Source organism: Furipterus horrens, unplaced genomic scaffold, assembly GCF_987537825.1.
Source record: "Furipterus horrens unplaced genomic scaffold, mFurHor1.1.pri manual_scaffold_8, whole genome shotgun sequence".
Classification (NCBI taxonomy): domain Eukaryota; kingdom Metazoa; phylum Chordata; class Mammalia; order Chiroptera; family Furipteridae; genus Furipterus; species Furipterus horrens.
This window is the reverse complement of record NW_028327178.1, coordinates 108,300,043-108,362,471: the sequence shown is the minus strand read 5'-3', so window position 1 is coordinate 108,362,471 and position 62,429 is coordinate 108,300,043. Positions and strand designations below refer to the sequence as shown.

Sequence of the window (62,429 nt, the reverse complement as noted above, 5' to 3'; positions counted from 1 at the left end):
GGAGTCCCCAGTCTACTCTCCGGGGACCGGAATCCACCGCCACTTCAATAAGGGTAAGCACAGCCCAGGCTTGCTGCCGGCGCGACTCCTAGGGCCGGCTTGTGTTCCTTCCAGGGCTCCCCTCAGCGCTCGCCGCTCCTCCTCCAGCCACAGGGCTCGGGAGGAAGAGGCAGGGAAGACCGCTCTGGGACTGAGGTCCCCGGAGGGACGCCCTTCGGTGCACTGCCACCACCAGCATGAGGAGCAGGGCCCCGGAGGTCCCTGTCCTTCGCCTGTCCAAGGTGACTTTGCAGCCTAGGCCCACTTCTCTTCTTTTTTTTCTTGTAAACCGAGAATTTCATGAACATGCCAGAACCAAACACTTGTCCACGGGCCAGTTCTTCAGAGGAGGAGCCGAGAATGACAAACGGGGCTGCACAGGGGCTCGGATTCGGGGTTTGCAAATAGATGTGTGTGGGCAAAAAATACAGACACCGTTGGAAAAACATGGGGAGCTACTTACATGTGGCACATACGCTGCACTCACACGTGCGTGTGCACACACTGCCTGTTTCCAAATTAACGTGAAAGGCTATTCAGCTCTGAGCTGTCCCTGGGTACAGGGGTTTCCGGCTCCTGCAAGCCCAGCGCCGGTATCGCAATTCTGTGCGTGAGATTTGTTTGAAAGCGTTTAGGTTTCTGTGGATCTCTCAAGGTCCCTCGTTTCTGCCCCTTCCGTTCTGGAGGTAGAAGCCATCTCTCTAGGCCTAAATTGTCCACTGGTAAAAATCAATTTTGATTTTATCAGTATTTATTACCGCTGGTGCTAGCTGTTTCGAAGGGCCAGGGACGGAAAACACGCAAACTAGGAGAGAAAAAATTAAAGCCGGGCCCCCGCACCTACAAATACAGCCTGCTCTCTTTTTAAGATGTATTTTGTATCATGCCAAGAGAGCTTAAAGTATCCATTTAAAAATTCAGTCAACACGGATTTATGGGGTTCTCTTCTTGCCCGTGTCTCCCAGGGCTCGCAAGCTGGGTGGTGGGTATTTCTAAATCAAGGGCGCCACGGTCAGAGGTGCTGCAAAACCAGCGCCCGGCCCCCGCTGACCCTGCGGCAGCCTCTGGCGTACGCCCCCGACCCGTCTCTCACCTTCTCAGGGGACAACAGACCCTGTGACAGGCCTGCACACCCCCCTCTTTGCCTTCCGCTCGTCTCTCCCTCCTCCGAGAAAAGACCCTCCAAATGTGTGTGCTCCTCCAGGGTCCCGGCTCTTACAAGTCGCCCCTGGACCTTCGCAGAGCTGGCTCCTGGCACGCTCTTGGCTGACCAGGACAACTCAGAGAAGAGCCCATCATCTCCCTGCCACGACCCTCCCTGGGGAACTCCCTTCTCCCACCCAGACAAAACAAACGACTGTGTGCGCCAAGTCCAAACCCACAACAGGGAAAGAGATTTTGCAGGATGTTTGTTAAAAAGGAGAGACAGCGTTGGATTTTAAATGTAAGTTTTTTGCTACAAATAAAACGCCCGCCTCCGCCTGCTCCGAGGTATCGACAAAATGCGAAGTCTCATTCAAAGACCCAAAGCAGAGGCAGTTCCCCAGGGACTTTTTACGGAACGGCCACCCTGGGGAGGCGCCAGCCTCAGGCCACACCGCCAGTCCGGGCAGGCAGCTGTGGTCGCGAACACAGCTTTATCAGAACACGCAGCCCTGTCCTGTAAGAGGCAGCCTGCTCGGGGGCGTTTCCGGCCCTCCTGCCGGAGCTCCCGGAGGCCATGGCAACGGACTCCGTGCAGCTCCTAGCCTCGGGCAAACCCTAGTCCACCTACAGAAAATTAATGGCAGAAGGCACATGCCTCACGACTCAGTTCCTCTGCTCGTGGACCCACATGGATAAAACACGGGAGACTAATTTATAACTGGGCAGCCTTCCATGTCTGCGAGCGCAGTGCAGTTTGAGCCAGAGGTGCATTCAGGGCAAGGGCTCAGGATGCAGAGTGAACGTCTGACCGTGAAGACGGGAAGTTACCAGTCAGCCAGAGCCCACCGCCTCCCCGTGTCTCTCTCTAGGTCCCAACCGGACCCATCGCCTGAGCCAGAACCTAAGGCCACCTTGCCCCTGCCAGGCTCAGGGGAAGGTGACGTGGCGCACGACTTCTGAGAACGATCTTCCTGGTGATGGATTTGTCTCTAGGCCCCACGCACAGGCTGCAGCCACGTGCAGTATGCCGTCCTGGTCTCTTCCACAGGCCCCTGTGCCTGGGGCGAAGGTTTCTGAGGGCAAAGCAACGGAAAGGCAAGGGGGACCAACACGCTGCTTAAGATGTTCGGCAGCTTTATTTTTATGCTCTCAGTTTAAGCCACCCCCTCCCGTGTGTGTGTGTGTGTGTGTGTGTGTGTGTGTGTGTGTGTGAGAGAGAGAGAGAGAGAGAGAGAGAGAGAGAGAGAGAAATTAAACATAAGAGGTCTGTCCGGAAAAAGTCGAGCCGTTGTTAATGTAATGAGAATGGTTTGCGTGACATCGATGTAACCTGGATCCAAGGAGAGGGGCCTGGTATGCGCGTGCATGAACAATGATGACTTCACTGTACTGGTCCGTGGAGGCGGTAGACAGCGTTGAGTGACTGTCGTGTTAAAAATGAACGAGTAGGGCAACGAATCTGCATCAGATTTTACATGAAGCTTGAACATTCTTCTGCGGAAACTATTTGGATGATTCCAGAGTCCGCAGCCACGGGCAGCTTCATCACGACAGCGTGCCCGCTAACATACCACGTCTCGTGCCATTTTCTAGTGAAACATCAAACCACCCGGGTGACCCAGCCTCTGTTACAGCCCAGACTTGGCGCCCTGCGACTTCTGGCTTTTCCCAAAACTAAAATCACCTTTGAAAGGGAAGAGATTTCAGACCATTGATGAGATTCAGGAAAACACATGGGGCAGCTGATGGTGACTGGGAGAACTGTGTGAGGTCCCAAGGGGCCTACTTTGAAGGGGACTGAGGCGCCATTATCCTGTGTACAATGTTTCTTGTATCTTCAATGAATGTTTCTATATAGCTGGATACCTTCTGGACAGATCTCGTATAGGGAGCATTTTAAAATCAACCTTCCAATGACAAAATGATGATGATAAAAATAACAAATCCTCCCGTGCAGAAAATGTGACAAAATGACAAAAGAATTCTTAGTTTGGGGGCTTTATTTTAATTTGTTTTCTTTTTAAGATGCTACATAGTCAAACAGAGCTGGTCTTTCATGGCATAAAGTGACCCCACAAACTCCCTGTTACCACGGGGCAGACGGGCGGTCGGCAGAGCCCCTTGTGCGCCCCTCCCACTGCACCTGCCGGCCCCCTCTCCTGACCCCCTGCTGCCTCATCGCCCTGCCCACCCGCCCGCTGGCCCCGGTGCCCAGCTGGGGCCGCAGGAGTCACATCAGGACCAGGCTGGGGGCACCACAGAAGGCCGGCTGCCCTGCGCCGTGGGGAAGGGCAATGTGGAGCTGGTCGTCGCTGCTACAGAGGCCCCTCCCCGCGGCAGCTGTTAGTTATTTACACGGACTGCTACTTCCCGGCTGCTGTTCTCAGCATCCAAATGGACCACACGTCCGTATGTCCATATGCAGAGCCCAGAACCTCCAGACGGGACCCCCAGCCCTCTAGCCAAGATGCCAGCTTCAGCCACAGCATTAGGTAGCATGGGTGGTTTCAGGTCACAGCATTAATTATATTCTTGTGACAATAAGAAAACATGAGATGAAATACATTAAATAAGTTAAATATGCATTCAACGTCTGAGTGACAGTGCAGGCCCACTACAAGAACCAACAGTGACTTAGCTTGGTCCCTTCGAGAGGACGAAGCGTGGCCTTTCCTTTCCCCAGTGCTGGGCCGGTCGGTCCCGCTCGCCCCCCGGCCCCCCGCCCAGCAAGTCTGCCTGACGCTGCCACAGCACAGGCCTTCTCGAGGTCTGACCCTGGCCCGCAGTCCCCAGGCTCTGACGGCCTGGGCGGCGCGCGGGCCAGCAGCCTGTGGGCTGAGCGGGCGGCACGGGCAGCGGAGGAGGGGACGGCCCTCCCACCACGGGGGCCCCAGCTCCGAGGGCCCACACTACTGGGCGAGGAGGCGTCGTGTTTTCAGCGAGTAATCCAGCAACACGGACAAGGCTACACGTGTTTAAAATGACATTTACAACATGCCATTATTATCATTTAATCATCGTTTCCCTTGTCATTAACAAAGTCATTCTTTTCCCCAATCGTGTACATTTTTAGCTTTCTAAAAGGTCGCTGTATTATGTTACATGTGTGTGTGTGTGTGCTCTCGCACGCGCAGGGAGGGGTCATTTAAAGGCAAGACCTGTGAGGTGTCATCATACGTTAATTTCTTTTTATACATGGTTACGATAAATTTAAATCCCACGACATGGCGGACCCACCAGTCCCGTCGACCACCCTCGCCGGCTGCCTCTACAAAGCGATCTTCCCCACGATGACCCCCACGATGAAGGACAGGACCACCAGCGCGAGCAGCCGGGCGCTGAGGCCCTCCTCCTTCCCCGCCACGGCCAGTGCGGGGCGCGGGCTGCTGCTCCGCACCGCCTTCCTCATCCGGAGCCCGTCTTCCTCCTGCGGGAGCAAAGGCACGTGTCAGGACGGTGCATGCGGCAGCAGGGGCGGGCCGGCCCGGACTCGGACCCGCCGCAGGGCCCGTCCTCCTCACCTGGAAGCCTGGCTTGAGGCCACTACAAAATACTGCCCCTCTCTGCTTCCGCCCACCCTCCGCACTGCTGCCAGTGACCTTGCACACCACAAATCCGAGCAGGGCACGCTTTGGCTCCCCATGATTTATAGACAAAAAGCCCTGAAGACGGTCCAGGCTGGGCCCACCCACCTTTTTGGCCACAGCTCCCAGCTACCCTGTTCACCTATAGCCAACACCTCCCCGCCCCCTGTGCTTCCCTCCTCCATGAACAGGCCTCCCTCATCAAGTCACTGAGGACTTCAGGAATGAGAGGGTCTCTCAAGGCATGAATATAAAAACCACCAGAAATACCAGGGCAGGGACGTGGAAGCCTTCCAGTACAGAGCTGAGGGCGCAGTGGGTACCCGGTAAGTTACGAGCAGATGGTTGGATTTCCACTGTTGCCATGCTAGGACACTTGGAACACTATACTGTGACTGAACGTGATACATGCACCTCAAATAGTTTCTCTCCAACGCATGCACGCATTTCCCGAAGAGGCAACACTGTCTCCCCCACGTGGCCCCGACCACAGAGGTGCGGGGCACAGGACCTTCTCCTCCCGCAGCGGCCGACCCCCGTCCCACACAGGACGTGCACCCCGCAGCTGCAGCCCCGGCTCCCGATGCCGTCTGCTCATCCCGGAACCCACACACCAGCTGCACCTGCCCTCCTCCTCCTCCTCCACGTCCACCGCGTGCGTGCCCAGCAGGCCTCAGAGCCCCGGCGGCCAGCGCACCGCGGCGGCCCGTCTCGGTCAGTGCCTGGTCTCGCCGCCGCCCCCACTGTCAGCAGGGCTCTCCCCAAGGGCAGCCCTGCTCCTGTCTGTGCCCACAGCGCTGGGCACATGGTGGGGCCTCAGTAAATGTGTTGACCAAATAAAAGAATGAGAAAACACGAAACAAAAACTCAGTGTTTGGCAGGATAAAGAATCTTCTATGTCAAGATTGGTCTGATGATATTTTAACGATATTCTGCTCATGGGGCATGGCCAGTATCGCTGCACAGTGATAAACGACCAGTGCTATTCGATTAACTTAGAAAAAATGGGCACGGTAAAATACAGCGTTTATTTTATTGGGTTTATAAAGAAGCGATTTCTACCTATTTATCACTTTAAATGGCACAGAACTGTTTCTGAGGAGAAATCCACGCAAGAAGCTTTAGGCGTATCTTAGACTTTTAGCCAAGAAGTGTCAGCGTCAGAATTTTCCTATGAGGCGGGCCAATGAAGATGTCTGCGGGGGGTGGGGGGTGGGGGTGGGGGCCTGCCAGGCCCGTCAGCTCTGTCCCGCCCCAGCACTGGGCGGCAGGGAAGGAGGGCCGGCTGGAAGGACTGCGTTCGAGACCTGGGGCTGCGCTGGATGAAGAGTGACAATCTTGCCCGAGGGGGCAGGACAGCTTGGCCTCAGAACCAAAGCTGCAACAGGAGTTCCCACGATCAGAGCGTCAGAAGCGCTCTCCTCAACACCGAGTCTCAGACAGACCGACTCTGGGAGCCGGAAGGGGCCGCACAGGCGTCTGGTGAGCGCCGTTCCGGGAGACGCTGGGGCCGTCCCGCTCAGGGGCAGCTCCAGCCTGGCCCGTCCCTTCCAGGCAGCGCCCCCGCCTCCGCCGCCCCCTACGCCCAGCGCAGCCGGGGGGCGCACGTCGCATCAGGGCTTTCTGCTCAGACCCACTGAGAATCTTCAGGGGTCAGAGTCACACCGGTGTTAAGTGGAGGCCAGGTCGGAATCGACCCTCTTCAAAGAGATTCTCAGCCAGTGGGGATGGAGTGGTGATTGAAAATTTAAATTTCAGATAACCATTGCTGTTCTATTTCTGGTCTCAGATCTTATTTTCAGTTTCCACTAATGGAAGGTGGTTTGGTTTTGTTTGTTTATTACAAGGGATAAGAGTTTAAGTAGTTGAGAAACTTGAGGTTCTTGATGGGGAGGGCGAGGAGGGAGTTTCAGGACCCCCGAGAGCCTGGAGGAAGCGATGAAGTTTCTCCCCAGGGGAAAAAAGTGCAAATTCAGGGGCACCACCCTCCCACCCCACACCGCCCCCCACCCCGAGCTCAGCGCGGATGCCGGAGGAGCCGTCTTACCTTGATCTGCCTGTTCTCTTCCCGCAGCCTCTGGACTTCGCCCTGCAGCCGCTTACACTCCTCCATGACCTTCTTCACCTCGGTGTCGTCCGCGGAAGAGCTCAGAGGCTTGGGCACCACTGGGCTTTCTGTCTTTGGTGCAGTTGTGGACATAATTTTATTTATTTCTACATCATGCTGTTCAGAAATAAATGAAAGCCCAAGTATCACCAACTACGTCATAAAGGACTTTTCATGCAAAGTAAAGTAGCTCTCAGCAAACACCACACGCGGCAGCCCTTCATCCACACTGTGAAGCGTCACATTTATTTCTAAAACGGATCACTGTATCTGGTATCTCGATACTCTAAGGCACCCGGGCCCCAGGCATTACGGACGAGGACAAACAACGAAGTCCGCCGAGACCGCACTTCCAGGAAGGAGAAAAAGGGCTGTGTGTGCTGGGCTACCCAACTCTTGCCGCGCAGAATCAGCCCACGGGAGCTGTGCACACGCAGGAATTGTGAGCCACAAATTACTGTCGCCAGGAAGATATGAACATCCCAGGACGGGATGGGCGGGTGCGGGCGGCCAGGGAGGGCGCAGAGGGCAGTCCGTTCCTGACCTGGGCGCCTGGGAGCGGGGGTGAGCGGGGACCAGCAGCGTCTGCAACGTTTCAGTCTGGGGAAGCTGCGCATCACCCCCTCCCCACGTGAAGATATCGTCCTGAGGCTGACCGGGACACGTCAGTGCGGGGGGCACACAGGGCGTGGGGGCTCAGGTGTGCTGGGGGGAGCCCAGTCCCTGAGAACCACCCACCTGGGGCCCCCTTTCATTTCCAGGTGGCGGCCAGGAGCCCTGCGCGAGGTCCCGTCTGCAAAGCTCACACGGCACAGAGCGAGGACCAGAATACAGGCCCCACAACTTCCCAGCTGCCCTGTCCAGGATGTAATGGGTGATTCCGAGGAACAGCATACGGGGGTGTTAACAACGACTGGGCAGAAAGCGCGCGCCACGCCCCTGGCACAGGCCTGCCGCGTTCCTGGGGGTTGTCAGGGATAACGTGCGCAGATGGTCGCAGAGCACCTCTGCCTTCCGAGTCCAGCCGTGAGCAGCCAGGGCAGCTGATCCTCTGCCTTGGCTTCGAATCGTGTCTTTAGTGCAATTTAAGGTTCCCTGACTAGGCTGAAGGGAGTTCATGTTAGCACTTCAGTCTTCCGCCTTCAGCCGGTCCCAGGGAGGGCCGTGCGGGGCTCGCCCATCGGGCGCCTGCGGCCGCGGCACACCATATAGGCCATCAGAGCTAGGGCACCGCCAGCTTCCTCCCGGGGCCAGCACAGCCCACGGCAGCGCGTGGGGCCCCGGCGGAGACGGGCCGCAGCCTGGAAAGCCCTCCTCTGACAGCAGGCGTGCCGGGTGGGCGCTGGCCGGGGCAGAGCGGGGCGGAGGGAGCGAGCAGGCGGGGGGCCCCGCGCAGGCCTCCCTCAAACAACAGGCCCTGTGCGTTTACCACCGTCTGCCAGGCACCACAATAAATGGCAAATTATTCCCCGTTCCGGTCTTACCCCCATTTAGTAGCAGCCCCTAACTCTGCCAGGTCAAAGACGCCCCTGGGGTTTGTAACATTTCAACAGCCAGCGTGGTGCGCTTTGCAAGGGGAAGACCTGCTTCAATTACTTGTTCTTCTGCAAGTCTCCCAAAGGCTGGTTTCACGAGGGCCCACTTACTTGTCAACTTCAGCTTTTTTTTTTTTTTTTTTTAATTCATACATCAGAAAGAGGAAAATAATTTGCCAACTTAAATCTTGGTTTTGCAGAAGATGGTATGCAAATAAGTATCAGCTTGCAACATTCAATTATTGTTAACTATAAACATACTTACTGGTTTATCATTTTCTGCTGGCAATTCAAACACACATCTAAGTTTTGAATCCATAAGGTCTTCCGGTTTTGCCTCCTTCCACTAAAACAATTTAAATTTAATAATCAGGATATTATAAAGCTGCTGGAAGAATAATTTTCTTCCTATAACTGACAATTTCAGAAAAATACTCTTAATGAGAAAGCCCTGATGTATATCAAATAAAGAACTTAAGTCTGCTGAGATTTCAATATTTTCAACATGACAAGATTAAATACACTAGCTTTCCTGAATATTTATTACACTCCGCAGATCCCGGCCTCGCCACCTGACGCCTTGAAGCCAGTCAGTGCCCCGCCTGCGGGCTGCCCCTGGGGCAGTGAGGACCACCACTAATGCCTGAGGGGCCAGAGCTGGCTTCTGAAGGAAATAAGCCTGCTTCACTGGGCACATCTTGCTTAGAGGAGGCACGGCCCGTCTGGAAGCGGTTCTGGAACCAGATTCCCAACTCCCAGTGGAGCAGGTGAACCAGCCAGCCCCTCCTGGTGGCTCAGCCCACTCCATTCTGTCCCTGCGGACGACTTCCTGGCTAAGTCCTGCTCCGGGAGGGTGCCCTCTGGGTTACCCTCCTCCTCCTGGAGGCAGAGGGTGGGAATTCAGGGGGCTCGGACCACCGCAGACCAGCGCAGCAGGAAGGCACAACACAGAGGAGGAACAACGCCCCACCCCTGCCCCAGGGCCATGCAGGGGGCAGCCAGAGCGACACGGGGACCAAGAGCCAAAAATGGAGAACGGCCAGGGCGTGCGCCACGGGGGCTGCCTAGTGAGGCCTGGGAACAGCACGCCACTCAACAGACGCTGAAGCCTGTTCAGTTCCACGGGCACGTCCGAGGCATGGTCAGTGAGGACGCTACAGACAAGACTGTCTGTTCCCGTGCACATGTGCATGCGTGCCACGGAGCATCGGGCAAGGGTTGTCAGGGGACACTGAAGCCACTGGGAGAAAGCGCTGGCGAGATGTTCACGTGGCCTCCAATGTCCAACGTGCGCAGAGCCCCGCAGATTCCCTAGCGTTACCCACAAGGGGCAAAGGAGCGCAGGCCCTGCGGAGGGCTGGCCTGGCCATCAACCAAGTAATCTGACTGAGCGTCTCCAAGAGGGACAGTCAGCATTACATGCCTTCTGATATGATGCATACATGACATCACCTATGTAGACTGTGCTTGCCACACAAGGCTTAACCTGAATTTAATCGTGAGGGAATAACTGGACAAATCAAGAATGTGGGGTCTTCTAGAAGTCCACGGGCCTGGACTTTCAAAGCCATGAAAGACGGACAAGGCCGAGGCTGCTCTCCCAGAGCAGGAACGAAAGGCCCTCTGGGGAGCCCCTGAAAGACACTGCGATGGGGGTTCTCTAGTAGATGGGATTAGAATGCCAACGCCCTCAGCCGGGCAACAGGCCGTGGCCGTGTGAGAGCCTGTCCTTGCTCTGAAGCACGCAGGGGTGGAGTCTGCATCTTACGCTCACGTGACTCAGTAAAAAGAAAGCGTACGACAGAAATGGGGCAAATGCGGCACACTGTTAGGGGGTGCATCTAGGCAGAGGTGATACGAGTGGCCAGTAAACCAGTTTTTCAACTTTCTGTACATCAAAATAAAAAGAACACTATTTTAAAGGGAAGAAAAAGCGCAAGGCTCCCCTTCATTAGCAGTGGTTGGGCTGAGTATGAACAAATGACAGGCAACGTTCCATTTTTGTGTTTCCAAAAATCTGACAATGCCCATTTCATATAAACATCCTTGAAACTGTTGTAAAAACGATCACACAGGAAGTGAGAGTCACCTTTACTGGGGACAGTGCCAGGCTTGTCAGCGTGGGGGGACAGCGCCGGACACAGCCCGCAGCTTCGGACAGAGCACACTCACTCTCACGGCCACCGCGCCAGCAGGCCTTCGGCCCCGGTCCCAGGCGCCCAGACCCTCCAGAGAGCGGAAAGCGCCCCAGGCCCAGGTTAGCACAAGGCAGACATAGCACCCCGACACCAAGCCCATGCACCCCCAGAAGCCATGCAGCACAAGCCCCACAGCCGCGTCCTCGGACAGCGCACACCGCGTGTTTGCCGTGCATGTCCTTGGTCACCCAGGTTCATAGGAAATGACACACCGTGTCCCAGGAGATACGAGGGAGGACGGTGCCTGCCTCAGTGACGTTCTTCTGGGGAGGAAGATGGCTCGTTATCACTGATCTCTCTCAAGGCCCTAAGCAGTGGCTTCTCCTTCATTTCCTGCCCAGAAGGTCAGCACCACGAAGACGGTCAGTTTCCTCTCCAAGCGAGAGAAGCTTGGGTGGCAAGGCTGGGACACAGGGGCCATGCACGGGACAGGCCCTGCTGTCAATGCCAAGACAGGACCAGCCCTATCGGGCGCGAGCTGCCGCGAACCCCACTGGGGGGCCTTCCCGGGTGACCCCGGTCTCCTGGCTTGGGCTGGCAGGCTGGGGAGCGGTGGGAAGGCTGAGGCGGCCCCGCCTCCCTGGGGCGGATGAGGAGGGCCAGGCACCTGTCCGGGCTGGTGCTGGGCCCTGCAGGCCGTCCCGGGAGGGCCTCCTCGCCTCCTCCACATGTAACAAGCTGACTGGCATTTCCATTCTTCTACCCCCCTTTCCAGAAAAATCAGTAATATTGTACCACTTATTTATTTTGTGAAAATGAAGTCATCTTATTTTTACCCAAATCAGAGTTAAACATTCAAGGAGAAAAATAAGAAGAAATCTAAAGAAAAAAAAAAAGAAAGAAAAGACTCATACTGACCAGAACCAATCAGAAAACAAACAGAGAAGCCCCGTAAGGGCGGAGGACACTCAGCAGGCAGCTCTCGCGCCCCTCTGGGCTCTGGCAGGACGGTTGTGGGGCCCGGGATGGGGAGGGGGGCCCACAATCCATTAAAGATGGAACCCATCAGAAGGAAGTGCCGGGGGAAACCGAGGCAGGACAGCCAGGGAAGAGCAGTGCTCCGGAGAGTTGCAGAAAGCGTTCAAGTCAAAGTGGGGGGCAGTGAAAGCACAGAGCCCCCTGGGAACACCGCTCCCCTGAGGACAGCCCGGACGCGCCGGCTCCGCATGCACCCAGCTCCGCACCTGACCGCTGCGCTACGGAAAAGTAAGAAGCATTCAGTACTTACTACTGCCTCCATATCTGAAGTGTCAGTCGGCGCAAACATAGACTGAACCATAAACTTGTGTTTACTTTTCTCATTGGGATCGTAATCGAAAGGCTGTAACATCACTGGGAAAGAAAATAGTTCATTAGGGGGGTCAGACGTGATTACCAGCAGCCAGTTGTTAACAGTTGCATTTCGGTGGCAGAGCCACTTCCCCGGTCCTCTCTCGGAGCCTCGCAGTACCCGGGGGACACGGGGGGACGTGAGCAGGCGCAGGGACCAGCATCTCCCCCGCTGTTCAGGTCTCAAACCCGAGGTCCCGGAAGGCAGGTGACTTGCCTGAGGCGGAACGGCGGGAAGTGCAGGCCTGGGCTGGGGCCCAGGTCTCCTGCACCCTGGTCCCCTGGCCGCACGCCTGACACAGCGGCACCTGCAGCCCTCACGGGGCAGGGGGACCGGGCAGAAACACCACATGCCAGTTTTGCTTACGAAAACACACCCAAATAACCTCTTTACAAGCTAAATAGGATCACAGGAGACATGTCGGGAACCGTGTTTGCTTCTCCCTGTCCCCAGGGAGGTGCCCTGCAGGCCCGCCCCAGCTCCTCAGCCGAGGGCGGCTCTCGCACACAGGACCCGCTTGCTGCGAGGCGCTGCCCAACCGCACGTCCAGTTCAAGTCTCCCGGACACCGCGTCCCGCACGCAGGAAGAGCCCCCTGGGGTCCTGACCGCGCTAAGAGCTGGCGTGGAGGGGGCGGTTCCCGTGGGTCAGAAACCAGGCTCTACTTTAGGCCTGTTACCCACTGAACCTTGCGGGGCAGGCACCGGGTGGAGGGGATCGTGACCCCTACTTTCAGATGACAACACTGAAGCATAGGAAGGCCACACCGTGGAAAGGCAAGCACTCAAATGCGGGGGTCTGTCTGGAAAGCCTGGCTCGTCCTTGGGCAGGGTGAGCGCTGTCCTCCCACCGGTAGGCCTTCCACACCCTTCCACCTGGGGGTTCACTGGTGTTCTCTCAGCCTGAACCCCCTCTCAGGGCTCCCCAGGTCCTTCCTCTGAGCCTCTCCATCAGCCACCCCCTGCAGCAGGTAAAGGGCAAGTGTCCTAAGATGGAGTTCGCAAATGAAGACGCTGGAGCCCAACAAAGTGCACTAACTTGCCCAAGGTCCCAGTCAGAAAGACCAAGTGCCGAGTACAGCCCAGGGCCCCTTCTGCCACGAGGGTCCCGCAGCTGGACGTGGGTCCCCCTCCTGCACCAGGCCCACTGTCACACACTGTACAGAGAGCGCCCCCACCCACCCTGGGGCCGCAGGGGTCCCTTCTGCCTCGGGACAGGAGAGCCTGTTAGAAGCTGACGGTGCAGCGATGGGAACGCTTCAGGCACGCAGCCACCCGGGCGGCTCTGCGCCCACTGCCCGTCTGAGTGCTCTGAGCTACAGGGGGCCTCGCTGGGGGACTCCTTCAGGACAAACATTAATAAACGTGCAACCCTTTTTAAAACGTGAGGCTGTCTACACACGACACCAAGTCAAGATGACTAAAATAATGGCATTCAGCCTGAGTACCGAAGATCCAGAGTGTGGCTGTCAGCAGAGAGAACACAGGTCACTTCACACAGAAAGCAGGTGCAGAAGCGGGGCTCCCCCCAGAAAAAGCAGTCCCGGCAAGGGCTCTCCCAGACAGACCTGGGACGTTGTGACCCGCCAGCAGCTCAAAACCATGCACTCTTCTTCTGGAAGCTATGTTCCCACAGAGTCCCCCCATCTCCAGTGCGCCAAGGAAGGTAACACACGATGACCCAAGGGGTCAGTGTGATCGTTCTGGGACAGGAACTGCCAATCCCGTTTGGAGTTGGGTCACAGTCTTCAAACTACTGTCAGATTAATGTTTATTTTTTCAAAATTAAACTGAACTGGGTTTTGAGAATCCTGGGTCCCGGCTGGTTGTGACAGCATCACGCTCCAATGCTTTCTGGATGGGAAAGCGGCAGACTCTGTCCCACGTGACACTCCATATGGCAGAAAGCTGCCTCTTCCGAGCTGTGAGGAGTCCCCGCTCCTCCACCCTGGGGGGGCGGGGAGGGGGGGCTCTGTGGCCGGACCAGGCCTATGTGTGCAGAGCCCGACACCCAGAGACGGGAGCACCAACAAGACCCTGCTGATTCTCAGAGACCTGGCTCAGCAGCTCCCACTGCACTCAGTCAGACACAGACCCGCGGGGTCCCGAGAGCCTGAGGCCTCCCCACTTGAACAGCCCCCTTCTGCACTCTGCTCCCCCTTCCTCGAGGCCAGGCAGGTGAGCGAGAGCAGCCAAGAGCCCCTGCTTGGCTAGAACCACTCTGCCAGGAAGGGTAGGAGAGGAGCCTTCCCCAGGGCCGGCCGCACATGCGGCACCTCGGCAGGCCGGTCCCCCCCATTGGCAGTCCCACTCAGGGCTCTCGGCGATCCGCTGAAGAAACCCAAGTCTCCATCGTCCGGAGGAGATAGGCCCAGAAAGGCTCCGTGGCCTCCCTCGGGTCCTGTGACAGCCGGGCAGCGCTCCGCCCTGGCTCTGGCTCCGGAGCCAGACTGCCCCAGCACAGGTTCTCAGGGCGCTATCCGGAGACCTGAGGGCCCCGCTCTGGGTGACCCCGTAAGCCAAAACCATGGTCATGGAAATACCAAGAGGTCGTCTGTGCCGCCATTCAGTGTGTTGGCCCAGAAGCCATGGTAAAGTCCGTGAGGGGAGCAGACGGCACACCTGCAGTGCAGGTGTCCTCCCGCCGGACGCGGCCACACCCCATGGCGTCTCTGAAAGGGCTGCTTTCTCCAGGAACACCCCTGGTGGCCAAGGGGAATGATGCTGCTCCCTGACCACAGCCGGCCACACTCTGCCCAGAAAGCCTTGCTGCTGCCTGGCTGGGAGCCGAGCCACACGCCGTCTCGGACCTGGAAGCCGCGGTTCTTCCGACCTGGGCACGGGGCAGGTGCCGTCTCGAATGGGAATGGAGTGAGTCTCCCCATTCAAGGAAAACAACGTACAGCAGTCGTGGCCAATGAAAACCCCAGGCCCCCGTGCAACCCTGGACACTCACGCCTGTCACCAAGAGCCCAGTTGCCCAGGAACTCAGACTCCCCCAGTGGGGTCAGGGGGAACAGGAACGAACGTGCTCCTTCTGACGTTATACAGTGAAACGCGCCAGCATTCGGAGGCGCTCCCACAATGCTACACGATCTAACCACAGTTCAGGACAGACCAACGCAACTCAGAGACGCAGAGCACACAGGTCACAGACGGTCTCAGGCCCCACACTGCACCTCTCCAAGGAAGCGCGTCTTGTCAGGTTTGGTGTGCATCAAAGAAGAAGGTCAGTGACGATCTGAAAAGGCTACTACCATGTGCCTCCCTTTCAGCTGCGCGTTCTGTGACAGAAGTACTGTTCCTCCGCAGGCCTTTGTCTGAGTGACACTCTTAACAGGCTGTCCCCCACGCAAAGCGTGTTCAGTAACACTAGTCTTCTCACTACGCTTTTTGGATGTAACTGATTAATGTGATTACAAAATGAATTAATACTTTCTAAGTTTCTCAGTTTAATTTGCAATATGATAAATATTGATAAACCCACAACGAAAATGCTCCTGGGTCTTTAATTTTTGAGAGCGTGCGGGGCCTTAGGATGACAACCGTGAGCGCCACCCCGTCCGTGAGCGGCCTGGAAAGGGACCCCAGTGAGGGCCTGACAGCTGAGCAGCACCCCGCGCAGAGAAACCGCAGTTCCGAGAGAAAGCAGTTTCACACAAACCCAGCCTTGAGCTCCGGCACTGATCGGGGCCCGGTGGCATCGGAAGCGCACATGTCCCTTACAGGGAGGGGCCCGGGCTCCTTGTGCCACTCTAACCAAACTGCCTTGCCGTTGCCTGCTTGCCCTCTGCGGACGTCACAGCCGTCCTCGGCACAGCTGCAGGCCTGGAGTGCCCCCAGCGCAGACATGGAGGCCTGCGAAAAGTGTCATGTGCACTCAGACCTCCACGTTACACAGGAATGTAAGCAAGTGTCAGGGCACAGGCCTGGGCCGTGGGTTCAGTCCCCAGTTGGGGCGCAGGAGAGGCAACTGATCAATGTCTCTCTCCCTCTCTTTCTCCCTCCCTTCCCCTCTCTAAAACTAAAAGCTTTAATATATATATATATATCCCTTCTGCAAAGGTGGGCACTCGGGGGGCCGCTGAGGGCGAGACCTTGGGACTGCTGGCGAAGCCCTGGGGGGCTCACCCAGAGGCGGGTGGGCCCTCGGCCCCTCCCCCGCAGAGACGACCCTCCTGCCCTGAAGAGCAGGCAGAAAAGGCGGTGTCGCCCTCACCAGCCCTCCTTTCCTTCTGGGCTCCCACATCAGCAGGCAGGGCGGGGAGGTCAAGGGCCCCGTGGACCCCCCCGTGCCGCTTCCTGATCCCGCCGCCAGGCCTCAGCGTCTGCACCCTGCTCCGCACGTCCCGAGGCCTGTCTGTCTCGGCTGCTGTCACTCACGTCAGATCCCACTGCCGAGGCCCTACAAGCTGGAACTTTATGAGGACATGACAGAATAAACGCTGTTAATCGTTTGTCCTTTCAGCTCCGTACATGCAAATTGTGACAGAAATTATGTACTTTTTCCATGACAGGCTATAAAAGAGCTTCCCATTAACTTAATTTACTTCACTTGAATACCAGAGACACTGATGATAAAACCCTCTTAAATGAACCATCTAGCCTGCGTTTAAGATGGATCTGCTGATACCACATTAAAAAGAAGTCCGTTACCAGGAGACAGCCTGGAGACCCGGCCACGTGCACCGCTGGCGCTGTGACAGGGCCCCGTGGGGCACGGACTGCACTTCGGGGTCCTGCACGGGGAGGGCCCCCGGGTCACAGAGCCCTGGATCAGAGGGACCAGACCTCCTTCAGGGGAGCAGCAGCGCGGTCTGGATGCCGCTTCACACACACACACACACACACACACTTTCGGGGGATGACGACTTGATTAAACGCAGCATAAAAGCTTCCTGTGAGAAGCCAGGCAAGTCACACGTCATTTTCACCTGCACCCTAATGGTAATGGAGCTGATGAATAAAAGTTTGACAAGCACCGCAGCGTGTGATTACTACTAGTTTTTAATCTCAGAATCATACCTTCAAAGCATCTCTCTGCTTGTTTTACGTGACCGATCTCAGCTCAGGCCTCCGCGGACACCTAGACGCTCCAGCGTGGGAGTTCCAGTCTCTCCCAGCCACGCTCCCCTCGTTCCAGAGCCTCCCCAACTCCCACCAACCTGGTCTCCCCGTGTAGCCCAGTCAGCATGACAGGTCTCAGATCAAAACCCTCCTGTTCTGCAGGGAAAGACCACCAGCCCGGCTCTGCGTCGGTCCCTGGAACCCGACCCAACAACAGGCCCCTGCTGGCCCTACGGGTGTGCGCCGGGTGCCGGCCCCACCCCACCCCCACCCCCAGGGGTCTGTCCTTGCCAGTCTCCTCTTCCCATGCTGACCCCACCTGCCTGTTCCCCTTCTGGCCCCCCTGCCCTCCTCGCACCCCAATAAGGCACACCTTCCGGGGTCTGACCTGCCACGGGCGTGGTGTGCTTGCTGGCCGGTCGGAGCGGGCTGAGGACACGCGTTCCCAACACGTTCCTGCAGGCGCCACTGCTGCCGGCGCGGCAACCGCAGCGGAGAACTCGGGCTCCCGGGCGTCTCCCGGGACGGCAGCCCTGCTGCAGGGCCACGCGCGCCGTCTCTCACTGCGAGGCCTCACTCTGTCAGTGGACGCAGCCTGACGCTCACGTGCCCCAGCCCCGCCATGGGTTTGCCTCTTGTACCCACGCACCCCGAGGCCGGGGCTTCGCGTCTTTTGGTCTCACCTGCTGGACACTCACCTGTGGCTTTTCGCCAGTTCGTGGGTGTGTCCCTTCTGCCCTTCCAACGCCCATGCCCCCCTAGAAATCTCCGTGGGAAGCACAAGGAGAGCCGCCTCTGACCCTCCCCCAGCCAGCTTCTCTCCCCTCCCGCCCAGAGCCACTCACTGTCCTGCGCGCAGTTCAAGACAGTTTCCCGGCCTCGGGTCAGTGCTGGCCTTTCTCTTGCCTTTCAAGCAGCCTGTGCACCAAAAAGCTGTTCTCCACCAAACTGCACTTCCGGTGCAATAATGAAGTCACTGCTCCACTGCTTCAGACTAATCAGGACCGAGTCAGTGCTCACGACCGGCTTACGACGGTCAGCGCCGCCATGCCCGCGTGACGTGGCTCTAGCTGAAGCGAAGCAGCCCCAGCTGGTTACCCAGCCCCCTCACCGTGAGCCAATTCATTATTTCCTTTAGGGTCCTCAGAATGTTGAAAACGTCACTGCTTTCCTGGCCCTCTGCCTATTCAGGGACCCATGGATGGAACTCTGAGTCTAGCAGGTGAAGTTAATTGTATCTATTTATGAAGAAGGTAACACTGAACTGTATTTGTGTGTGTTCCAGGTGAGCACAGCGAGTCCCCCACTGTGGCCGCATCGTGGTGCCCCTTCCGTCCATTCTGGCCTGTGACTGGTCACCAGTGTCTGATACGCAAAGAACCCAACTCGGTGCGCGCGACGCTCTGCTGAGTGCGGCCCGCAGGCCCGCTGCCGCCACCTTCAGCGGGGTGGGGGCCCTACATGGACCTGTGAGGCCTGCTGCCCTCTGAAACTGTAAAGAATAAATTGTCATACTCATAAAACGTGAAACAGAATTCTTCTTAAGAAACTTAAATATTATAGTAAACTAAAAATTCTTTAAAAGTATAATTAAGCTTAATTTTTGTTGGTAAGTTTTAAAAAAATAAACCAGAATTTCGTGCGGAGAAAAAGATTAGATACACCTGTTAAGTGCGAATGTGAGTTGTTCTTATCTGAGAGTAATAAACCGGGTTCGTGAAAACCACTTACAGACTGTTTCCCTTATCAGACACTTCAGTTCCAAGGCAAACGATCACACGAACAAGGACGCTGCTGTGAAGATGCCCACCCCCGCCCGCAGCTCTCTCTGAGCAGCACATGACAGACGGACGCCTGACCTCTCCCAGCGGGCTGTGCACATCTACGCTGGTAAAGACTGTGGCCCAGGGCTGGCTGGTCCAGGGCGAGCAAACAGCTCCATGAAACTGAGTCAGCAAAATCATAAAAGGATTAATTATCAATTGCAATACTACCCAATTACATTAATTGACCAATGTTTCCATCCAAGAAGAGTTGCTGATATTCATTGTCCTCGGGATTTTACTGGAACAACTTTGTGCTTTAAATGTGATTGAAATAAGTGCTGAAAAAGGCTCTATGTCAGGAATGAATACTGCTCCTTAATTCTCTGAATTTTAATTTAAACTACAGACTCAGACACTAGAAGATTTGTGTGTGTTTGTCTCTAACCCATTTTCAGCTCCCAGGGTACACTCAGTAAAGTGTCTCCGCACCTAAGCCCTGGTGTCTTTGATGACGCTCCCCTCCGCCCCTCCCGTCACAGAGATGGCCTGCATTTCTAATGTGCTTGGTACACAGGCAACCAGTGTGCATAACGGAGCTGCAAACGGAGCCGTGCTTGCTGCTTTAGTGAAATTAGAATTCAGTGAAGGTTATACAAATATTAAACTTAATATCATATTACAGGAAGCCTAAGTATTTTTGATGGGCCCATAATTTTACCACTTCACCTGCTGTATCCGCTGGCAAACATGGTTTGGAATATTAATGGAAAACTCCCTCATTATTAAACTGCAGTATTAAAGAAAAAAATCCACAACCACTAACAGCTTACCACAAAGACATTTTCAGAAATTATCTACCTTAAAAATATTTTCCCATTAGACAGTTCAGAAAACAGACTTAATTTTGTAAAGCTAGAACCAATGGGGAGACCCCCCACTGCTTCAAACAATTCATTAATTCAAAACGTTCTATTTTCCTTGCATTTAAAATCTCAGGGGGAAAATACCCAATCTCCTCTTCTCCGGTCTCCATTTAAGTGTGCCTATTTTGCTGAGGTCCAGCTTTGAATAATTCAAAACCATCTTTAGTAGATGGTGTGTATCAGGGAGCAAGGGGCCAAGACCCTGGCCTCCAGGGCCAGTCAATGAAGACAGAGGGCACCCGCACCCTCCCACTGCACTGCCCCCCAGCAGGTGCGGGTCCCGGAAGGGGCTCCTGGAAGGAGGTGCGCTGAGCACCCAAGTAAAGAACAAATCACAGACCTGAGCGACCAGCTTCAGAATACCTAGGTTTACAAAACAGAGTTGGTTTTTGAAAGAACCCAGTAAGTGATGATGCGCCATCTTCTGAAGAATATAACAGGAAAGGTCGGAATCTGGACTTTCGACCAAAAGAGAAAAAAAGAAAAGCAAGAGTTTCAGAGTGTGCATCCTGAAAGATAGACATGTGACAGCCAGACAGCCTCGCTCCCACGTCACCACCTCAGTCCCTCTGGCTAGCTCCACGAGTGGGCACACTCCTCCTCCAGCCCCTTCTCCCACGCCCACCCCTGTCTTCAAGAATGAATTACAACCTCCCCTAACAGCTGCACGTCGAAAGTGTTCTCAGAAACGGGACAAGCAATGATGTACCAGTCACGTCCTTCTCAGGTATGCAGTGACATTCTGTGTCATAGGCAGGGCCATGCTGGTATATTTGAAGTTGATTCTATGGCCACCTTTTCATAGATTATCTCTCAAAACTTACCAGCGGCTTTTTACTATAAAACCAATGTCAAATACAGAAAGAAGAAAAATCACCCATTTCTTCTTAAAATTAGGAAAAATCCATAAGTTACTGAAAGGTATGCAATTAGTTTATTTTTAAAAAGGCAATTCAAGTACGTACACGCCACCTTCCACAACAACCAGCCAACTATGTCAAAGCTAGTGGAATCCCTCCCCTGTAACATGTGTACACGTGTACAGGTTACAGAGCACGGTAAACGTTCTACGAGGCAGATACTCCTTACTCTCCTTGTTACAGATGAGGAAACTACAGCCTAGGAAAGTGATGGACTGGCCAAGGATCGGTCAACAATTTAAACAGCAGAGCTGGGCTTCCTAGTCAGGTTTCCGGACCCCAGGTCTAGTGGCCTTTGAGCAGAGTGGGTGAGACCACGCTTGGTCACGTGCACACCTGAGACGAGAAGGCTGGCCTGGGACAACTGGCACTGCCGGCCTCCAAAGGACATCTTCTCTCCCAAAGGGACCAGGAACACCACGCATTCCCCAAGATGTCATCATGTAACTGCATGTAAGAGGGCCCTTGGGGAAATGCAGTGCTTTTCCACCCTGAGATATGAATGTCTAATAAAGGGCACAGCAGAACTGCCACATGTGGGGGCCAGGTGAGGCTGTCCTGCAAATGCAGTGACATGTGGCCTCACTCACGTGCCCCTCAGCACTGAAATACACACAGCCCAAACACAAGCTACCGAGTCCTCTTCCACGTGCACACATCTCCTGCCTCTTGCAGGAGGAAGGTCTGCAGACACATGGACATTTTATTATTCAACTGCTTTTCCCCAAGTACATCACAAGCTGTGAGCCAGGGCACTTTATGTTGGAGGTCTGCCTGTAAGTAGAGCTTTCTCTAATGCTGCTGAGGCAGCTGGGGGCCACTGGACAGGAGCTGAGACACCTGGCTTCAAATACCAGCTCTGCCACTCATCGCCCAGGGACTCCAGATGACCACGCCCACGCTGGACGCTCTGTTCTCATCTGCCCAGAGAGGCTGCATCCATGTCTTGGTCTTCCTTAAGCTGGTAATCATAAATCAATACAAATGTCCAGGGCTAATTACTACCTTACAAAACATTTCTATGACAGAGAGGGATGGATCTTTCTCTGACACACACACACCCCCCCCATCAGAAAACACACCGAAACTGTACAACTGCCTGGTGAGACTATTTTATCAGAAAACCATGTTGCTGCTCCCATATTTACTGTGAAAATTGGTAATCCTCATCTACTGACAACCTTTGCTTAAATGTGATACGGGCAAGGAAACTGGGGGGCAGGGGGAGTCAATAAAAGAAGGGAATGAAAGGTTAGGCTGCCCTTGATTTCAACAGAAAAACGGAAACCCGTGTGAATTTTAACCCTAGGGAACGAAAGGGCGCAGCAGTGCTAAGAGCCTGGGCCCCTCCCGCTCACCCCAGAGGGGGCCCCAGTTCAGCGCCGGGGCTGCAGAGCCAGGTGGAGTCCTCCACGCCCTGCTGCCCTGTGCGTGTTTCCTGAGCGCACAGGAGCCGGTGCCCTCCTGGGTGCAACGCAGTGACAGTGCCCTCCGCCCAGGGTAGAGCGCAAAAGTCACAGGAGAGAGTACGTGTGCAGGCCCGGCACGCTGGAGACCCGCGGTGAACGTGGGCCCTGCCCTCCTGCCTCCTCCTGGATAACAAGCCAACTCCAGAGCCTGGAACAGGCCGTGCAGCCTCAGAGAAGCGCGGGGGAGCTGGTGCGGGCGCCCCGTAACAAGGGAGGCAGCAGACGCCAGGGAGTAAGAGTCTGCAGAAACGATCAGATAATGAAACACCTCCCATCTTTCCAAAGAAGTGAATCATTTTCTTTTAGGTGTCAAGTGACTAGCCAAATGTATCACAGTCAAGCTCTGTCACGGAAAAAGCCAGCCAGCCAGGTACCCACCCCGATGAACAGTAGCGTCTAATGATACAGAGCCCGCTGGGACACAGTCTCTTGAGCCTTAAAGGATAAACACCCCCACCCCCCACCGTGGCTCTTTCACAAACACAAAAGCATTCCTGGACCCAGAAGTTCCAATAAGCTAAAAATTTATTCCATTTCTAAAATAGATTCAACTCACGCCCATCACTTACATCTCCTTAATTCTGAAATCCAGTTCTCCATTTGGGCACTTTACCAGCATCTTTTCAAAAGTCTGACTTTGGAAAATAGATGCACTCTCAGAAGGGGAAAAAAACCCGTCAGCCATGCACACAACTTACACCCTTGAATACATTCCAAGTGCCTCAGCCCTGGTCTCCCTGAGCTTTTCACAATCAGTGAAGTGCGGTTACCAATCACTGGAAATGACATGAGCTTAACGTCAGAAATCATTTAGCTTAAATAAGGAAATAACTCCATTTCGCTTTCTCCCACAAAGTAAAATTATGTTTGTTTAGCCCTTTTTTATTGCCAAAGGGCAGATTTAATTCCAAGGGAGTGAACACCAGACTCACTCTGAAGTCTGAAGTCACCACTTTAGTTCCGCTCTGACCGTTGGGGCACAAAGCAGAAAACCAAGGGGGCATCACCTACGGGAACCGACAGGTGCGGGGGCCGCTGGACAGGAGCCGGGACACCGGGCTTCAAAGGCCAGCTCCGCCGCTCACCGCCCAGGGACTCCAGACGACCGCGCCGCACTGGGCCGTCCTTATCTGCCCAGAGAGCCCGCACCCGCGCCTGGAGGACCGAGGCGCGAAGCAACCCCGCCGGCCCGGGCGCCGCTCCAGCCCGCGGACTTACCGGACACGTTAATGGCGGCCCCCGCGTCAATGACCCCGCTGTTGGGCCTCACGCAGTACCGCCGCGGCGCCGTGGTCTTCACTTTGAAGCACACATTCCGGTCTGTCGGGTTGCCGAGCTTCAGGTTGGTGGTGACGACGTCAGTGAAGGGGCCTGCGGAGGAGAGACAGAGGTGGATGGAGACCTCCCGAGGGGTCAGAGCCGGGCGCACAGTCCGGGCGCGGGGCGCGCGGTGCAGAGGAGACTCGAGGCCCCCAACGTGTCACCGCGGTCGCGGACGCGCGCCGAGGCTCAGTCCCGTGCCCTGGGCCAGCGCCGACGCCCGCACGGCTCCAGGGCTGCTGCGGGGCCGCAGACGGGAGGGCGGAGACTCGGGAGGACCCGCGACCTGCCTCCGTTTCCCTCCGCCTCGGAGGTAGTGAGGCTCGGACCCCAAAGCCAGGTCGGAGCCTGCGTGGAACCCCGACTTCCACAGTAACAGAGGAGAGCCGATGGAGCGCGCCAGGGGCCGGGCCGGGCGCGCACGGTGACCGACGGCAGCGCGCCGAGCGGCAGGTGGAGGAGGCTTCGCTGTGAGCGAGCCCGGCAGCCGTGTCCCGCCAGGAAAGTCGGGGGCGTCTTAGGCGCTCGCGTCCTGCCGGGCAGCCCGCGCCCGACACAGCATCCAGCTTTAACCACCCACGCTGCTGGGAAACTGAAACAAAGCTCGGTGCCCTCAGGGCGTATTTTATTATTATTTATTCATTTTCTACTGTATTAGATTTTTTAATTAAAAAAGTAAAACATGCTTCTTACGACAAGCTCAACAATAAAAGATGAATAAAGAGGAAGCTAATAAGCTTTCCCTTGCCCGGAGGTAACAATATGGGAGATTTTCCACATCGTCTGCGCTCATACGAACAGCACACACACGTGGGAGGGGAGGGAGGAGTCACAGAAACGGGATCATACTATGCACAGCACTCTGACACTTACTTTTCTTCCACTTCCCAGTCTACTGTGGACACCTGACCACTGGCTTTATTAGGGAATCAGGTGGGAAGCTGGAACTACAAGACCCCTTAGGCCCTTTTCAAACTTGTACCTTTTCACCATGGAAATCAACGATACCTTGTTTTTCCAGGCAAGCCCTTTCCGCTCCAAGGACGGAGAAGGGGTGGCCAGCTGTGTGGGGGTGTGCTCACCAACTGAAAATCACAAAACGCTGCCTCACCGGGATGTTCCCTACGAGGCCCAACCAACACAGACATTCAAATCTGTGACTCGAAAACTTTATAATGACACTAAGCCCCGAGGACAAGGGTGACACTTTCCAGGTTCCTGTACCCCTGGCACTGTGTCTGGCACCAAGGAAAAGGACATGTGTGTGTCGAGATAGACATAAATATACACAGATTCATTCAATAAGGAGGAAACTACCTCATGGATTAGCACTAGCAGAATTAAAATCTCAGGCTGCTTTCTCTCCTCCAGAGGTGCTCAGGCTATGAAAAATCAACCTATTGCAGGCTTAACTTAAATATAAATTAAGGAATCAATAATGGTAGAAAGGAAAAAAGGAAAAGAAACTCAATTCCAAAATCAAATAAACTACTACAAAGCTCATTTTGAAACCGTGACTTAGTTCCAATGTGACTGGCGTGCATATCCGGGGGACAATCGGAGCATAAACGAATTTCACGTTTGCTTACGCGTGATTGTCTAAAAGCTACGCCAGGCGCACCCCGGAAACTGCACCCTGCGGATCCGCGCTGCCAGAAAGGCACACCTCTGACCCCTCTCCCCCACCAGCGGCTGCTGCCTGCCCACCTTGTGGGCAAGGGCCACGCCCGTCACACCTGGTGCTCCCACACTCCCTTCTAGTGCAGGTGACCCTCGGGCAAACATCAGGTCTCCAGAGGCGAATCAAGGGCCGCACTTAACTGCAGTGTTTACGTTATTTCCTGCCCATTTAGTGCACGCCAACCCATGTCAGTGCTTTTATTAGCTTCCTGTGTGTGAGCGCATGCGTCCAACAAAGTTTAAGAATTTGTGTAGGTATGTATTTACGTGTGTATGTGTGTAAGAGGGGAAGGGAGGGAGAGAAACACAGATGTGAGAGAGAAACATCAACTGGTTGCCTCCCGTAGGGGACCAGACCCCCAAGCCAGGCCCGCGCCTGCCCAGGAACTGCACCGGCGGCCCTCGGCTTTGCGGACGCCGCCGGACCACACCGGTCAGAGCCCGTGTTTCAGGCACCTAACTTCACTTCCCCTCCTAAGTCCTGCAGTTCTCAGGCGCTGTTTTGTGTAGAACGACCATTTTTAGGAATGCGTATGTCACATTAAAACAGAACCAACGGCATTACTGGGTCACCTGCTGTTTGGGGGTTACCTGCACTAAACGCTGTTCTCATTTCATGGGCAATGGTACCCTCCAGAATGAAATGCCCGAAGAGAAGCAGTCTCTCCCCACCCCAGCCCCTGCCGTCGCCCCCCTCTGGTGTCGGCTGCCCACGTGGGGAAAGACGGCCCCTTCGGGTGCGTCACCTACCCTCTCTGCACCCAAAGTCACCTCCTTGTGAAGAGCTAAGGTTACGCAGGAGGGCAGGTCCGCTGTGGCCCGAGAGGATTTTCAGCTACCATGGGGGAAAGCCAGGTGCTGACCACACTCCAGCCGCGTATCAGGTTCCTGGCACCGAGGGAGGAACGGGACGCCGGGGGCTGAGGCAGGCTCGGGCATTACAGCGGCCCTGCAGCCGGGCCGGGCCCCACACCAGGGCGCGCGGTCCCCTAACGGAGGCGAAGGTGGAGCGAGGCCGCGCCCCGCTGAGAGTCCACTCGCTTTACGGGGTGGGGGCCGCGTCAGCAGTGTGGGAGAGAAAAGGGACTGCTGCGGGACACCACTCCGGTCTCCTGGGTGCAGGGAACACACACACACACACACGCACATGCACGCACACTCTCACTCACGCCCAACCACGCACAGCGCTCCGTGGGAGCCACCCCACCTGCCCACACCTGCGGGCCCTCACCTCGAAGCCGCCCATCCCAGGAACCCCGAGGAACCCCCACAGCACCAGGGAAGCAGACGACGGACGTGTGTCCCCCTTCACAAAGACCTACGTGGAAGGGGCGGGCTTTCCAGTACCAAGCCTCGGCGTGAGAAGGTACTCACGGACAACGTGACGGTGACGTATGAACTTTCAGGGCTTCAAGCTTTCCGCACAGAAGCTTAAAGTTACCAGTTTCAACAAAACTCCGCCTCGAGAACAAGGGAGCATCTTCGGGTCAAATGCCACCAGCTCCTAAGGCATCTCCGCAACATCACAGAGAAACTACCTTGAACGAAACGACACTGACTGAGGACCTGCTGGACCTGTTTACCCCTTAACACCGACCTTTTCTTCCAGGCACGCCATAAAAAAGGAACTAAATTTAACTGTAAACACTAAGCTGTTTCTGGAAACTCCCCCGGTTCATCTATTACAAAGCAATCTAAATACTGTTTCAGCCTATATGAATCACATCAAAAGTAACCCAAATTATTAAAAGATAGTATTTGTAATAATAAGCAGGATAAAATAAATAACCTAGATTTCTCAATACTCAGTCTATGCCTTTAAGGGTTAGGGATTTCTTGGGCTTTCACAGGTTTTAATCTGTAAAATTCTGGAGGGAAGTGCACTGAAAATATATGGAAGTGAACAACATCACTGGTAAAATAGCAAAGTCTCTGAGTAAAAATCAAGACATTTTATAAAAACAGGCCAGTCCTTCTCTCCCCACCCCCGGCAATTTACTCCTAAGACTTTTATTGAAAATAAATTCTATTCGATTTGAGTAATTATAGGGAATAAACCACGATAGTGTTCTCCTTCTCCCCTGTATTAATGAATTAGAATACACAAAAACCTCAATAAAAATGATGTAAGGGCTTATGAGCATCATTCAGATTTTTACTAGTCACTTTCATTTCATAAAACTGCCATTTCCATTAAAGCATTATGTAAAAAATGGGATTTTACTATACCAACATGCATATTTATCACCAATGAATTTAAACATTGCTTGTAAAGTAGAGTCAATTTTACAAATGAAATCTCCTTCCAAAGTTAGACCTTTTTCTTTTAAGAGATGAAAAAGATTAGGTATCTCTAGAATCACAGCACATACTTTGAATCATTTTTCTTTACAAACTTCTATGCCTTACTTTAGATAATGTTTGTATAAAACTAGGAATTAAGCATCTAAAATGTGAAACGGGACATCAAAAAATGAAGCAACATGATTTTGGAAGAAATTGGGATTATTGTTTAAATTTTTCTTCTTTTTGACAGCTGGACTACTGTTCATTATGCCCTGTAATATGCACGCTCACCTGTGGAAATTCCTGTGAGCCTGACAGATGCTCATAAAGAGCATTCACCAATGTGAACGTGGAACCCCTGACATGCGCTAAAAGATCCTTTGATAAAACCGAGCACCGTACGAACCACAGCAGGGGCCCGAAGAACGCCGCTTCGTCGCGGCACCGGCAGACGCCCTAAGACCTTCGCTCCCGTTTACAGCAATGAGCCCACGGCAACAGTGGTCACTGCACATCGCTGTGCTTGGAGTCACAAAGCCCTTCGCGCACTGTCTGTCCTGCGCCTGGCCTCGACTTCCCATGGTCAAGCACTCTGAGAGTACAGAAGCCCAGCAGCAACCTCAGAAAGCAGACACCACACCAGCACAATCTGCAGAGCGCTAAAGTGGAAAGAGAAACAAACTTTCAGTCTTACTTTGAAAACAGAGCCTGAGAACTAGGAAGTGCGGCGTAAAGGCCAAGGAAAGCGGGCGCTAAGCCAGCGACCTTCCTGACAGTAAGAGTTCGGGTTCCAGGCAGTGGAAGGGTCACTGAAAACGGCAGCACAGACTTGTCAACCAGGAAACACGAGCGCAATCTGTGGGAAAAGTATTCCGTGGGCTCTTTAAATGTTTTGCCGATCTGTGCGTGGTGAAGCACTTCTCGGTAGTCATTCGCTCAGAGACCCACGCGAGAAAAGGCTACGTCAGAGCCCTTGGGTTCAAGTCCCAACAACTGGAAAAGGTACCAGTGGAAACGTCAGATGAGCGCAAAGCTCAGCCTTGGCCTTATCATCTGTGCGCCTTCAAGCATATTACAGCGCTCATCTGTAAGAAGCAGGGCAGAACTGTTTTTAAAGGGGCAAATATGTCATTTTATTTTCACTCAACAATTCAACTAGAAAAATTATGTGTGTATATGTACATATATGTGTGTGCGTGTCTGTCCAGAAGTCCAGCCATTAACATGACTAGAACGGTTTGTGCAGCATCGATGTGACCGGGCAGCCAAGGAGAGGGGACTGGAATGCACACGTGTGAACAGTGACAACCTCACTGTACTAGTCAGCGGGGACAGTAGATGCCATGGAGTGAGCATGTGCACTGTGTGGCCGTCGCATTCAGAATGACTGACTGAGTAGAGCAAGGGATCTGCATCAGATTTTGTGTTAAGCTTGAACATTCCTCCATGGAAACTATTCGGATGGCTCAGAGGCCGCAGCCACGGGCAGCTGGTGACTGGCAGCTTTGTCACGACAACGTGCCCACTCATGTACCACGTCTCGTGCAGAGATTTTCGGAGAAAAAGCAACTCACCCAGGTGGCTCAGCCCTCACAGCCCAGACTTGGCACCCTGTGACTTCTGGCTTTTCCCAAAACTAAAGTCACCTTTGAAAGGGAAGAGATTTTAGACCATTGATGAGATTCAGGAAAATACGACAGGGCAGCTGATGGCGACTGGAAAACTGTGTGAGGTCCTAACGTGCCTGCTCTGAAGGGGACTGAGGTGTCATTGTCCTGTGTACAATGTTTCTTGTATCTTCAATGAATGTCTCTTTTTCATACTACATGGCTGCATACCTTCTGGACAGACGTGTGTGTGTGTGTGTGTGTGTGTGTGTGTATGAGAGAGAGAGAGAGAGAGAGAGAGAGAGAGAGAGAGAGAGAGAGAGAGATCTGCGTATAGTCATATATGTGTGAAGCATAAAACTCCTAGAAGTTAACAAAAACATTCTAGATAACCTTGTGGATGTAGCGATGACTTTTCAGACACAACGCCCAAGGTACACTCCATGAAAGAAATAGTTGATAAGCTCTACTTCATTAAAAACATCTGCTCTACAATGGATGTTGTCAAAGAGAATGAGAAGAAAAGCAAGCAGCCCTGACCAGTGGGGCTCAGTGGGTTGGGCATCGCCCCGCAAGGCAAAAGGACGCCGGTTTGATGCCCAGCCAGGGCACAGGCCTGGGCTGCAGGTCCAGTCCCGGTTGGGGTGCGCGAGAGGCAACCAATCCATGTTTCTCTCACCCACTGATGCTCCTCATCCTCTCTTCCTCCCTTACCCTCTCTAAAAATAAATAAGTAAATAAAATCTTTTAAAAAAACAAACAAAAAAAAACCCACAAAAACTAAAACAAGACAAGCAGGCCACAGGTTAGGAGAAGGTATCTACAAAAAATATATTTTGGGGAAAAAAAAATTTGATAAAGGACTGTCATCCAAAATATACAAAAAAAAAAAAAAAAACCCTCTTAAAACACAATGAAAAAACAATCAGCCCAATTTAAAAATGGGCAAATGTCTGAACAGACACCTCACCAAAGATACCCAGATGGAAAGTAAAACGTAAAATTGGAAAAAATATACTTATAGAAGATGTTTAACATGTCATTAGGAAGTTGCAAATTAAAACAGCAATGAAACAATGAAATACCAATACACATTAGAATAGCCAAAATCTGCCCTGGCTGGTGTGGCTCCGTGGATTGAGCGCCGGCCTGGGAACCAAAAGGTCGCTGGTTCAATTCACAGTCACGGCACAGGCCTGGGCTAAGGGCCAGGTCCCCAGTTGGGGGTGCGCAAGAGGCAACAGATCCATGTATCTGTCACATACTGATGTCAAAATGGTACACTTTGGGAGACATTATGGCTGTCTCTATAAACAAACAAACAAGGAAACAAAAACCCTTACCAAGTCTCACCCCTTGGCACTGACTCGTACCGCCAAAAGCAGGGGGCAGCTGAGACACGCTTCAGCGGGTGAATGGGTGACCTGCGGCCTACCCAACGGACCCCGCTCAGTACTGCGGGGAGCTGTTGTGCTCAGCCACGAGGACTCTTAAATGCAGACCCCTAATGAAAGAAGCCAGTCTGAAAAGGCTACATCCGGTAGGGTTCCAATTGTATAACGTTCTAGGAACGTACAAGACCACCCTTTCTGCCTCCAGCACAGGACTGTGGACCAATCACATCTCATTTGTCCCCATCTAGGGTGAACCTCCCTAGGCCCGAGCCTAGACCGGCGGTAACACGGGGCCCAGGGCACGCGTGCAGCGTGAATGAGCACCAGGCTCCCCAAGAGGCAGCTCAACTCGGAGTCTGGCACCTGTCCCGTAACAGGTGCCTGCTCCGTAACCAGGGTCTAAAGTCATGATAAATCTGTGCTGTTCATTACAGGCTGAAGGCTTTTAAAATGTTCACTTGTGTCAATTATGCTTTTATCATTATTATTCTACGATAATTTTGTTTAAAGTTGCCCCCTCTAAAAAAATGGGGAAAAAAATCATAGCAACAGACATTCAAAGAGGGAGAGCTCTTAAGTAGCCATGAATCCAAGAGTAAGGACACTCGAAGAAGTTTTTTAAAAAAATCTATTTTCTTGATTGAATTGTTAGCTCACACATTAAATCAATGCTTGAGAAACAAATAAAGCTTTGCAACCAATGTGCTTTTAACGGCAGACAGTGGATTCCAATATTTCAGCAGGAAGCCTCATTGTGTAGCTCTTCTTTTGAAATAACCGCACATAAAGAACCTTCACACAGACACATAACTTTCCTGAAGAAATCTCAGACGGCAATGTGTTCTAAATTAATAAAGTAACCTCCCTGACACCCTCGGGAGACAGCCAGCAACTGAGAAACATCACACCCATTATTACAGCAAGAGAAATCAACACCAAGGGTACCCACTAACAGTGCCATTACAGAAGCACCAGAAGCCGGCCCGCCTGAGACAGCCCGCACCAGCCTCTCAGCCGCTTCCTCTGCAGCGGGAAGCCAGCAGGCAAGCCCAGCCTGCCACGGGGGCGGGAGAGCGGGTGTACAGACCCAGGAGGCGAAGGCAAGCACCAGGGAAGACCTAAGATCACACTCAGGAAAGCTGCCCCCCAAAGTCACACGGCGGGACGAGGAAACAGAGAGAGGCGTGCGGCTATGCACCACGCCCGCCATCACTCAGAATACACAAAGGGCTCTCGTTAGTAACAACTGCGCTGAGTTCTTACAGAACGTGCTAGACCCGCATTACAACAGAGGCGTCTCAGAAACGCGTGACGTGGTACACGGCCTCGCGCCCCACTGAGGGGCACAGGAAAAACCCAGCACGGGGCTCCCACTCAACTCCTCTAGGGGGTGAGAGGGAGGGCAGACATGTCTCTCAATTCTCAGTGATATTTATTTGTTAAAGAAAAGGTTTAAAACAAGTATAATAAGTTATTCCCAGTTAGTTACTCTGTATTCAGGTGTTGTTTATTATATTATCTGTACTTTTCAGTAAATTTTTTTCCACATAAAGCAAGCTACCTGTATGTAGTTCATGTCAAATCCAGACACTGTTCTTTTTCAAGAACCTTCTTCTTGCCCACAATGACCTGTATGTGTAAGAACACTGGAATCCTGATTGGTGGAGCTGCCGAAAAACAACGCGCCTACACCGTGTGCAGAGGCACGGCGGTCTCCTTAATTGAAAACAAATACAAACCTGAGATTTTGACCAAATCTAGTGTAAGAACTTCTGAAGACTTAAAGCCCTTACCCACCTACAGATAAATACTATGACTGTTTTTCTTTAATGCAACACCATTTCTCAATAGAAAAACAGCTACAGGTACGAGAAGGACTGAAGTTTCCCACATCCTATCTGCAGCCGGCCCTGAAACAGATTACAGTACACAGCTGAAGATTATTTGAAAATAACAGCACACGTGACTGGTATGAATTTCATATACCAGCTCTAAAAAGATCTTAGCCTATTTATTTAATAAACTAAATGTTTTCAATGCACAGTCTTTACCCCACTAACAAACATCTAGTAATTTTTCTCTATTGAGAAGACCAGAATTTGTGATTACAGTGATCATGAAAATAAACGAAAAGATAAGCAGTCTTCTACTCCAAATAAAATTCTCCTTAAACAGGAGAGCGGCGCAGCACGCCTCATCTCCTTCTCAGAGCAGGAGGGACAGGGGCAAGAAGCGAGGTCGTCCCGGTTCCTGGAGGCTGGGGATGCGGTTTACCGGGCCTGAGCAGTAAATTAACAGGCGGGGTCATGCACGCAGTCAGCATCCGCGGAAGTAAAACCTTCCCCTCGATGCTGGGGCCCCAGCGGCCGGGATGGCGCACACGAAGGCGCCCCCAGCGCCCAGCACCCAGGAGCCCGAAGCGCGCGGCGCCTCCGGGGCCGGCCTGAAGGTTCCGTTGGTGAACAAGGAGGAAGAGCAGGACGGGTCTGTTCTGGCCTCCTCTTCAGGAGAGCCCCTAGGCAGCCAGACCGGGGAACAGGGTGACCAGCCAGGGCAGCAGCGAGGGGCCGGGGAAGAGACTGCGAGGCCTGGAGGAAGGAAGCCTGTCCTGTGCTCCCCGCCCTCACCGCCGGAACTCACACTCGTGCCCCCACGTTTGGCTCAGGTGCCCTCTCTTCTGAAGGGGCTCCCCTGACCTCAGTGAGAAAGGCGACCCCTCCCTGTACCGCGCCCCAGGGATGTGCCGCCCGCCTGGCGGACTCAGCACCCCCCCCCCCCCCGTTTACGGGGCCCAAATGCGCTCCTGCCCCCCCCGCCCCCGCCCACTGCTTCCCAACCCCGGACAGAAAGGCCACTCACCACGGCGGGCGCCCACAGGCAGCAGCGCTGGTCCTCCCGCCCCACCCCGCCACCCACACTGCGCCGTCGGCCTGCTCTGCCAGCTCTGCCTTCGAATCTCATTTGCGGCCTGGGCACTTCGTACCCCGTCTCCACTGCCACCACCCCGGTGCCAGTGAGTGTCTCTCACACATCTGCCTGGACCCCCTCCCCCACACCAGCCGCGTGCTGTGAAAGATGGGCTCCTGCTCAGGGTCCCCCATGTCCTCCCATCTCACAGCAAGGTCCACAGTCCCTCCTACGGCCTAGCCTGCCTGCCAGGGACACCCCTCCTCCTCTCTGAGCCCATGTCCTAGCGTGCCACTCTACCACTCCACCTGGGGACAATGACCTTGTTGTCCCCTGAATGCACCAGGCTCATCACCACTTTGGAGCCTTGCATGTGCCCATCCCTCTGTCTGGAACGCTGCTCCCCTCAGTGTGTGCATGGCTTGCACACTCATTTGATAGAGGGTCTCGGTTCAGGAATGCCTTCCCGGAGACCTGGGCTTCCCAGTCACCCTCTTTAGGACAGACCCCACGCCCATGCCCTTCACCCTGCACCCCTCCACGGGCACCTCCCAACGGCCCAGCGCCAGTCTCGTGTCTCCCTCTGCACACCCCCCCCCCCCCGTGCCCACCAGGGGAGCCCAAGGCCCAGGCTCCGGCCGCTCTCACCTCCGTCTGGCAGGTTCCGAACAGCACCTAGCACAGGTGGGCAGCCCGAAGGGTGCTGATGAACGGAAACCCTGACGCGGTGCTGGGCCCCTCGAGCTGGAGGGGACACTGCAGCGCCCGCCCGCAGCCCCAGAAGACGGCAACTAGGCCTGGAGGGCCGTTCCAGGGCCCCCCGAAGCTCATGAGTGCGTCTCTGGGACTGGGGCTCTGGAATGATGTACCTGGACAAGAACGATCAGGTGGCAGTGACGGCAGTTAGCACTCAACAGTGCCGGGCCTATTTTAAGCACCTGACATGTGTCAACTCATTTAATCCTCCTAACACGCCCCGCAGTGACGGGTCTGAGGCACAGAGGAGTTAAATGTGTGGTCCACGACACGTGACTTTCACAGGGCAGACCCCGGACTCACCCCCAAGCAGCCTGGCCCCTGTGGTCACGCTCCTGCCTGCAGGCTTGCGGGCTGCCTCTTGGACACAGAGGACGGTACGAAGGTCACCGTGTGAAGTTTTACACGTACACACGGGAGGCTATGAGGGCCGAGCTGGGCACTGCAGAGGCCCTGCTGCATGAAAAGACGCGGGTGCACACGTTCTGAGCGACAGGAGAGGACCTGGCGCGGTGCCGTCCACGGGGCCCCCCACGACTGAGGTGGAAGGGGTATGCGGGAGGTGGGTGAAGCTGAGAAATGGGGGGAAACAGTTCCCCTCATGCTTTTTAAAAGCATGTACGTAGTTTAAGTAAAAATAAATTGTAAAAACTATCTTAAGCCCCACAAGTCTGGCCATGAGCTCTGCAGGAAGAGAGGGAAGGAAAAATATCAGACGGGATTCTAGGAAGGTAAGTGTGAGGGGGGAAATGCATTTTCCTCTTCTGATCACGGGCCCTCAGGAAGTCCTCACTGCCTCCACCCGCATTCAGTGTAAACCACATAAAATGCATGTACGTGTGGCCTGTCTGCGGCGGTGCGTCTGAGTGTTTATTGTTCTGAACAGTCTGTAAATACTGTAGCTGTTTAACAGAGAAAACACCAGCTGAGGTTGTTTTCTAAAGCACGGTCCAATTCTGAGAGGCTCTGACGCGGCCTAAGAATTCTGGCCACTAACCTGTAAGAACTAGAAAGTCAAGGAATGTTTTAAAATAAAGGACATGATCACATTTTGATTTGAGAAAAAGAACTGAAGACTGAACACAGGGAGGCTGAAAGCTGAGGGAAGCTGGGGGCAGCCAGAGACCAAAGGCTGGGAGAGGGCCTATGCTCCAACCGTGGCTGCGGGGCCAGAAAGCAGCCACGGGCCCGAGAGGAGACAGGAGAGGCGTGGAAAAGGCGTGTGAAAGATGCGTTCAGGGTTCCTGCCTCACCCAGCTGGGAGCCGGGGCCCTTCCCAAAACACAGAGGATGCATTTGATGGGGACAAGAAAGTCAGTCGTGAGTGCAGGGTGGCCTCTATCAAGTCTGCGATGCTTTGTGATTACCGGATGGCAGGGGTGTCACTAAGCAGACGGCCGAGAGCACAGACCCGGAGTTTCCTGTGCAGGAGTGAGAGCTGGAGGCAGTATGAATGAGCGAACACACAGAGGCAGCGAAAATGGAGCAGAAGCCTGGGAATGTCGGCATCCAGAAGCCTGGTTTCCGAGGAGGGGTCAAGCCTCAGAACTGAAAGGAAAGTGAAGACACAAACAAATAATTGAGATTGATTGCCTTCAAGACTTTAAGTTATTGTCTGACGAAGACGGGGCATTTGCTTAAGTGGGGGAACAATCTGGAGGAATGCGATTTCTTTTTAGGAAGGGAGACTTAAACGTGTTCCTGGCCCTGGGAAGGAATAAGGAAGAGAGAAATTCAAGACCGGAAACAGGCCGACAAAGGCAGCAGGCAGTGTGCGTGACGGGAGCAGCGTGGGCAGAGAACAGGCGGCGAGGGGACCGGGCAGACTCTGGAGTCGGAGGCCAGGAGGCACGGACACGGACATTTGAAGGAGAGGGAAAGGGACCAGCACTTAGTAGGACCACCTTCACAAACTGTCCCAGCAAAGCGCCCCGTGCCCACGGCAGGCCTCCCGATGGGACTCACCACCCGCCACAGCCGGTTCCCTGCTCGCCCCGTGCTAGGCCCCGGGCCCTGGGGAGGAAAGACACCGTGCAATATGCAAAGTTCTCGCTGATCGAGGGGGAAGGAAGTCAAGTGACCGAATCCACGCACTGCGGCGAGCGTGGAGACACAGGGAGAGGCACACGGTGAGCGGAGAGGGCGCACACAGCGACCTCGGCGGAGGGCAGCTGCCCCGAGCCCGAGTGGGAGGAGGGATGACTCGCCCTGAGTGGCGGGCACAGCTTATGCAAGAGCAGAGCCCAGGAGCAGGAAGGACAAGAGGCCGGAGCGCAGGCACGAAGGAAGAACAAGGGTGACAGGCACAGATGATTTTCTAGGTATTGTTAAAGAACTTAAGTGTTATTCTTCTGGCACTGGGCAGACATTTAATGATTCTAATCAAGCAAAAGATAAGCTCCGATTTGCCCACTTGAAAGTGCCACCAGCCTGGAGAGAAGAGAGAACCAGACAGGAAGAGCAATTAAGAGGCCATCACAGTCATGGGGGGGGGACGGGGGCGGGCAGCCACAAGGGGGAAGGGGCAGGTCTGAGTCATGGGCCCTGGGAGCATACCGACTGTGCGGATGTGGTGCTCCTCGGTGAGACACCAGGCGGCGGCAGCCTGGAGGGAAAAAGGGAAAGGGGCCGGGGAGAGGTCCGGCCGGGGCCACGCTGCCCCGCGGTCCCGTATGGGGGCTTGGGCGAGGCCTGGGAGCGGCCCTCGCATGGGCAGAGCCCCACAAAGGGGAAAGGACAGGGGACTGAGAGAGAGACAAAGGGGAGAGGGCTGGGGGGCTGTAACCCTGTGCACCATCAACAGGGCCCCAGAGGAACAGGGGCAGCGGCCAACAGGGGGAGAAAGCGGGAGAGTGGTTTGGGGCGTGAAGGGGGAGTCATGGAGCAGGATGGCAGCAGGTTCCCAATGCCACAGAGCGCACCCGAGGGAAGCGGGAAACTGCCATGGCGGGGGTGGGCTGCAGCACACGCTAGGCTCCGGGCCAACGGCTGCGGAAGCGACGGGCAGGGAGACATGGAGGCTGAGACTGCTGTCCCCCGAAGTCTGCTGGGCAAGCGGGAAAGCAGTCCCTCTTCTTCAAAGACGGCGGAGACAAGACTCAAAGGTTTACTGCAGGTGACTCAGTGCCGAGCACTGTGCTCCTGTCAGGTGTATAAAGGAGAAAAGAACAACCTCGCTTTGAAAGGAAAAGGCAACGAAGATGTTTTGTTTAAAAATAATGATGAAATAAAGTAAAAGACCCAAATGAGCCCTGGCTGCTGTGGCTCAGCGGATTGAGCGTCGGCCTGCGAGCCAAGTGTCGCCGGTTCGATTCCCAGTCAGGGCACATGACTCGGTTGCACGTCAGGTCCCCAGTTGGGCGCGCGTGAGAGGCAACCACTCAGTGATGTTTCTCTCCTGCTCTTTCTCTCCTTTCCCCTCTCCCTAAAAAATAAACAAGTAAATAAATAAAATAAAATTGGAAAAAAAAAATCTTTAAAAAAGACCCAAATGAACTGGCCCAGTTTCTCTGGACTCCTCCAGGGGACCTCTCGTGTGTCTCCCACCTCTGCCACCCTCTGAGCAAAGTCAGAGGTCAGCCAGGCACGCCCCCCCACCCTCGGCTGTGACCCTGTTCCTCAGTCGCACGGGGGTTCTGAGCGAGTGCGTCCGCAGTCACCAAGGAGGGATTCACTGCTTCCGTTCGTCCAATTAGCAAAGCAGCGCCTGACTAAAAAGGCCAAAACGTGAGGAGTTGAGACTTTCTGAGCAGCCCACCAGGATACATTCACACGCCAACAAATCGATCCAACCAACAGAAGGAGAACTCAGACCAGCCGCCACCAGGACGCACCCCTGGTTTTCCAGCAAATCCCGCCCTTTACTCGTGTGTGTGTGTGTGTGTGTGTGTGTGTGTGTGTGTGACACCACACACTAAAGACGCCCAAGTCAGGGTTCTCTCCCCTTCTTTGGGGTCCCTATGAGAAGCAACAGAGCATGTCCCACTGGCCCCTACTGGTCAGAAGGGAAGAGGCCGTCGGCAGGAGCGTGCGTTCCAGCAGGGAGGACAGAGCAACGAGTCAGCGAAGCACACGGAGAGTGAGACGCACACACAGAACACGCGTGACACTCGAGCTGTAAAACGTGAAGCGACGCCGAGAAAACTGATGAGACTCCCCAAGAACACCCGGAAAGGCGGAAGGCGCGGTGAGCTTTCAAACAGGAGCAGGAGGGTGCGCTCACTAAAACGTGCGAGCCCGCCAGTGCAGCGCCCGGGAGGCCCTGTGGGAAGTGTGAGCTCCGGCTTCTGTCCTCAGGCGGTTTGCCATCTTTCTTCTTCAGCTAAAATAAAGGCGAACCTCTCCAAGCTGGAGCCCGAGAAACACCGAGAGGCACTGAGCTCCAGCCTCCCACCCAACAGGAGGAATTCAGAGTTGGGGTCCGCCGAGTGCCCCTGAGTGCCCACGAGGGCAGGACCCTATGCCTCCTTAGTAATGCAAAGCACACAAGCTTGAGAGCTGGAAAGGAGCAAAGCAGCACACTTTGCCACGTGGTGGGCCTCCGTCTGTTTTCCTTCTCTTTCTCTTCTTTCTTTCTTTCTTTCAAATGTATTGCTTTGAGAGAGAGCAAGGAAGACAGGGAAAGACAGGAAGAGAGAGGGAGGGAGGGAAGGAGAAACATCGCTTTGTTGTTCCACTTACAGATGCATTCATTCGTTGTTGCTTTTTTAAGTATATTTCATTGATTATGCTAGTACAGTTGTCCCAATTTTTTTTCCCTTTACCCCCCCTCACTTGGTAGCCCCTTCCCTCTAGCTACCACCCCTCAGTTCATGTTCATAGGTCATAAGTGTAAGTTCTTTGGCTTCACCCTTTCCTACACTATTCTCCCCTCACCACCCCCCCGCCCCGGTCTATTTTGTACCAACCAGTTATGCTTCTTAGTCCCTGTACCATTTCCCGATGTCTCCCCGTCCCCCTCCCAGCTGGTAACCCTCCAAGTGATCCCCATACCTATGATTCTGTTCCTGTTCTGGTTTGCTTAGTCTGTTTTTGTTTTTTTAGATTCAGTTGTTGATAATTGTGAGTCTGCTGTAATTTTAGTATTCACAGTTTTGATCTTCTTTCTCTTAAATGTGTCCCTTTAACGTTTCATATAACAATGGCTTGGTGATGATGAACTCCTTTAGCTTTACCTTGTCTGGGAAGCACTTCATCTGCCCTTCCATCCCAAATGATAGCTTTGCTGGACAGAGGAATCTAGGTTGTAGGTCCTTGCTTTTCATCACATTGAATACTTCTTGCCAGTCCCTTCTTGCCTGCAAAGTGTCTTTTGAGAAATCAGCTGACAAAGTCTTGTAGGGACCCCTTTGTAGGTAACTCTCTGCTTTTCTCTTGCTGCTTTTAAGATTCTCTATCTTGAACCTCTGGTATTTTAATTATGATGCGTCTTGGCTCTAACTTTGAGTCTAGCTTGTTTGGGACCCTGTGCTTCCTGGACTTGTATATCTATTTCCTTCACCATATTAGAGAAGTTTTCTTCCATTATTTTTTTCAATTAAGTTTTCAATTTCTTGCTTTTCCTCTTCTCCTTCTGGCAACCCTATGATTCAGATGTTGGCACTTTTTGAGATGTTCCAGAGTCTTCTCATTCTCGTTTTTTATTTTTATTTTTTTTTGAGTTGTTTCTTCATTCTGTACTGCTTGACTGTTCATTTCTTCTTTATATTCCAATTCATTGACTTGAACTCTGGCTTCCTTCCCTTCACTATTGGTTCCCTCTGGATTTTTCTTCATTTCACTCAGTGGGTCCTTCATTTCTTCTTTTATTTTGTGGCTGTACTCAATGAGTTCTCTGAGCATCCTGATCACCAGTGTTTTGAACTCTGCATCTGATAGGTTGGCTATCTCCGTTTCACTTAGTTCTTTTTCTGGAGTTTAGATCTTTTCTTTCATTTGGGCCATATTTCTTTGTCTCCTCAATTTGGCAGCCTCCCTGTGTTTGTTTCTATTAGAGCTGCTTTGACTCTGTCTTGGCGCACCTGTTACGTTGTAAGAGGCAGGGCCTTTGGTATTCATCAGCGAGGGGCGACCCATTTCACCAGGTTGTGGTGCTGTGGGGGGGGGAGGGGTCTGAGAGGGAACAATGGTGCTTACTCAGCACTCGCCCCTTTTCCAGGCACTTCACCCGCTTCCCGTATGGGACTGGCGCCCCTCCAGCTGTTGCCCTGGTGGTTTCCACAGTGGGTGGGTTTGCATGCATTCCAGGACCATGGGGGCCTCTAAATGGTATCACCTGAGAGACTGGCAGCTTCTTCCACCACCCCAACCCCCACTGGTTTTCACAGCTAGAAGCAACGAGGCTTTATTTTACCAGTGCTGGAACCCTGGGCTGCGCAGTCTGGCCTGGGCCCGGGAGCGCTCTCCAGGTGTCCCTCCTGGCTTTTATCCGCCACACGGGAAAGTGGAACTGCGCGTTCCATGGGCCGCCTCATTGCCACCACAGCGCATCCTCTCCGCCTCGGCTTCCCAGCCCTGCCCCTCCTACCCATCTGGATGAATATGGTTTCTTTAAGTCCTCGGTTGTCAGACTTCCGCACAGTTCAATTTTCTGGCAGTTCTGGTTTTTTGTTTTGAGGCTAATTGCGATCCTTCTTATGGTTGTGTGAGGAGAAGCCTCCATCTTGGCCAGAAGTGCAGGTACTGCCCACTGGCTGTTTCTCGTGTGCGTTCTGACCGGCGAGCAAGCCCGCAACCTTGCCAAGTGGGCTGACGCTCTAACCCGCTGAGCTCCCCGGCCAGACGTCAAGGAGGGAGCGGGGTGGCAGAAGGGAAGGTACAGTGTTGCTAGTAGCACACGAGTTTCAGCACAAATAATGACACCATCGAAGTGACTGTGTCAGGAGCCAATGCCTGGGGAACAGCACCTCTCAGGCAGCTGCTCTGACGTCGCAGAGTGGCTCTGCATTCCTGTGAGCAGCGCCAAGGAGGCCATCACTAGATTGCAATTACAATTAGGCTCCCTTCTCTGTCTGTCTCGTTTCTCTTTTAATCAATCCTCTTTTCCCATTCCCACGGTCCTAGGTCCAGTCCTTTCATCTTCCTAAGAACATAATAAATAAGAAAAACGGGGTCTTCCTAGTCAATCACGTCCCACTCATCTTTTGTGGGAAGAAATACAGCCCCCATAATGACAAAGAACATGGGCTCTGCAGTCACAACAGACCCTGGTTCAAACGGCAGCTCCACCTCTAATTCAGGTGCATAAGTGAGGCACCCGCAGGTCACAGCCGCACCGCCTTCCCAGGCCTGCTGTAGGAGTCAGATGAGCACTTACAGAAAAGTGCCTAGCACGCAGTGTAAGCTCGCCAAATCACAAATCTCAGATGTCACCGTCCCTGTGAGAGCCAAGCCGTGACGTGGAATCAACACAGCTTCTCCTGAGCCTGTACGTGCCCCGTCTCCAAACTCTCCTCTCCCCCACACCCCCGAGAGCCCGGGCACTGCAGGGGCCGGGCCTCCTCCCTCGCCCCCGACTCAGTGTGCGGCCCACAGGAAGCCTGCGGGGAGTGGTGACCAAACCAGCCCTGCATCACGGTCACGTTCTGTTCTCCCAGACAAGATGGGGTCATCGGCCCAGAAGGAACCCTCAAAGAATGAGCAGAGAAAAAGGCACAAACCTGCACCACGCCCAGCTGGACAATCGTCTGTCACGCACACAGTCGTTACATCCACGCACGTCTCCAGACCCTCTCCGACCCAATTCATGGGCCTGGATGACACCTTTAGGGGAAATGACCTCCTGAAGTAAATCTCACACAGAATAAAACAGCCCCTTTTGTTACTCACCTTGGTTTCCCTCTTTCAGCATCTGAGAAACCTCAGCTATACAGAACTCCCGTTCATTTGGTCCTCCTCCTGAGGTGAGTACCTGTCAGGAGCACGCAGCGCTAAAGGCTTTGCAGTTTACATGCCTGCCAAGTTTAAGGCGGCACCTAAAAAGGTCAGGCTTCAGACATGCTTATCGAAACAAGCACCCTTTAAAACGTCTCTAACTCCTGCTTTACAAATCTGCAGACCTGCTGAACCCTCTTCCACACGCAAGTTCCACCCTACCTTCCAAACTCAGGAGCAGAACTGCAAAAATTACCCCAAAGCTAATGTGTTCTAAATACAAGAATCATTAAACAGCATCAAAATCATATATAAAAAGTGAATATTCACAAGGTAAGTCAAAAAATGGTTTGGAGTTATCGATATGAACTTTTTTAAAACGCATGGTAAGAAATCCCACTTAAACACTCCGCAGAGACCAATCTTTAATTAAGTAATGTTCTCAGTAAATTACCCTGAGAACTACTAACAGTTCCTCAACGGTTTCAGGTTCTGTGCCCCCCGCCCCCTGGAATGAACCCCTTTATGAGTTCATTCTAAGAAGCTGGTGGTGGTTCCCCAGCGGAATGGGCCTCGGTAGGAGACAAGCCGGGTTAAATCCTGTTCCGCTCTTGACCACTGGGGCCGCGTCCACGGGGAAGCTGCCTGGACACCGAGGCGCCCGCCTCACGGGACGGCGGCAGGCTAAGTAAGAGCACACAGCACCTCCGCCAGCCCCGGGCCTCTGGGGGCTGTGTCCTGGAACTTCAGCGTTCATCTGCTAGAAACGCTCGTTGCGCCCTCACCCTTTCCTCCCCTCCTGCTGCAAAACAAACGTCAGCCCGGCTCTGACCCCTGCTTTTAACTCCAGACCCAGCCCACTGAGGGGGTGCGGGGAGCCCACCACTCTGCCCCTACAAACGTGCCCTCTGAGCCCGGCCCCGAGGTTCAGTGTTCCCTTCCCTGCCGTTCTCTGAGCACCCTCTGGCCTTCAAAGACAACCTAGAAACTTAATGGTCATCAAGGTTCCAAGCCACATCACAAGCAATTCAAATCCAGTTAAAGGATCCAGGGGTCCACTCCACTGTCTCCAGGTAGAACCCAGAAGACACAAGCGACATTCGCAGTCTAGATCCGCTCCTCCCCCCCAGAGGGCCCCTGACGTACGATGGTTTGACTCAGGAGCTCTCCGTTTTACGATGGTATGGAAGGGACACGCGTCCAGCAGAAACCATACTTTGAATTCTGATCTCCTCCCAGGCTAGCAGCGTGCAGTCCAACACCCGCTCACAATGCGGGGCAGTGAGGTGATTTTGCCCAGTGGAAGCCTAACCTAAGTGCCCTGAGCACGTTCAAGGTATGCTAAGCTAAGCATCCGGTAGGTTGGGTGTATTAAGTGCATTTTCTACTTGTAATGTTTCCAGCTTACGGTGGCCTTCTCAGGACGTGACGCGCTGTAAGCTGCGGGGCACCGGCCGACCCTCAGTCCCCTTTCCCAATAAGCTAAGGCTGGAGGAGCCCGCTGCAATGCCAAGCACTCACTCAGACACACTCCCGGTGCGCACGCGCCGCAGGTGCCCAGCTGGGTGCGCGCGCTCACACGCCAACCCGAAGCCTCACTGAAAACATTATTTGACATAGATGAAGAAAAATGCTAACCTGCTAGTCAAAAAACGAGGAGGATAAAGGAAACAAATCGAAAGGATGAAGGAAAACTCTAGGAAGCTGTACTGTTCTGTGCGATGGATGCTAAAACGTTATTAAAAGGAAGCCCTTCAAGGCTTTTCCCACAGGGACGTTGAGCGGTCTGAAGGATTTTTTCCCCACGCGAGGGGGAACCCTAATGCACATTAGGGCATTGTTTCTAGACATCAGCACTTACTGTTAAAACAGTTAACATTTTGAAAAATAGATATTCTAGAGACACTATGTGCCAGATTGATGTTTTAAAAATAATCTTAAAATGACTGTCAAGTTCAGTAACTTTGTTTCCATAACAAAGCTCTTTAAATAACTTGTTTTTATAAAGCAGCCAGCCTAGGTCTGTCAAGTAAAAACCTCAAGGAATGCACGTGCCCACTGGGTGCGCTAGGCTGCGACAGGGCCTGGAGACCATAATGCAACTTTGTTTTTAACAAAATCCGCGGTGGCTTTTGTTTTATCAAGACGCTCAGGGCCACCCTGTCCCCCAGGAAGGGAACTCAGCAGTGTCTGTGTTCCTCTTTCTCATCATCTTGCTGAAAGTTGTGCTCCTTTGTTCCAAACCATGGCCATCTTTCAGATGGCGAATTTTTCAAAGACAAATACGGGATATACGTAAGAGGCCACCTTGGAGGCAATTCCTTATGCAAGAATTCTAGTTTCAGGTTCCAAACATTGAGCCTCAGGGCAGTCTTTGACTGACAACCAATGTACTTTACTCCCTTGACTCCTCCCCTGATTTCCAACTACTCGGTGGTAATATTGTAGGTCAGAGTTCTCAGTACTTTGCCTTACGTATTGGGAAGAAAGACGCTACATAATTTTAACAAAAGGTAGTATTAATAATGTTTACAAGTTCATCTCTTTAATAAGCATCAACTTTTTTTTTAAAGATTTTATTTATTTATTTTTAGAGAGAGGGGAAGGGAGGGAGAAAGAGAGGGAGGGAAACATTGATGTGTGGCTGTCTCTCGTGCCCCCAACTGGGGACCTGGCCTGCAACCCAGCACGTGCCCTGACTGGGAATCGAACCGGCAACTCTTTGATTCACAGGCCAGCACTCAATCCACTGAGCCTCACCAGCCAGGGAAGCTCTACTTATTTTAATAAACCCACACTTGAATGCAAAACAGCCAGATAATCACGAAGATAACTGTGATGCGTGTTACTACCACTGACATCAGGAAACTATCACCGTTTCCCAAATACCATGTAAGCACACAGCCTAGAATAACCGTTTTCTCCCTAAGGAGTCGAGTGTGAAGAAAAGTAAATGAATAAAAGGAAGTTAACTTCTAGTTCTTTCTATCTCCCAGGAACGAAACTGTGATTAAACAGTATCATCTAGGAAGGTTTAAGTTTGACTCAAGTTAAGAAAGTCTGATGCTACTTGCTCCTGATGAGCAAGCCGGTGAGTGAGTAAATGAAGACACCATTCAGGTCAGGGTTGGCTAACCCGCTGCCCTTGAGAGCCTCGGGCACCTGCTGCGTCTGCCGGGCCGTGAGCAGCCTGGCGAGACCACGAGACGCTGGGGAGGTCCCTGCCGCGCTACAGCCGAAGAGCCAGCGCCGCGCTAGGCGTCTGAAAGGCAACCGCTCATCGAACTGACCGTGTCGGCGGGGCTCTGCGCTTCTGCTTCCTCCGCAACGTTAGACGGCACAGTAACTTCAGGGAGGAACTGCCTTCCTTACACAAAAGACAGCGTCCCCAACCTCCGTCCCGTCTACAGCACCCACGCTCCCATTTCCTCCCCGAGGTGATGTCCCGCCTGGCACCCACAGTGACCGAGAGCACAACCACCGAGCCTCCGTGAAGGCCACCGGGTCAGCCTCAGACCCCAGCGACGGCGAACGGGCCCACCGCCGGTTGAAGCCTGAAGGTCTCAGCCCGTAAGGATGGCGCGGTGGTGGGAGCGGAGCGGAGGTGGGCTCGGATGTGAAGAAGGACCGAGAGCCTCGGACAGTGACCAAGAGAGCAGAAGACACGCCGTTTACCGGGGCCGGAACACGACGGAAGGGGCGGGAGAGGAGACAGAAGTGACAGCCGCCCTAAGCGTGACTCATTCGGGACGCTCTCTGGGCCGGGCAGCGAGTGGGGCCGCGGCGAGCGGATGGGACGGAAGGCGCGACAAAGCAGAGCCCACGTGTCCTCCAGGAAGGGCCCCAGCCCACGAGCTGCTGTGTGGCCAGGGCTGACGTCACGGCGCCACGCCCGCGGATCCTGAGCCCCGCGCGGCACGGCCCTTCCTGGGAGACGGGACGGGGTCCCGCAGGGCCGTGCTCCCCCTCCCCCGGAACACTCTCACCTCGACCCCCACACAGAAGGCCCGAGGCCAACTGGAAGCCAACGCGGGCAGCCCCGTGTCACCCCGGGCTGCCCGTCAGAGGCGACCGTCTTTCCCTTCGGGCGACAGGCACTGTAATCACTGCGCTCTCAGGTGGAGGCGGCGGTCAAGTCTGAGCCCTCGTCTGGGTGAAGCCCCCGAAGGCGGCCGTCACCCCGAGCACCCTGGGGGAGACAGACGGGCCCCGTCCCGGCGTCACTGCGCACGCCTCCTCTGAGGTCCCCGCCAGCAGCCGCCGACAGGTCAGCACCGGCGCGCCCGGAACCGCTCTCCCGGCAAAACCCCCGCGGCCGCCCGGGGCCAGGCCGTCTCCCGCCCCGCCGAAGGGGTGAGCCCGCCGGCCGGCACGCGCCCGCCCCTCTCTGTGGGACACCGTGCGGGTGGCTCTGCGCACCAGCCCCCACCGGGGGTGCCCCGGGCCCGGGGGCGCGAGGGGGCTGGCCTGCCACAGGAGGGCCAGCCAAGGGGAAGCCGCAAGCCCCGGCTGGCACCCCGGCTCCGCCTGCGCACAGAAGGCCCGAGACGAGCCGCCCCCGCCTCCCGCCGGCCTCTCCCACGGCCCCGGGACCCGGCAGATGCCGCGGCCTGCCCTGCCGTGCAGAGCCCCGGGGCCCCCCCCCGCCCGCACGGGCTCCCCACCCGTTTCTCCGCTCAGACGACACCCCTCGGAGGAGCTGACCTCCTTCCCGCACCCGCGTCACTGCCCGCCCGGCTGATCCCGCCTGGGGGCCGAGGGACGACCAGGGCACACGCGAGGGGACGCACGTGCTGCCCGGGCCTGGCGCGCGGGGCAGGCTCTCAGCGACCGCCCGCGGGCGGAACGAACGAAGGCGCCACGTCCAAGGGCAGCCCCGCCAGGCCCCGGCCACCTGCTCTCCGGCCGCCGGGGGCCCCGGGGCCGCCACAGACGCTGGAGCAGCTGCACGGGGACGACGGTCCGCACCAGCTTCCGCTCTGGCTTCCTGTTAAACGGGGAACCGCTGGCTCTTCACGCCCGGGAGTCCCGCGGGGCTGCGAGCCCGGGAGGCGGCCGGCGCTCAGCGCGCAAACACCCACCGGGCCCGGCCGCGGCGTCTCCCTCGCCGACGAGCGGGGAGCCTGCCCCGCCAGCAACCGACGGCGCGGGGAAGGCGGTGCCGGGCCGTCGGCGAGCTCCCTGCGGTCCCGGGCGCTTCTGTTTTGCTGGAAGACGGAGAGCGGAAAAGAAACGTTAAACCGGAGCCGGTCCGCCGGGCAGGGCCCTGGCTGGGCGCACACTCCCCAGCCCCGAGGCCTTCGCTGGAGGCAGCCCCGGGGTGGGGGCCCCCGACGGCGGCAGCGTCACCGCCGCAGCAGGACGGCCGCCCCGGCCCGTCGGACCCCCGCGCAGGCGCCTTTCCTGCGGCGGCGGCCCCGGGGCGGACCAGGTCCCCATGCGCGCGGGCAGCCGGCAGGGACCCGAGCCTGCCCTCATGGGGCTTCCGCTCCAGCGCGGGGACGCGCGGGCCGCAGACGCCGACGTGGGGGCCGGCTGCACGTGTCGGGGGCTGCTCAGCGGGGACACCGCACCCCAGGCCTGGAGCGGTCACCGGCGGTCACCGAGGCGTCCACTCGCGAGCGCGGCCCCGCAAACTCGACAGTAAGTGGAGGTGGCAACTGTGCCAAGTGGCCAGACGGGGAGGCGCGCGGGGGGGAGCGGCGCCGCCTCCCGCTCCCCGACACCCGGGCGCCCGGCCCCGGGGGACACGCGGCCCAGGCCAGCTCGGGGGGCGCGGGGCGCGCTGCCGTCGGGCGGGGGCGGGGGCGGGGGCCGCGGGCCGGGCAGGGCCGACGTCACCGCCGCGCCGGCCGGTGGCTCCGGAACGCGGGCGGGGGCGCGGGGCGGCTGGCCTCCGGCTTACCTCGGAACTTGAGCTCGTGCTGCGGCTCGAGGCTCAGGACCTGCTCCACCTTCGCCATGTTCCTCAGCGGCGGGGCGCCTCAGGCGGGGAGACCCCTGAGAGGTCACCTGAGGCGGGGAGAGGAAGTGCTGCGCCCCCTTTAAATTTAGGCGGAGGGGGGCCGGCCGGGGCGCGGGCGGGGGTCGTTGTGGGGTACGCGCGGAGGGGGTGGCCTACGCGGTGCAAGCACAGGGGCGGAGGGCGAGGGCGAGGCCGCGGTGCCCGGCGAGCGCACGGCACGCACGTAGCGACGCACACAGCGACGCACGCACGCACGCACGCACGCAGCAGTCTGGCTGGCTAAGACCTGCGCGCAATCGGGCGGCGGGAAGCTGCGCTCCCGGAACTGCTCTGGGGGCAGTACGCAGGCGCGGCGCTGGCCTTGGGGGCGGGGCTGACAGGAGGCAGGGGGCGGGGCGTCGCTCCGGCTGGAGGAGGGGCGTGCCCAGGAAGGGCAGAAATGAGGACAGTTACCGCGGAGACTGTTTTTGCAGGGCCTGTGGGGACCATCAATTGTGTTAAGCGCTTTATTCAATAACGATAATTAATAACAATAAACTCCCACTTTTCCCCTGCTTATGTAGTTCCAAGTGCTGTTAGAGGCTTTGAATAATAATGAAAGTACTCTTCTCATTATAAACATGGTCATGGGTGAACAGTTATGCGCTAGGCACTGTGAAGTCTGAAAAGCAGTAAGTAAGCATAAATAGTTACCATTTATTGCTTGTTTATTTTGTGCCGCTCTTTGTGCCACCACAGCTAACATAAAAGCAATGCTGCATTTCATGTTTGCTGTGTACCAGGCATTGTGCGGAATTCTTTACTAATAGATGCAACAGATACTTAGAAATGCAAAGATCAGAAAAGTTACCTGGTTCCTACCCTCTCACTGGAGTCTGTTGGAGAGACAGCCTTTAAGTCAATAACCACACAAATAAGTTACGTGATTAAAAATTACTAGGAACTCAGATCTGCGTGGCTTCAAAAGTGAGCGCTGCCTCATTATTGCCATCTAAATGTTACTTCGTGGTATAATGTTTACTACAGAAAATGTGTGTTATTAGTCTCCTATGTATAATAGATGAAACAAACAGCAGATAGTTAACAATGTTCCCTCTATATGGCGGGCACATGTTCTTTGTACTATTCTTCCCACTTTTCTGTATATTTGAAATTTTTCATAATAAAAAGTGGTTGTTTCAAGATAATCTTTGTCTTTTAACTAGATCATTTGGTCCATTTACACTTATTATATTTACTGATATATCTGAATTTATTCCTACCACCTTATTTTGTGCTTCCTATTTGTCATGCCTACTTTCTTTTTCCTCTCTGTTCTTGCTTCTTCAGGGCTGACTTTTTTTAATTCCATTTTTCCTTTTAACATATACTCTATTTCTGTTGTTTTAGTGATTGCCCTAGAAATTTTAATATGAGTACTTACAAAGCCCAGTTTTTAAAATGCCTTTACTTTGCTTTCTTAAAATATAAGGACTTTGGGATATTTTAATCACCCATCCTCTCAATTATATGCTTTAATCGTAGCATATTATAAGTTTAATCTTTTTCACCCCATAAGTTATTACAGTATTGAGTTGTTTTAGATAGTTGATGTTAGTTTAGAGTCAGATACACAATTGCCAGTTTCTCTGCTTATCTTTTCTTCTTGCATCTAAGAACTTATAGCTAGGATCACTTTAAATTCTATTTCAGTGAGGGCTTGTTGGAACAGTTGGAGCAATGACAATAAATAACATAATATTGGATTATAGCCCAAAGTAGAAAATAAGTATCCTTGAGTTCACACTGATATAAATGATTTAGTAAATAAATATATTAGAAAAGTCAGACTTCTGGCCAAGATGAAGGCGTTGACAGACATGCTGCATCTCCCTCCACAACTAAGGAGGAATATAACTACCTCAATACTAGAAACAACCAGAAGTTCCAGAAAATCAAGCTGCATGGAAGTCCAGCAAACAAAGATATAAAGAAGAACTACTCATCCAGACAGGTAGGAGAGGCAGAACTGGGGCAGGGAGGACGCGGTGTGGTGTTGGCGGCAGTGGTGGTGGCGGCAGGCCAGCAGAAAGCACAGTCACGTGTTTTAAAAAGTCAGGAGGGACACCTGGGGAGCATTCCTAGCTCCTCACCAGACCACGAAGCTCACAGTCCCAGCGCCGGGGGAAAATCAAGCCTCATTGCTTCTGACTGTGCAGACCAGGGGGGGTTGGGATGGAGGCAGAAACTGCCGGTCTCTCAACAGAGTCCGCTTGTTTAAAGGGCCCCCATGGTCCTAGAGCATCTGCAGACCCACCCACTCTGGGAAGAACGTCCAGGGCAACAGCTAGAGGGGTGCCAGTCCCATATGGAGGTGGGAAAGGTGCCTGGAAAAGGGGCGAGTGCTGGGCAAGCGGCATTGTTCCCTCTCGGACCCCTCCCTCACACACAGCGCCACAACGTGGTGAGACAGGTTGCCCTGCACTGATGAATCTCTAAGGCTCCGTCCCTTACAACGTAACAGGAGCGACAGCTCTGCCTGGGACATGGAGGCAAACACAGGAGCCTGTCAGAAGAGACACAGAAGTATGGCCCAGTGGGAGAACTAAGCGACGAGGAGAGAGCCAACCTAACAGACACAGAATTCAAAACACTGGTGATAAAGATGCTCACAGGATTGACAGATATGCCTGAGTATGGCAAATTCGTAAGAGAAGAAGTGAAGGTTATGTTAAGTGAAATGAAGGAAAATCCACACAAAACCAATGGTGAAGGGAAGGAAACCAGGGTTCAAATCAATGATTTGGAACATAAGGAGGAAAACAACAGTCAACCAGTATAGGAGGAGGAAGCAAGAATTGAAAAAAATGAGAAAAACTCCCCAAATGTTGTGAAGGAGATGGACACACAGGTCCAGGAAGCACGGCGGGTACCAGGTGTGCTGGACCCAGAGGGGACCACACCAGGACGCATCATGATTAAGGTGCCGAAGGTGAAAAGTAAAGAGAGAATCCTGAGGGCGGCAAGAGAGAGTTGGAGAGTTGCCTACAGGGGGGTGTCTATAGGACTACCTGCTGATTTCTCAGAGGACACCTGCAGGCAGGAAGGGACTGGCAAGCAGTATTCACTGTGATGAAAGGCAACCTGCAACCAGGATTACTCTATCCAGCAAGGCTGTCACTTGGAATGGAAGGGCAGATCAAGTGCTTCCCAGACAAGGTGAAGCTAAAGGAGTTCATCATCACCAAGCCATTGTTACATGAAATGTTAAAGGGACTTACTTAAAAAGAACTATGAACACTAAAATGACAACAAACTCACAACTATCAACAACTGAATCTAAAAAATAAAAACAAAATCCAAGTAAGCAAACCAGAACAGGAACAGAACATAGGTATGGGGATCATTTGGAGGGTTATCAGCTGGGAGGGGGAAGGGGATGAAATGGGGAAACGGTGCAGGGACTAAGAAGCATAACTGGTTGGTACAAAATAGACGGGGGGAAGTTAAGAATAATGTAGAAAAGGGAGAAGCCAAAGAACTTATATGCATGACCCATGGACATGAACTAAGGGGGGTGGGATTGCTGGAGGGAAGGCAGGTACTGGGCAGAGGGGAGCAAAGGGGGAAGAAATTGGAACTACTGTAACAACATAATCAAAAAAATATACTTAAAAAAATGAAAATTAGCCATGTTTGTAAAAAAAAAAAAAAGAAAAAAAAATGTCAAAAAATTCCATATAGTTAATACTAGCCATTCTTCCCCCAAGGAGGTGGTACCTAACTCCCTACCCCTTCAGTGCACTGTGCTTAGTGACATTCTTCCAAGGAGTGCAGTGTGGAAAGTAAAATAATAACAACTTTCTACAGCGAGACCTAGCAAATGGTGCCTCAGCCAGGTGACCCCATTCAGTTTGAGAGCACGGACCTCGTTATGACGTGCTGAGAAGCGCACTTCGCCGCGGTGGTCCTTCCCCCGGAAGGGCCCACATTCCCACTCAAATTATAAGGAAGGCGTTGGAAAAATCCAAATGGAAGGACGTCCTCCAACAAACCTCAGCAGGGCTCCTCAAATGTCAAGTTCATCAAAAACAAGGGAAGTCTGAGAAAGTCACAGCCCAGAGAGCCAAAGACCAGATGTCATGTGGAGTGCTGAATGGGGCCTTGGAACAGAAAAAGGGCATAGGGGGAATGCCAAGAAAATCTGCATGAAAAATGGGCGTTAGCTGAAAATAGCATATTCATGTATGAATTGTGGCTCCTTGGTTGTGACAAATGTACTCATTAATGTGTGAGACATTCACAGCAGGGGACACTGGGTGCTGGACAGGCACAAATTCTGTTGACTGTCTTGGCAACTTTTCTGTAACTCCCAAACGATTCTAAATTAAAAGTTCATTTGAAGTGGTTGCATTGGCCTTTCAACCCCCCATATCAGCGTTCTCTGCAGTGCCATTTGTGACGCTGGCTCTCGGGCCCTGAAGCCCTTTGATAACCAGAAGGCGCCACGATGACCCGTGGCGAGGAAATGCATGGCTCCGTGTGGGGGGGTGTCACCCTCCCGCCCCACTTCCGGCTTTGGAAATGCCACCACCTCCGGCCGTCCCGACGCCGCCCACCTTGCATGGCCTCCCTGGCTCGCTCACTCCTGCCTCCTTCATTCACTCCCCTGAGCAGGTGCTGCCACCGGAGCAGGTGCTGCCACCGGAGCAGGTGCCTGTAGCCGGAGCCCCGAAGACCCCGCTGTCTAGTGAGCAGAGGTGGAAGGAAAAAATCACCCCCGTAACGACCATCCGTGATAAACGCTAAAATCGCCGGGGAGAGAGCTGCGAAGGGACGATGAACCTTACTCTCGGGGCTGGGAGAAAACGTACGAGCTCAGAGGTATTAGAGAATAATCGTCTTGGAAAAATAACAAGAAAGACCTTGGCAGACGGAAAAGTGGAGGAAGGGCTCTCCGAGGGCAGGAAAAGCAGACGGGAAGGCCCCAGGGTGCGTGGCCTGCCAGGGCCTGCCTGGAGGAAGGCGAGGAGTAAGGATGGTTTCTCAGGTTTATGCAGGTTCTGCCCCGTATCGGGCAGTATATCAGAGTATGTGTCCGTGCCCTGCGGGGCTGTAACGCGTCACCACAGAATTCATTAACCAGCAGTTCTGGGGGTGAGAAGTCTGCAATTGGGTCTTAACGAGGCGAAAGTCTCTCTGCGCTTGGCTGGAGGCTCCTTGTCCTCTCCAGCTTTGGGAGGTGGGTCGTGTTCCTTGATTCGTGGCCCCTGCCTCCCTCTTCCAAGCCAGTAGCGTAGCTTCTTCTATCTTCTTCTCTCCCGGACCTCTATTGCCATCCTACCGAGTGGGACCTGTGGGCGGGACACCGCACTGAGTGCCTCACTCCTGTTAACTCACTTAATCCTCACGTCAAGTCCAAGCATCTATCTCCACTTGAAAAATATTTTCTTTAATTTAAAAAATTTATTGATTTGAAGGAGAGAGAGAGAGAGAGAGAGAGAGAGAGAGAGAGAGAGAGAGAGACATCAATTTGTTGTTCCACTCACTTATGTATTCATTGGTTGTTTCTTGCATGTGCCCTGACTGGGGATTGAACCTGCAACGTTGGGGTATCAGGACAATGTTCTAATCAACTGAGCCACCTGGCCAGGGCTTAGCCCCCGTTTGCAGAGGAGGAGACCAAGGGCCTGAGAACTGTAGCTAGCAAGGGCCCGGGGATGAAGGGCCTTCTGTTATGCTGCAGAGTCTCGATTTTATCCTTGGATACCCTTGGCTGTCCCGGCGCTTTTATACAGAGGAGTAACATGACCACCTATATTATTTTTTTAAATTCTTTTTGTGTTTGTTTTTAAATTAAAAAATTCTAATGTATTGTTTCCAAATAAACTCTTTTGCAATGACCTGAGATTTACAGAGAGGCGGCAAAGGTTGTTCAGCGTCCCGACTACGGCCTCACGCAGCCTTCCCAAGGGGATCGTTTTACTTCATTTTACGTGACTGTGGTAGCGGCGCCGGGACGTTACTGTTCGCTAAACTGCAGACTGTCTGGGACAGCACAGTTTTTCCACCGTCCCGGGACCCGGTCCAAGACGCCACGTTGCACTTTGCAAACTTAGCAGGCTCGTTTTTCCCAGCGGTTCTCGGAAAGCAGGCTGGAATGCGGACCGGTAACAGCCGCTGTGCCGCCCGTGACCCAGAGCCACGTGCCAGGCCCTGTTCTGGCCGGCTGGCAGGGGTCACTCATACGGCCTCACCACAACGACGCGGTAACATTATGGGCTCCGGTTTACACGGGAGGAAAGGCGCGCAGGGAGGGTTAGGAGCCTGCCCGAAGGCCCCGGCCGGCTAGCTTAGGCGGATAGAGCGTCGTCCTGATGCACCAAGGTTGTGGGTTTGATCCCTGGCCGGGGCACATGCAAGGATCAACCACTGGTGCATCTGTAAGTGGAACAACAAATTGATGTGTGTGTCTCTCTCCCCGCTCCTGTCTCTAAAATCAATCAATAAAAAAATAAAAAATAAAGAAATTTGCCTGAGAGGAACTAGAGATGGAGAACAAGGTGAACTAGGACACAGGGACAGGGGAGAGGCACATTTCTCAGAAGTAGGGGCCCCAGGAGGGGCCATGGTGGGGGCCTGAAGGTCACCCTGGAGAATCGCAGTGGCCCTGCCACAGGCCCGCCCCTCAGCGCCCTTCCCTTGGTTGCCCTCCCATTGTCACCATCACCATCGTCGCCATCACACCATCACGGGGCAACTTCTTGAATGCCTGCTGCCTGTCAGGCACCGCGCTAGGCCCTGCGGGGGCGCGGTTGGGGGGTCGGTGGGAAGCCTGCTTCCAGGCGGTGGGGGCGCACCAGGCACGCCTGCGCAGGGGCCGGCTTCCCTCGGGAAGGGAGTTCGATGAAAAGGTGACTGTGGGTGGGTGTGAGCCGGGCGGACGGTGTTCTGGAAGTCTCCCCTGATGCTGTTGTGACACCCCAGCTTCCAGGTCCACCCCCATTCCCTTCCCAGCACTTTGCCAAGGTGGGATGACTTCTTTCTTAATCTATCTGCTGTTTGTCTCTCCATCAGAAAGCAAGTTCCGTAAGCGACTCATCCCTGAAGGACAATTAATAGAGGAGAAATGAACATGGCTGGACGGAAGGAAGAGAGGAAGGAAGGAAAGAAGGAAGGAAGGAAAGGGAGGGAGGGGGAAGGGAGGAGGGAGGAAGGGAGGGAGGCTGAGAGTCGCCATGTCTCCAAGTTCTAGGACCAGCTGACGCCCGGGACTGGTTCGGACCCTCGCAGACAGAGCGGTTCGGAATGAGCGTGGACGGGGGTTGGGAAGCTTGGCGAGTCAGTGCTGCCTCACAGGGGAGCAGCCCGGTGGCCTCCTCCTGGCCTGGAGCGGGGCCCCTTCAGTCTCAGGCAGGGGGACTCAGGAGGGGCCGCCTGCTCAGCGTAGGGTCTCAGTGAGTGAGGTGGTTGGGGGAGGTTTTGCGGGGCTGAGTCAGGACCCCTGTGCTTTCCTTCCCTTCGCCCCGGAACCAGGGCCTCCCCGCACCCCAAACTCCCTTACTTCCTTACTCCTGACAGTGGATTCCTGGGCCCCGTCTCTGTGCCTGGCACGTAGACGGTGCTCAATAAATGTCTGATGGATGAAGGAAATAATGTAATTAAGAATTTGAGGGGTGGGGTCGGGGGTGGGCTGGGGAGAGTCTCTTCATCCTTAGGACTCCTCCCCAGGCATCCGGAAGGCCATATTTGCATGCAAATAATTGATATTCTAATTATAAATCGTTGCTATTGATTTGGTAAGCAGATCCCCAAGGAGCTCTGGGAAATAATTAGATTCCACAGCCCTTCGGGGTAAGGCAGGCTATTTACCTCATTGTTCTGCCGTGGCAGCCAGAGGCAGACCTAGATGTAAATGTGGGATGAGGCAGGCAGTGAGCAGCGAGGAGGGTTAATGGGGTCCCCACAGATCATCCCAGTGTTTTGGGGGGGGCTGGGGATGCATCCGTGTGTAGGTAAAACCTGCACACCTCTTTCCCCCCAAACCCTACTGCTTTCCCAGTGCACGGCCTTCGTTCACGGAGGGGCGCACTGGGGACCAGAATACAAAAGACATGCCGGCCCCTCTGTCCCTGTCCAGCCAGGAGGCGAAGCAAAGCGACACAGTGTCCCGCGGCCCCACCTGGGAGTGGCTGGGAGCTGGGGGTGCCAGCGTCTCCCCAAGTCACTGCAATTCAATGACATAGTAGGTACCCATTTTACAAGTACAGCAGATCATGCCGCTAGCGGCGGAAGCCATCGGTAGCAAACGGCACCGTTTCATTGGTCTGGTTTTAAACCTGCGCGTGCTGTGCTCACGCAGCTTCTGCTGTCTTCCTGCGCTCCGAGCGCGGAGGCCGGGACGCTCGGAGGCCGGGGACCTAGGAGGCCGGGGCGCTCGGAGGCCGGGGACCTCGGAGGCTGGGGACCTCAGAGTCACGGGGACCTCGGAGTCACGGGGAGAGAGGAGGGACAAGGGGAGGCAGTTTCAAGTTTGTTTCTCCATTTCCGCTTTCCTGCAGCCCACTCTCAGGGGTACTCAGGGTCACGGGTTCTCGAGTGACTGTCACGACGAGGCTTTTCTATCTGGGGAAAAACAAACACGAGCGATCACACCACGTTAAGCAAACGCAGTGTTCTCACGAGACCCCCGCTGCGGTGGGCCCCACCACTCCACCTGCTGCGGCCTGCGCCACGTGTCCCCTGTGTGGGGTGGGGCAGAGTGGGGGTGACAGGGTTCAGATGACTAAGCTGCTGGCAACCACGCCCTCCAGCCCGAGCAAGGCCCAGGGGCCACACCTATAGTTGAAGCAGCTGGGTTCTCACTGCGGGGAGGGGCGGGGGTGGCAAGTCCACGCTGCCGGGTGGGGGCAGTTCTGTGACTGCGTGGCTGGACGTGGGGGCGGACCCCAGCCGGCCCGCAGCTGTGCCTGGCAGAGCAGCCGGGAGACAGGAATGCCTGGTGGGTCTCAGGGACGTGGACATGCTCTTGTTGGCCCGGGCTCGGAATGGGAGCAGAGGGGTCTTGTTTTTGTCTGGATGCGCCATGGTCACCAAGTGGCCTTGTGCCCTGTGGAACTGTTCATGTTCAGGGAGAGAGCGCGCAGGCCAGCTCCTGGCCGCCGGGGCCTCCGTCTGCTCATCTGTAAGGTGGGCAGTGATGAAGGTTTCCGCCTCTCAGGTTTGCGGGGGACTCCACGCACAGACACAAGGTCAGTGCGTCCCCGAGAGAAGCCATGAGTCCGTCCCCCGGTGGGGTCCCCTCACCCCAGACACAGCCCACGCAGGACCCAGGGCACTAACAACTGGCTGGTTCTTCATCACGAACTGGAAACTCGGTGACGACCGCCCACATCCCTGATCTTTACATGTTTTAGTAAAAGCAGGTGATTCTAAAATTGTAGAACAAGGGACATGGAGTGAGCACCTCCCCTCCTCTCCTCCGGCGGGGGGGGCATCGCACAGCAGCACCGCCCCCCGCCCCCCTTCGCCTCTCAGGAGATTAAGTCCCGACTGGGGTCCTGGTCTCTGTGCTGCCAGAACGGCTCGTCTGTGAGAGGAGCCGGAACACGTGGGCCTGGGGGTCCGTGTGTTTATTTCTCTGTGTCTGAGATGCCAGCCAGGCTCTGCAGGGGCAGGACGGTCGCGTCTGACTATGCGCAGAATAAATGATGATGGACCGGCCTCGCCACGCTGGTACCTGGGCGGGGGCCCACCTGTGCTTAGGTGGTGGGCAGCGGCTGCCCTCCCCGTCTCCACCTTCTCCCCCATCCCCGTCCCACCCCTCTGACCCGGTGTTCCTCTCCTGTGGCCAAGGCTGCAAGGGGCTTTTTGTCTTTTCCTCATCATCTCACTCTGCACTTGAAGTCCCTTGTCCTCTGTGCCTGTCGTGTTCTTGTGCGGACTCGCAGGCACCTGTGCACGTGTCTTTTCTAAACTACAGCGTTATGGAAAATAAAGGCAAACTTAAAATTTTTATTTTGTTGATTTTAGAGAGAGGAAGGGAGAGAGAGAAACATCGACTTTGTGTTCCACTTATTTATGCACTTATTGGTTGTTTCTTTTATGTGCCTTTACTGGGGATTGAACCCACAACTTTGGGGTATCGGGATGATGCTCTAACCAACTGAAGTAGGGTTAAAAGCAAACTTTAAAAAAAGATTTTATTTTTATTTATTTTTAGAGAGAGGGGAAGGGAAGGAGAAAGAGAGGGAGAGAAACATTGATGTGCAAGAGAAACATCAACTGGTTGCTTCTCACGGGTCCCCAGCTGGGGACCTGACCCGCCACTCAGGCATGTGCCCTGGCTGGGAATTGAACTGTCGACCTATCAGTGTGCAGGCCGGTGCTCAATCCACTAAGCCACACCCGCCAGGGCGAAAGGCAAACTTGTATATGTTTATGCCGTAACAGCGGGCCCGTGGTGCGAACAGCGGCCCTCTGTGTGTGCCGCCGTGTCTCGTGCTAGGGCTGATCATGGTATTTACATGTTGATCATTGGTGGGGTTGACAACTGATGTACGGAGCTTGACTACCTGTCACCGCGAGCTATTCGTGTAGTCCCATAAAGTCTGCGTTGTTGCCTTTTAGCAAATAAAATCACACACGCCCCCACAGAGGAGGCGGCCAAGGGCCAAGCAGGGCCCAAGTCAGCAAAATACCGCCAGTCCTCCGGCTGCCCTTGGAAGCCCCCTCTGAAAGCCGAGCCTTGCGTCACGCAGAGAAGAGCACAAACCCACGCCGCGTTAGTCCGCGTCTTGAAATGCGCTCCTGACAGTTTCTGGGTCTTGGAGACCTGCACAGCATTTTCATCCCGTCTCCCGACCCCCAAGCTGGGGGCAGAGGGGACCTGACACTCACCATAACCCTCTCCGCTTGCTGTTCAGGAAGAGGCTTCAAAACTTGCTGTCTTTCCAGTGCCCACCAAGTGGCCTCAGGTCATTTATAAAAACTGCCTCTTGGCCACCCACGTTCCCATCTCCTGTTACATCCGGGTTTGTTTGGGGAGCAGTGACTTAAGAAGGACGGAAGGAACCCCACAGGGATCCTGCTTGTCTCACACGGCTTACCCCACTGGAAATACAAACTAGAAACATACATGCAAGTGTGCCCCTCTTGGTGGGCTATTTTATGATTCGGGGGCCCAGATGTTACCTGACTGGCTCAGACCGCCTATCACCCTGTTGGCAAAGAGACCCCCATGCTGTGGCTGCAGTGTTTGCTGTTTTTCTTTTTTTTTTATTAAAAAATAAATAAAAAATGACGATGCATTCCCATTTCTATGCAAGGAAGACAGGACCTGAGGCCCTGGCTGGAGCAGCTGCTGGAAATGCCCGTGTGGGTGACGTTATGTACCGTGCGGGTCTGTGTCCTCCTGCCGGGCCTGCCGTCCCACGTCCATCATTCCCAACCCCTGAGCTTTTGTTTTCCCCCCTGAAAAATGCTCTTTCTCTAATAGAGTGGGGCCTTTGTAAGTTTCCCATGAAATTCTTCATGTCCTTGATTTAACAGAGGCCTGAAGGGAACATTCCACACAGAGGATTAAACAGAGCATTCGGGTCCTCTGGGCGCCTTGCTGCCCACCTCTTTAACAGTGGTATTTACGGTTGTAGCACCTCTATGCAAATTTCTTGAAAGGTGGCCTCTGCATTCTCTTCTTGGAAGATGCTGAAAGGTTGCGCTGAAAATAAAAAATTGAAATGACCAGGAAACCGTGCTTCACAAAGCGATGCGTTCGGACAAGGCATTAGCGGTGAAGTCTTTTTTCCTGCTTGTCTCGTGACCTCCGCCAGCGGTTCGCAGAAAGAGGTAATTTCGTACCCGCGGAGAGTACATTCTAGAAGGCCGACGATGCTTGACTTCCCACCCCGTGTTTTCAGCGGAGAATTACATTTTCAGCCAGTATTATTAGAAGCCAAAACAACTAAACATTTTAAAAGGTTTTGCATTTTATTTCATAATTTCCCGTCTTAATGGAAATCTCGTCCTTAAGTCCTAATGGAAAAAAAGTCTGCCATAAACAGAACGGTTGCTTAGAAACCTGGGTGCACGGTTTAGTTTTTCTCTGCTCGGAAGCAAGCAGCTGGGGCTTGTGGGAAAATAAAGCCAAGTTGCTTCGTGTGTGCATTTAAAACATCCTTGTTTGTGCTTCTCGTCTCTTCCTTTTGGGCGTAGAGTCCTCCTCTTTCTGGGCCCCGTCACTGCGACTGGCTTCCACGCCAGTGCTCTTTACAGGGCCTAGACTGATACTCTCCTTCATAACATACATGTGTTTATACTCCCTCCTTCCAAGAGGATGATGTATATAGGGCAGCTTGAAAAAGATATGTATCCAATATCAAAATAAAATTTAGAAGTAGAGAAATACATATTAAAAACAATGTGAAAAAAGGTGAAACCCTGGCCGGTGTGGCTCAGAGGATTGAGCGCCGGCCTGCGAACCAGAGGGTCACTGGTTTGATCCCCAGTCAGGGCACAGGCCTGGGTTGCGGGCCGGGTCCCCAGTTGGGGGCGTGCAAAGAGCAACTGATTGATGTTTCTCTCCCTCTCTCCCTCTCTTCGTCTCTCTCTAAAAATAAATAAATAATCTTAAAAAAAAAAAAGTCGTTCTGTCACCTGAGCCTCGCTCCACAGAATAACGACTGTCCACAGCCTGGAGCCCGTCCGTTCCAGACTTCGAGAGCACGCACACGCCGCCACGTCCGTGTGTGTAATCTGACTTCTGTAAATGGCGTCATACTCGGCACATTCTGAAGTGCTGCCCACTTTTCTCAGGCAGCACCACATCAGGCCCCGCTTGCCACGTCGGGGTGTCCGGGACGGTTCAGGCTCCCTTTCCAGAAGTTACTGACGAGGCTGCCCCGTGCTTGTCCAGGGGGGGCGTCCTTCCACGGCACCTCCGGGGCGATGCCTTTAGCTGTGGACCAGGGGAGGGGTCCTGTCCAGAAGAGGGGGCGGTGCTGCTTCCTGATGCCTCTCCTGTTGGAGGAGAGGGGAGAAGGAGCTCAGCCCACGTCCCTTGTCCTCATTGCTACCATCTTAGAATCTCTTGCTCTTACTAAATAAAACACAGAGATCGGGGACGAGGGACTGCAGGAGGCGGTTCCTGTCCCCGCAGGTCACCAGCGGGCCCAAGACCAGCTCCCTGTGGCTCGGAGGGACATCAGTGTGCATTTGCCTCTTTGATTTGTTAATGCACTGTTTTCTTTGTGGGGAATTGCTGTTTCATGTGACGGGTCCTTTTATTTCTCCTGCTGAGGCTTGTTGTTTTCGCTTTGTAGACTCTCTCGGTGGATTAGAGACGGGAATCTGTGCTGTTCTCAAGGTGGCAAACATGTCCTGCCCAGTCTGCGCCACCTTCCCACTTTGTTTATAGGTGTTTCTGGTGTGTTGGGTCGGGGAGCCCGATGGAGGGCTGGGGTCCGCAGCTCTGCGCCAGCCCTGGTAGCCCCCCGCCCCCCTCCCCCCCAGCTCCGGCCACCAGCGTGCGTACTACACAGAACACCGGAGGAGATGCACGAAGAGATATACTCCCTTCCCGGCGCGAGTTAAAAGCTCCGCAAAGCACCCCTCAAATAGGAAAACGCAAATCCCACTAAAAGACACCACCGTGCACCTGCCGGTGTGGCTAGAACAGTGTCGGGTGTTGGCCAGGACACTGAGCAACGGGAGGTCTCACACGCCGAGGAGGACGTTTCCTGCTGCGCCACCTCGGAACACGTGTGTACTAAAGCCAACACCAACCCCCCGACCTACAGATGCAGCCATCCCTCGTGACCCAGCGGCTGCTCTCCCCGGTCTGTGTCCCACAGACCCCTGCGCAGGGGCGCCACACACGGGTTACAATGTCCCTGGCGGTGCATTCGTAACAGCGTGAGTCTGGAGGGAGTGCAACGCCTGTCCACCCAGAACGGGTAGGCGGTAGCGTGTTCCCACCGTGGACCACTACGTGGCAGTGAGAACGAACACGAACGCTACATGCATGTTGAATGAAGCCCAACTCTAGGCCACATACCCTATGACCCTATGGTTCCGTATGGTTGGGGTCTCCGTCAAGTTCAAAACCAGGCAAAACTCACCCGTGGTGTTAGAAAAGAGGGTAGTGATGGGAAGGGGGCACGGGGTGCGGCTTCTGGGATGTGGGTGATGTCCAGTTCTTCAGTGTGGGGGGTGGTTACATGCATGTCTCCTCTGTGAACATTTACTGAGGTGGACACAGCTTGATGGCACTTTCTGTATGTTATACTTAAAAAAATGCAGAAAACAAATAAAATGCAAAGCTGATGACAAATAGTTATTTTAACTGAATCAGACATGGATTATCAGGGAGAGATGGTTTTTATGAACTAAATATATGCGGAGTGCTTCTACGCTGTCCTGCACGTCAGTACACATGTATAGGCATCTCGCCAAAATACGCTGCCCGTGCAGTAGGCTCTCTTTATCTTCCCGCTTTATAGCTAAAGGTAGATAAAGGTAATGAAGCTCAGACAGGTCAAGGACTTGGTCTAGAACCACACAGTCTCGAATGGGGCTGAACTGA

General features: G+C 54.2%; 1 protein-coding gene across 1 annotated transcript; it reads right to left on the bottom strand.

Annotated features, from left to right (window-relative positions):
* Positions 1-3,167: 3,167 nt before the first annotated feature.
* On the bottom strand, positions 3,168-47,975 carry VAPB (VAMP associated protein B and C). The gene is made up of 6 exons (XM_090286602.1): positions 47,810-47,975; positions 23,301-23,453; positions 11,838-11,941; positions 8,677-8,757; positions 6,817-6,993; positions 3,168-4,612 (listed from the first exon to the last, which is right to left on the bottom strand). The coding sequence occupies exons 1-6, from the start codon at positions 47,865-47,867 to the stop codon at positions 4,454-4,456; spliced, it is 732 nt and encodes a 243-aa protein (XP_090142728.1). The 5' UTR covers positions 47,868-47,975; the 3' UTR covers positions 3,168-4,453.
* Between the last annotated feature and the right edge of the window lie 14,454 nt (positions 47,976-62,429).

Coding starts and splice junctions, on each gene's coding strand:
- VAPB (XM_090286602.1), bottom strand. CDS start 47,867: ATGGCGAAGGTGGAGCAGGTCCTGAGCCTCGAGCCGCAGCACGAGCTC. Junction 23,454..47,809: donor GCACGAGCTCAAGTTCCGAG/GTAAGCCGGAGG, acceptor TCTCCTCCGCAG/GCCCCTTCACTGACGTCGTC. Junction 8,758..11,837: donor CTTCAGATATGGAGGCAGTA/GTAAGTACTGAA, acceptor AAATTGTTTTAG/TGGAAGGAGGCAAAACCGGA.